At 43.2% G+C, this 51644-nt stretch overlaps 1 protein-coding gene across 9 annotated transcripts; it reads right to left on the bottom strand.

The window, feature by feature from the left end:
- Positions 1-658: 658 nt before the first annotated feature.
- PPP1R12C (protein phosphatase 1 regulatory subunit 12C) lies at positions 659-47281 on the bottom strand. 9 transcript variants are annotated; one of them, XM_089480818.1, is made up of 24 exons: positions 46804-47279; positions 32435-32565; positions 29218-29336; positions 28429-28588; positions 27144-27288; positions 26066-26140; positions 22449-22537; positions 20942-21084; positions 20757-20851; positions 19319-19441; positions 14897-15085; positions 12274-12369; positions 11361-11455; positions 9824-9931; positions 8967-9057; positions 7567-7710; positions 6786-6876; positions 6350-6471; positions 6112-6170; positions 5578-5686; positions 5347-5451; positions 4264-4314; positions 3314-3364; positions 659-3163 (listed from the first exon to the last, which is right to left on the bottom strand). In XM_089480818.1, exons 1-24 carry the CDS (start codon positions 47170-47172, stop codon positions 3077-3079), a joined length of 2847 nt encoding a protein of 948 aa, XP_089336944.1. In that variant the 5' UTR covers positions 47173-47279; the 3' UTR covers positions 659-3076. The 9 variants fall into 9 exon arrangements, 8 of the variants coding, with proteins under 8 accessions (XP_089336944.1, XP_089336945.1, XP_089336946.1 ...); XM_089480819.1 differs by having other exon boundaries at positions 7573-7710; positions 46804-47278; XR_016272002.1 differs by lacking the exon at positions 659-3163 and adding an exon at positions 4527-4608 and having other exon boundaries at positions 3327-3364; positions 46804-47281.
- Positions 47282-51644: the final 4363 nt, after the last annotated feature.

Here is a 51644-nt window from a genome sequence, read left to right on the forward strand (position 1 = left end):
CGAGGGCTAGCTGGTGTTGTATGCTTTCAAGTTATTTCTGACTTATGGCTATCCTAAGGCAAACCTATCATGGAGTTTTCTTGGCAGGATTTGTTCAGGGGGGTTTGCTATTGCCTTCCCTTGAGGCTGAGAGACTGTGACTTGGTCAAGGTCACCCAGTGGGTTTCCTGGCTGAGCTGGGAATCGAACCCTGATCTCTAGAGTCCTAGTCCAACACTCAAACCACTATGCCATGCTGGCTCTCTCCAGCTGGCATAACCAACATGAACTGCTCCTAGGGCTTGAGGTTCATAGCTAAGTCTCCTGTGTTTTCTGAAACTAGAAAAGGGGGTTAGTTGTCCTCAGTTTCTCTTTAAAGAGTTCAAGCTTTGACATTTACAGGATTGCTAAAACTGGTTTTCTTCCTGTCAATTCTAATACATTTGGCGATCTATATCCAAAGATTCTTTATCCACAGATTCAACTATCTATGGCTTCAAAATATTCTAAAAATATATAGATTCTAAAAGTAAAACTTGATATTGCTATTTTATTTAAAGAACATCAGTTTAGTATGTCATGTTTCCCCCCGCCCCCCCCGACACACATTAGTCCAGCTCAAATCTTCTAGTCAAACAGGAGTTCACAGCATAGGAAGAAATAAGCATAGTCAAGGACCAATTTTTCATCGTTTTTAATTATAGTCAAACACGGTACTTTCAATTCCCTGTTCTTTAAAACAAATGCAGCTGAGCTGCTGAATAAACAAGTACAATATAGAGACTTCTTTGGAAAAAAAATACTCATGCGATATTGCACATTTAGGTTTTTCTGCATTTTTTCTTGTTTTTGTTGGCGATGCAGCCATATAGAAAATATTTCTGTTATGTACAGATATGTTTGGGAGGGGAATTCATGGACCAAGGCAGGTGGAGGGAAGGAAGGGGGGTGGGATTAAAGGGAGAACAGGGTAGAAAGGAAGGGGGCTATTTATTTTGGCAGAGGAATCTTGGCTCATGATAGCGCAGGAAAAACACACACACACAGACAGGATTTTCAGGGTAGTACTTTGGACCCGTTTCTCTTGGAATTACTTCTAGCCCTCAGTTTTAACATTGAAAATATTTGATTGTGTGCGTGCAGGAAGAGGAATGCAGGAGAGCCATGAAGCTAGAACCTCATGTATCCTCAAGGAAAGTGATGGAGTCCAGGAAGAGGTCAAGGAGGCAAAGCTCCCAGAGGAAGAGGAGTGGAATGTAGAAGGCTGGCAACTAGGGCAATGTCAAATGTGGATGCTGGATATGGCCTGTGTTATCCATGCTGGATACCTATAGTTTGGGCAACCTCACAGCTGGACTGGGCACTGTCCAGAAAGTATAGAGAGAAAAAACCTGTTACTTTTGGGCTTGACCTTATGCCTGATTGAGGTGAGAAAACAATGGAAACAGTCTTTTGAGTCTGGCCTAAGTTTGGACATTCAAGGGTCTGAGAAGGGAGTAGGCCAAACTCATTATCTAAACAACAGGAGGCTGAGGAAAGTGAATAACAGGAGATAGTCAACTGCCTTAGTGTAAAAATACAGGGAAAGGAGCAACTGTAACAATGCCCCCACTTCCATCTTCGCTCAACCCAACTATGGCACTTTGCTCTCTTCTCAACAATGAATACTATTCTGGCTGTCATATAATGCCCCTCCCACCCCCAGCATTCATATGTCTCTTTGATTCTAGGCAACCAAAGGACAGACAATCCCACAGATGATTTAAAAAGCAAAATAACAGTTACATTGCATTTCCCTCTGAGTAAACCCATTCATGGCCTCAGAATAGACTGTGGCTAAAATGTCTCATACAATCACATTTCTCCCCACCCCCATTTACCTGTTCTAAGCTGCTTGCTCAAGTTTCCAGGTCACAGGCCAATTGCCAGCCTAGATTGTCTACAACAGGGGTACATAACCTCTCTTCTGCATGTGCTAACAGCTAGAAGTCACATGCACAAAATGCAATACTATCTCAATACAAAAGCTTACATTCCTCTGCACACATCTCAGAACATTCCCATCCCCATGTCATTTCCATCGAGATTGTGGTTTACCCAGTGGTTTACTTTAGCAGCATGTAGAGAGTGAACTGGGAAGCCAGAGAACAGCATTTCTACCACTACTGCCCTGTCCCTACAGCACAGTTGATCAGTTATGCTACAGAGAAAAGTGGGTGAATTCCCACCACATTTTGGGGCCACATGAGGTGCAGCCACAGACTACAAGTAATGCTCCTCTCTGCTACTAGGTGCTCTCTGCTTACTAAAGGCCACCTTCCATCCTACAACATTTGAATCTGCTGCCCTCTGGCAGCATTTATGCAATTACCAATGAATTAAACCCTTGTCACTCTGTGAGGTGATGCTTGAATTGAATCCAGATATCCTCCCTCCCTCCCTCCAACCCCATGGATGACCAGTGTTGATACAATGCTGTTCTTGGGTGACAAGGTTCAAATGTTTAGCCTAAGCAATTATAAGCAGTGCCCATTCTCCATTAGGCTGTAAACCCTGTAGGCCAGGCTGGCCTCCCTTTAACCCTACTCTGCCCACAACCTCAAACAGTCTGGCCTTTTGCTTCCAAGTTGTAATAGAACTCAGCTGTTTCATCTTCCCTACTCCCAGAAAAACTGGATTGTGGCCACTCCACTCCTACAAGCCTCCAGAAAAAAATGGCTCCTGTCATCCCCACTGCCTTTGTTCACTGAAGGAAAAGCAATAAGCAAATAACATCACTTTAAGGAAGCCACAAAATAAATACTGTCTCTGGAGAGGAGGAAATAAAAGAAAAAAGGGAGGAAGAAAAAGAGGACGTGCAAGACATTGTTTCTGTTGACAAACTTGGCCTTTTCTGTAAAATTAATGATTGGTGGGCTTCTGATTGGCTGAGGCTTGGAAAAGCCCAAATCTGGAGTGTTTTGGTGGCGATAGGAACTTGGCTGTCCCTCTCCTCATGTATTTCTCCTGTCCCCATTGAGGACCTGGTACACAAGTGGGAGGGGTGCAGAATAAGGCCCCAATCTTTGAAAGAATCAAGGGGCCGTGGCAGCAGTGGTCACTTGGAGAGCTTGCTGATAACGCGGATAAGAGCGGCATTTTCATCTTTGAGACGCTGGTTGTCAGCCTTCAAATCTGAAAGAGCCTGTGAGACAGAAGGCAAATACAAAACCTCAGTGAATCTGGTACAAGCCTTAGTTCCTACATTCCATGAACAGACTAAAACTATCCCACTCTCATTTAAAGCAGCCCTCAGACAGAGACCCTAGAACTTACTGAACCAGGTGGGAATTACCTTCAACTCTTCCTCCAGCTCTGCCGCTTTCCTCTCCAAAGCTCGGCGTTCCTGGTGGGGAGGACACAGCAAAGAATGAGAGTGAGGCAAGAAAAGGAGAGGAAAAGCTATTCTAGAAGTGTGCTTATGCCATACTAATAAAACACATCACAGAAGAGAAGTATGCTGACTTCAGTCTTGTGTGGCTTAAAATTGCTACAGCCCACCCATACATGTAAATTTAAAAAATGAGTGCTGAATCAGGAATCCATCATTGGTAAGGCTTAAAAAGGCCGAAAGCAAATGCCGAGGACCTGGGAGGAGGGGAAAATATCCTCAAAACCCTGATTTGTCATTTAGGACATATTTCAGTTCTCCCCCTGCCATCTTGTGCAGATATCAAATGGCTTTTTTTAAAAAAAGAAAGAAGGAATCAGCCTTTTGGTCACTTCTGGTTCCTAGAAATACTACTGCAGACTTGGTGCCAGGGTATGTGTGTGTGTGTGGTGTAGCTTTTAAATGGCAAGTCCTCCTGAGGCTTCTGGTGCCATTTTGGCCTTTCATGAAGCCCATCTTCTATTTGGCATATGAAGGAGTCTGGGGAATCTGCACTAAGGGTCCTGGTGGGCTGTAAGATCCACTTTGTCCATGCCTGGAATGAAGTGTACTGCACCTACATTCCCGCTTAGTAATATAAGTAACAACTTGCTACAGAAAACTCATTTAATTTATCAATCTTTGCAAGAATTTTGATAATGAACAGTTGCTACAAGGTCCAGTTCCAGACCTCCATTCACCTACCTGTAATATAGGACAAAAAGTTTAAGACAACCCCAGCCAGCCCCCACAGAGCAACACAGGGGACCTCATGGATCCAGCAAGTGATGTCTAAAGAATCTTACAGTGTAAGTTTTATTAAGCAGCAGCATCTGGAAAAGGGAAGGAAAATAGTAGTGGAAAGAGGTACTTACAAATCTCTCCAGTTCAAGGAGAGCTGGCCGCTCAGCAAAACGCTCTTGCCTCTGTGGGTAAACAACACACAATACATAACATGAGAGCCACATTGAAGGCAAACTAAGGGGTAGAAAAGTACTTATATTTGGAAAGGTATTTCTCAGTTGGTGTGCCAATACAGAAAAGGCCCTATTGGTGGCTGCTTACCTGGGTACTGAAGGCAAGAACTGTTCTAAGTATGTTTTCTGCTGAAGACCATAACACTAGAGGACAAACTTACGGAAGAAGTCCAGATATCCTGCTCTCAAGCCAGTAAGCATTTATATCATGCATGTCAAAGTGCTCCATATCGCAGCCATCTTCTGAAAATCCCCAGAAGATAAGTCAACACTGCAGAAGGAGGGGCTGGGCCACAAGAAGAAACTAAGGCTTGCCTCAGACTACCTAGTGTCTGGATGTCTTATTGTTACATGTCTTATTATTGAGTTGAGATCTGAAACGTTAACTTCGGGATAGCTAACAGCTCACACTCTTAGCCATTAAGCTATACCAGTTCACATTCAATATCTTAGCAGACACAAGTCAGCCCTAGATATAAAATGTATCACATTTATTACAGATGTGTCTTCTCTCTCTTTGCCACATCAGTCATGTCTGCATATCAAGTTATCCATATTTATGTTAGCAATGTCTCAATGCGTTAACCCTGAATTATTTTGCAGATAACTGCAATTGAAATGAAATGAAATTCTTTATTACAGCCAAAGACCAGCATGATAACTGCAATTTGTTTTCCCCACTTCTGGTCTGCCCCCCCCCCCCCCAACCTCTTTTGTCAGCTAATAGTGGGAGATGAAACCAGCCAAGGACAAGTCACAGTTTAATCAAGTCCCACTAATAAGCCAACAAACCATGGCTTCTAATTATGGTTTGCTTATAAACCATGGATTTTTCAAAAGACAAAACAAAACAAAAACAAACAAACCATGATTTGTTTGCAGGGACAAATTGAAAATCAGCAACCTGCAGCCTGGCATACTATTGTGTATAAATCTACACTCTGTCCCCTAGTTCCTCAGAAGTGTCTGCCCTGCCCATACCTGAGTCACTCTTTCCAGCTCCAACTTGATCTGTGTCAGCTGCAGCTGTGCTTCTTGTAGTTGTTCCTTCAGTTTTTCATTCTCTATCGAGAGATCTTCATACAACTTAGGAAGACACAGAGGGAAAAATGAAAATAACACTGATATCACTAACAGCCACACACTATGCCAGTATCCCCTTGCAACAGTCTGTTGCCAAAGAAGAGATGTGTTCCAGCTTAAATCACTAACTTTCTTGTAATAGTGATCGGGTTCCTCTTTACAGCCCGATGAAGCGCTGTTCAGTCTCTGGCAGCTGTAAGGAGCTGTCCGGTTTGGTAGGAGGCTATTTAGATGTTCACTGAAAAGGACAAGGAAGCTAAAGTCATGGAAATCATACACCTATGGTTACTTACACTTGGCAATTCAGGTAGGAGATATATAAAGATTTAATAGTAGGCTCAAAGAGAAACCATGAGGACAGGGTGTGTTAACAAAAAAATATTACTGGACTTCGCACTGTTGATTTTGAGTGCACAGTTAAGAAAAAGCTTCTTTGGAGATAGCATTTAATTCTTTTGTCACCTGGCAGATCAACTGCCAGCCAAGAAGGAACTCATGAATCCATAATGGTGAACCCTCTGAACAAATCTTGCCAAGAAAACCCTGAGATAGATTTGCCTTAGGGTTGCCATAAGTTGGAAGTGACCTGAAGGCACACAATAGCAGCAAACTGGTGCCTTCTCCACAGCCCAGCTTAAAATGCTGAATACCAAGGTGATCTACCTGCCATGTCCGGAGGGATCTTCATTGTTGACTTGCTCAACATCTTCATCATCCTCACCCTAGAAAAGGGGAAGAAGAAGCTGGAGTCTATGGGTTCCCCTAGAAGGTTTGCATAGATAATCTAGGTGCATCTATAAGACAGCTTCCAAGTTCTCCACAAGACTCCCTACTGATGCCTGAACCACTGTGCCTTCCATCCACCTCCAAAGCCCTCTGAAAAGCCTTCTTTCACATTCACCTCTGAGTTTCCGCCCAAGCCAGTGATGCGTCTCTCTCGACGGCCTTTTCTGCGGTCCCGAATAGCCAATCTGTTCCGGAGGTCCGAATCTGCCTCTGAGTTGGTCTCATCAGCTTCTGAGCCTACAGGACACAGTAATATGTGAAGTTTACTTCAGGTCCCCTTTCACTTAGTTCAGACTTCCATGTATTTTAATTGGCACAGTATCAACAATGTTGCTTGGAAGACACCTAGTAAGAAGGTTAAGAGTTCCTTAGAGCATCATTGCATCAAACTTATTAAAGTAAAAATAAATTTGATCTAAATAATAAAAGTGTTACAGGAGGTTGCAGTTATACAGAAGTTACTATAAGCCCAAAAATTAAAAACAATCAAACAGCAAAAAGAAAGCAGAGACAAAGAAAAGTACAAAATATCACTTGAATAAAGTTGTTACCCTTTCTGGGCTGCGAATTCACCACTAATGGAGTCACAGTATAAACTGAAGAACTGTCTGAACTAGGGAGCCGGAATCTTCTAGAAGAATCCTGAAAAGGGTTTTGAGGCACAGTTAGGGAGAAAAACAATGGATACTGACACAGGTTTATTTATTAAATTTATATGCCAGCTGATTGGAAAATGCCCTCTTACATTTTATGATGATAAAAATCCAAGAAAAGCAATCAAACAATAATAGAACCAAGTTCAGTATTAAAATATCAAAGTATTAAAAAATAAAATTGAACTGACAACAACAACAAATTACAAGATTAAATGCTTTCTGGAAGCATAGTATTCACATGTATATAATTAGGACATCATTCAAATCCTCACAGGTTAAAGAAAGTGGGCAAGCGTCTTGTAAAGGGCCAACTACAACTTGGAATGTTTGAAAAGAATTGGACGATGCATGCCGTTCCACAATGAGATGTGCAAAAATAGAACAGACTCTCAGCCCAAACACTAATAGCTGCACACAAAAAAATTATACTTTGTAGGCTAGAGGACAGATACATCTCCTTCTTCCCTGCATCATAACAACAAATACTGCTTAGCCTGACATAAACCACCTAACCCCGTTCTTTTGGATGTACTTTTTATTTTACTTGTACAAGGTCTTAGGACTTGTATCCTAAGACCATCAAGCTTTGTATCATGGCAACAGTTCTCTCTATGCCATCCACAAGTTCTGGCAGGGATGAAAAGCCTAAATCCCACCCAGCTCTAGTTTCTGCAACCTCTACCGTAGTCTCCTGGGACTGCTGCTCTCCATCTTTGTCATGCTTCTCATCCTCCTTGCTTCGCTGCTCTGATGCAGTTTTGGAATCCCCGGTCCGCCCCATGGTCTTCTCAGCCTCTTTTAGATCTGTGAGGGTAACACCCTTGAAACATTGGGGGGGGGGGGGGGGAAGAAGAGAGATGAAAAATTTGTAAAACAGAGAAGCACAGTGACACCTAAAGGTTCTTGTTGGCACTACAGGCTTAGCTCAATTAACAAAGTACCATCACTGCTCCCTCCAAGTCCATAGATTTTTTTTATCCATGGATTCAAGCATCTAGATTGAAAATATTCCAAAAAATATAAATTCCAAAAATCAAACCTTGATTTTGTTGTTTTTATATAAAGGAGACCATTTTACTATGCCACTGTATTTAATGGGACTTGAGCATACACAGATTTTGATATCCATGTTGGGTCCTGGAACCAAACCCTGGCAGATATCAAGGCCCCACTGTAGATGAGTTTTCAAGCATTAATTCTTTTACAGAAACAGAGGCAGAAATAATATGGAAGCAACAAGGATAAGTTCTTGTACAACAAAAAAGAAAAGCAGGTTAATATGTTTCAGCAAACATTTTATTCAAAACTAACAGACTGTGTAATGACCTGCCTGAAGAGATTCGATAAATGAATACAATGTCTGAATTTAAAAGAGTATCAAAGATCAGTTTCTTCCAGCAGGCTTATCCAGATGATTTTTAAATTGCGAATTTTAAATGATGAATTTTAATGTGGATTGTTTTAGTATATGTAGATTTTATTTGTCCTTTTAAACTGATGTGTATTTTAAGTGATGTAGCTTGTTAACTGTTATTGTTCCTTGCACTGATCTATGGGGAGAGGCGGGTAAGGAATTAATGGCCTGTTACAGACTGCCAAAATAAAGCTGCTTCGGGTCTCTTTGGAGGTATGCTGTTTAAATGATGCATGCACCCTAAGAATCCGGAAGCTGCACCAAAGCTGCACTCCAGTGCTTAGGAATGGAGTCTGGCTTTGGCGCGACCTCCGGACTCTTAGGACCCATGCGTCATTTAAATAGCATACCTCCAAAGAGACCCGAAGCAGCTTTATTTTGGCAGTCTGTAACAGGCCAATATTCTATTAAAAGACTCTGTAAAAGGTGCTTCTTAGTCGGAGGCTTTGGTAATTGAGGTATGCCTTGTACTGCTGGTGCACAGCAGACCACTTTCCAAATCTCCAAGATCAGCAAAATAAAAAATAAAAGAAAGAAAGAAATAGAAAAGAAATGAAAAAAGGGATGTCAGCATCACTTTATGCTGTATTTCTGCCTCCCATCTTGTTTGGCATCACCTTTGAGCCTGAACCATGGGAACTCACTCTCCTGTGCTAGCTTACCTGTGTGGATCGTCTAGACTGTCTCATGAGTCTGGAACGGGCCTTCCTCTGAGATTCTGACTCTTCATCTCGCACTGGCGTCTGGTACGACCTGGCAGACGAAGAAACAGGTGGTTGGATTACATTTAAAGGATGCCACTGATGCCCTCCTTAGCTTTTGTGAGGGATTACTGCCAAACATCTTGCCACAGCTTGTTGCTTCAGTGTTGGAAAGAAACCTCTCCCTAATGGTCAGGCATATGCCTCTACCTCTCTGACAGCTTAATTCCGCTCTTCTTCACCACATAAAGCCTTCTTCCTAAGCCAGTCAAGACTGAAGAAGCATAGTTGGTGCTTGTGGAACAAAATGGCTGTACTCCTGTCACCCTGTTCTCACACTGATGCCCTCCACTGCTTCACTCTGTCTAACCTGGCAGGGAAAGAGACTGGCCTAAACAATACACTGAAACATGATAAAAGCCACTGGTACTAGAAGTGGCTGGAAGTTGCTACAGAATAATGAGTCTGAGAGTTAACAGAAATACAAGTTCATAGAAATCTGAAACACAGAAACTAAGAATTAGGCAGTGGCTACAGCAACACCTCTCTTTTGATACCCAGAGCTATACAGGTGGCCCTCTGTATCCACAGATTTTTTTATCCACGGATTCAAGCATCCACAACTTGAAAATATTGAAAAAAACATAAAAATTCCAAAAAGCAAATCTTGATTTTGCCATTTTATATAAAGGACACTGGAGCCAAATCCCAGTGGATATCAAGGGCCCACTGTACTCTGTATTTGACTCATGATGCCTTGTATTGCAATTGTCAACTGCTTTCTTGCCCTGACTATCCCTGGCCCCACCAACCCTCACCTTCGGCGATCCCGGGGATCCAAGCTAGAGCTGATGGCAGTGGAAGAGAGGGACTGGTGTGGGGCAAGGGCTGTATCTATCTTCATCTGAAGGCCACCTTCTAAGTTTCTGTGGGAAATGAGCAAGGAAAGGAAAGAGAGAAAACGAGAAAGAAAGAGACAGCACGCGCAAGAGGGTGTGTTTAGTGAGCCTCCCCCCCCCTCTGATAAAACTTTCAGAAAACATCAGCACTCCAACTCCTGGCTAGCCAGAATGTAGACTTTTAATTTGAAGCCCTCCCAAATTGGTATGCTAACTGTCTTTCCTCCTTTCTGCCTGCATGAGTTCTAATCAACAACCCCCCCCCCCCGCCCCCAATCCAGCTTCATGAGCAAAACCTATCACTCTGCCATAATTTACTTTAGGCCTTTTGTCTCTAATATTTTCACTAGCTGTTACCTTTTAAAAGTATATACATCATGTCTGATGTACAAATTATTCTATCCTTTTCTTTAAAAAAATGTATGTTCTTCTCAATCCTGCAAGGCAAGTGTAATTACACTTTCTTATGGGAACAGAACAGAAAAGGAAAGGAAGTAACATTCTGAAAACAATCCATCTTATTATTAAGCAGGGGTATGAATCTAGCATTGCCTAGTTATACCTGCTTGCCTCTTCCATTCATTATGTTTTCACTAATTACTTAAAGGAAAGAGTTATTTAAAATATTTAAGTAAATTAAGTGCTCTTAATGCACTTTGCCATTTCTTTAATAGGGCAGGATAGCATTGTCAGCTTCAAATTATAGATGGCTGAAAAGAAATCAGTATTTATGACTTGCTTACGATCACCAACAACATTCGTATCTATCTTGGAAAGCTGAACTGGATACAGTGGAATCATACCTCACATTCTTAAACCCCAACAATATATGTGGATATGATAGGAAAGACAGGCAACAGGCTTTCTACACTTCCTTCCTAACTATATAACTCCACAGTTGTTTCATTCCACCTAATTGCAGTTTCTGTCTCCAAAAACAAACAAACAAACAAAATTAAAACCAACAAGCCCTGGCTCCTCCAGCCTAACCAGAGATATTCCCAGGTACCGAAAGGGGGGGGGGGGCAGGAATGATGATCACCTGTGGCCCACCAAAGGTTGCTTAGCTGCAGCTGCCATCATCCTTAGCCAGAATGGTTGATAGTTGGAAATAACAGGAGTTGGGAGTCCATCAACATGTTGGAGGGCCACAAGTTAAGATATGCCAACTTTAACCTACTGGTTCCCACTACTCAACAACACCAAGTAATATTAGAATATAGCCTGTATTCTCAGCAAAATCTTGAAGCTTCACTACCAACAGAAACCAGATGTTCCATACATATGATCATGAGTTGAGTGTAGATTGGTTGTAAGGATAACAAGGAGCAGGAAAAACAATTCCTCAAATGATCCCAGTTGAACCAGGTGATCTTTGTGGCTGAATAAGGAGACAAACCCAAGCCTGACATTCTACTGCTACACCACTTTGGCTCACCAGTGGCAGATTACTCACGCTCTCCGGGGATCTCTGTGGGGCTCTGTGTCTGGGAGGGCAAATATCCGCCGAGTGGGTGTTGGGGTTACCCGGGCCAGGAGTGGCTCTTTGCTCTGTTAAAAGGAAACAGAAGAACGAAGTAAAAATCTGAATGTGACTGATGCTGGGACATTCATGCACAGTGTGGCCAGGAGGGGGAGCTGCTCAGAGGCCAGCTGGAGACCTGGGAAGTATTTTGCTTTTCATTCAGTGCTACAGCAGGTCCAGTATAAGAATGGAGGCCTTGAGCGTGTCTCTTGGTTGATAACAATGGCACTACTCTACCACAGGCTCTGATACTTAGTACTTCTATCAATGTTTACCTACACAAAGAGAGCTTGTAGCACCTTTGAGACTAAGTGAAAGAAAGCAATGGCAGCACAAGGTTTCATAAACTTAAGTCTACCTCCTTAGATGCATTCCAAATACATCTAAGGAAGGTGACTTCAATCTACAAAAGCTCATGCTGCCAACTTCTTTCTTTCAGTTAGTCTGGAAAGTGCTACAAGACCTCTCCCGATACTACAGACTAATACAATCATATCTTTGAATTATACCTACACACAGTAGCTCATAGAATCTTAAGAGTTGGAAGAGACCACACGGGCTGCCCAGTCCAACACAGCAAAGTCAAAGAAAATCTAAGAAACAACGTAGCCAGAGCAAAGGATGTAAGTAAGAGGAAAACCAAGCAGAAAGACTGGACAAGAGGACATTCAAGTTAGGTCTTTTGGACAAATTTAGGTCTTTTGGACTTTCTTGCCAATATAGTTCCCCTCCCACAAAACCCGGACAGCTCTCAAGCTAAATTCCACACATCTAAACCTCCAAACATAACAAGCTAGCAAGCAAACTAAGCAAGCCACACCCTCTGATGGGCAGAGGCTCCTACCGGGTCACCAGCTGGCTCAGAAGCTGCACTCCTATTGGCTAACCCTGGGCCAATGGGATTCTTGTTCCACTTCCGTAAGAGTTCCCGGATGTCTTGCTGCAGGTATATGGACAGTGGCAAGATTGGGGTTGGGGGACAGGGAGGAAGGAGAGAGAAAGAAAAGAGGGGAAAGCAGAGACAGTCTTGTGGTGAAACCAATGCTTGCCACCCGCAATGGAGTGAGACAGCCCACAATATAACAGCTTCCACTCCAGTCTGGGAAAGCAAATGAGCTGAGATGGAAAACATAGCGATAAGAGGAAACACAGACAAAAAAGCTGTTATACCAAAATCTTAGGAGATGCTACTAAGGCCCAGCACTGCTTCCTCTCCTTCCTCAGCTCCTATTTCAGCAATGCTATCACCAGGCTTGGTGACACACTATGCGAGGCGGGGGCTGCCCTCCCCTCCCCTCTCCCTGCCTTGCTCACCTGCCGCCTTGCCATCCCCTTGGCTCTTCCCCCAGGGAGAGAGCTAGGCCGGTGATGAAGCCATGAGGGGCACACTCACCTTTTTGCCACTGCCTCAGCCCTCTCCCTGGGAATGGAGCCAGGCCAGCAACAAAGCCACAAGGGGCATGCTCACTTCTCCATCGCAGTAGGTGGAGGGCCCCATTGGGTGTCACCCCTCCTCTTGGATGTCACCTGCTACAGTTTGCACCCCCACACTCTCCCAGTTATGTCACTGCCCTAGCCAGTGGTTTTGCTCAGCTCTGCCCCAACATTCCCCTCTTTACATTACAACACACTTAAGGCTCCAGAGATGCTAAGGCAGACGGTTGTAGCAGTAGCAGTGTGGCAGAACCACCTGGACCTTCTCATAGAAACTCCCTCATCAGTTCACAGCTATTAGGCTTCACAAAGGAGTTTCTGTAGCTAAAAGTAGGCCTTGGAACTTGTGCAGAGGTTGTTCTCATCATTATAGTCCACACAGCTTTCGGATCAAGAGGTTTAGCTTACCGGCAGGCCTTCTTAAGCTTTGGAAGTTATAATACAATCCTAAAGGCTCTAAAATTACTGCTTAAGGCATGATGATGATCGTGAGGAACCTGTGGCCCTCCACATGTTGGTTGACTCTTAACTCTCATAAGCTCCAGATAGAGTGGCTAATGACACAGATGCTGTGAACACTAGTCCAGCAACACAGAAAAAGGCCAAATATTTCCCATCTCAGTACTAAAGTCATTCACATACTATGCCAATTTATTCAAATGAAGTAGAAATGAGCCTATGATGCTGCTTTACACTGAATCTGGCTATTAGTCTGTGCAGCCCAAGTGAGCAAAGAGCAGCCCCAGAGCCACATAAGGCCCCACATGGCTGCTACTGCCACCTCCAACTCCTCTTTTTGGCAAATAAAAAGGGTGAATTCCCTCTCTTGGAAACCCTAAAGAAATGGTGATTCATCCTTTAAATAGGTCACAGCCCCCCCTCTGCACTTTAAAACAAATAATTGTGGATTTTCAGCTTCCAGCCAATTCTAGGGTTTGGAGTGGGTGGGATGGCAAGGCATTTTTGACTGTGTTGCTTTTATCTCCCATGGACAAAAAATTGGCCGCTGGAGTTGTCAAAGATGTCCATCCTTATCAAATCACTATTATCTCCTCTTTACTGTCAAGAGGCTCTCTTAAAATAAGTGACCATTACCACCCCTGTTACAGGAATCCCTTTTCCAGGAAGAAATGCCAAGGACAGAACCTGGGAGTCTTTGCATGCAATCTACAATAAAGTAGCTTGCTGTGGCCACTCTGTTTAAGTTTGCTTCACAAACCTATATTCTGCTTTCTGCAAACTATGGGTAGTGACAGGCCCCTTTGCTCCGTGAGCTCTCATTGTCCAATTGATTCCAAGATCTTTCCAGGCACCCTCCATCTGTTTTAAGGATTACTGGCACAGTAGCTGAAAGTCTGCTCAGAAAAAAAAACCTGGACAAGAAAGGGCTTGATGCTGAATTTCACCCTTAAGTGTAATTGTAAAATGACTGGACTGCAATGTTGGCTTCTCGCAAAGGCTATGCAGCAATCAAAAATGCAGACCTAAAATAGCTTCAGGCCAGGATACCTGAAGGACTGCCTTCTCTCTATGAACCAGCATGTGCATGGAGTTGCCTGCTGATGACCTGATCAGAAAGGGTCAGAAATGCCCCCAATAAATACCCCCTTCATTCTGGCCTTCTCTGCCACTTCAGGCATTAAGTTAAGTCTTCTCCTGCTTTCCCAAGATCTAATCTGAAATGACTTTATTATTATCAGCTGCTGTCCTGTTGTGCTGTTTCAATTATTTGTGGATTTTTCCTTTGATCTCATTGGGGTCTGATTCAAATCTGTTTCAGTTTTTTCCTGTTTTAACATCGCAAGAGGAGACACCTAGAAAATCAACTGCTAGACAAAGGTGGGAATTTAAAATGAAACAAATCGTCATATATGAGCTGTTTGAGCCTCATCACACTGCTCCTTTAGTAACATTGTGGGCTCCATCTTTTGTCCCAATACAACATTACCATGCTGAATCTAGATGCCCCAAATAGATTTTTGCTCTGCATGTTTTGGCTTGTCTCAGTCAATGTTGGCTCCACCTGGGCTTACCTTTTCTTCTGTATCAAGCCGGGGACTTGATGCTGAGCGCTTGATGCCACTGCCCTGCTTGGCAGCCCCATCATCCAGCTTGGCATCCTGCAACACCCCAAAACTGCTCGTCTTACGTAGGCTCTGTCTCCAGATGGCAGGCGCTGCTGCATCCTCTGGTTCCATGGTACGGCTGGAGCCTCCAGAGAACTGTAGGGGAAAGGGAGGAAGGGGAGGAAAAAGAGACAGACACAGAGGGAATGGGGAGAAGGGGAGTCAGGATGGATGAAGGGAATTTTAACTTGGAGCCACGGAGTTGGAACAAAGAAGAGGGATAACCAGACAGGGCTATGCAGGGGAGTTGAGACCTGCACCCAGTAAATGACGTATCCTTAGATAGCAAACAAACTAGAAAGTACTGTCAGACCTCAGATACTTTAAGAAGAGGACTAGAGTGAGATACACAGTTCTTTAGAGTCTCCTGATTCAACAAGATAAAAAGGGTCAAAGTAGGGTATGTCGGAAGACAACCTGGCATCCTCCAGATCTTGCCTGACAAAGAAAGAATGTCTATGAACAGAGCATGGGCAGGATTACAGGGACAAGCAGTCCTATCTGTATAGCCAACTTAAAAAAGAACCACACCTTGAAGAGCTGTCTGTATGGAGACAGGGCTCCCAGTTTCTACTTTCTGGAGCAATGCTAAGTTTCCTAAAATGAAAGTTGCTGTAGCATAATCATCTGAATTCATAATTATCTGAATTCAAGCTGCCCAAAAGCTACATCCCAACTGTTTGGAGGCTGTGACAGATTCTTCTGCATATTCTCAGAGGCACCTGACTGCTACTTCACATGTTATAGGCTCAAGTCTTGGCATAAAAGTATGTTCCAGGGGTGAACTCTGTGTTGAGTGAAAAGAACTGGTATTGAAGCCACTTTCAAGATAGTTTTCTACATTTTACTTGGGAGGATTTTTTATAGTCAGTAGGGAAAATGTTGGAGAATATTTCTCTCCTGCATAATTATGCATTTACAACACAAATTAGAAAGAAACCTGAGATTCCCAAAGTTTTACCAGGTGCAGTTTAGACACCTCTTTTGAACCAAAGGTAAAATCACAGCCATGGAGAAAAATAAAGATTGTAAATAGCAGGGATGCAATAGTGCTGGAGTTCAGCTTTCCATCTCTCTCTGGTCCAGTGCTTCTTCAAAACAAGGATGCTCTCCTCCCACCTATTCCCTTCCCTCCCCCTAACTCCTTGCCAATATGACATTCCAAAGCAAAGCAGTGTTATGCAGAGCTATTGAGATTTACATTGAGCATCCTAGCAGCGGCATTCCAAAATTTTGTCAAAACAGAGGTCATGCCAGGTAACCAGAGCCTGAAAAGCTGCCTCTTCAAAACTGGAAGCTTCTCATCACAGGAAGCTGCACAGCTTCAAGAGGTTTGTGTCAGCTTCCCCAGCCAAACATGTTCATCTAGAAAGCCCTCTCAGTAACCCATCCTACATCATATTCTTCACAGGAAACCATTGCTTTGGTCAGCATGCTCCTCTTTAAGATGCTTACAAATGTACAAAGAACTACAAACACAAGCAAGTTCTGCCATTCACTTTACCGAGATTCCACTCTCTGCTTAAAGCCAGTGATCATCATAATCATCATCATCATCTTTATTTATTCCCATTTTCTCAAACACTGGGACTCAAGGTGGTTTACTACTTAAAATAAGCACATTGTAGCTAAAACATTTACAAAAATGCAATATAAAAATGGAATTAAATTAATAAAACTAAAAACATCTTAAAATGTGCAATTAAAAGGTTACAAAGCAGTCTAAAAGCAGTACAATTAAAACTAGAGAGCCAGTATGGTGTAGTAATTTTGAACACTGCACTATAACCCTAGGGGCTCGGGTTTGAATCCCTGATTAGCTATGGAAATCCATTGGGTGACCTTTGGCAAGTCTCCACCACAGAGGTTGGCAAAGGCAAACTTCCTCTTAACAAATCTTGCCAAGCAAACCATGTGATAGGGTTGCCATAAGTCGGAAAAGTCTTGGAGGCACACAACAACAAAAAACAAAACTATATGATATACTCTTAAAAGCATTTTCTTTAACAATAGTCAGTTCTCAAAAGCCAGTTGCAATAAAAAAAGTTTTGCCTGCCAACAGGAGGACAGCAAGAAGGGGGTAATTCTGGCCTTGCTAGGAAGGAAGCTCTAGCTCTACCTAGGGGTAGCCATTTGAATTGCCTTTAATTCTATCTATAGACTAATTCTATTTTAATTTCTTTATGTCTTAATCATGTGGAACTTTATCTGTACTTGTATTAACTGTGTAAGCCTCCTGGAGTCCCAAGGCTTGGAAAAAAGTAAGGTAGATATGTGTGTCTCTCTGTGTGTAAAACGAATACAATAATCCCACCAGATACACAAATAATTTAAACTATCAGAAGTCCCTTGGAAACCCCACTAACTCCTATTCCTTAATCTGGTAGCCTTAAGGTTAAATGAAGGGAACTGTTGTTTTTCCAGATGTTTTGGGCTACAATTTCCATCAGTTTCATCCAGCAGAATCAATTGTTAGGGACCTTGGGAACTGAAGTCCAAAAGATTTAGAAGGACAAAGACTCCTCATCTCTGCTTTAAGCCACAAGCAGTTAAATAAATCTATCCTTCTGCCCAAATGCAAGTGCTCTCATATGCATTGAAAAACTCAAAACCAAACCACAGAATATCCCATGGCTGCACTAATAGGGAACTACAAAACACTGGGGGCCCTCCAGAATCAGAATAACTGCCTGTTTGCTACAGCATCCCTATTTTACCCAGTGGCCAAACAGATGATTTGTTACTATCATCCGGAAATATAACAGCTGGGACTGAAAGTGTCAGAGGTTGCTGTCAACATCAGAAAGGTGATCAGATCAGAAAAATAGACCAGGTTGGGTGAGTGGGCAAAATCTGACTAGTCAGCTTGACAAATCAGCCTTCCTCACCTGGGTCCCTTCCAGACCGTGTGTTGCACTACAATTCCCATCAGCAGCCACCATGACCACTGAGAGATATACTCATCTACACATCATTTGAAAGGCTACCAGAAGCTGTGATGAGAAGTCAAATATATCACCTGGAAGAGACCAGGTTGAGAAAGGTCAAAAAATACAAAAAAATACAAAAAAAAAAAAAAGGTAACTGTACTGGTCCACGAAAACAAAGGAAAACCTGAATAAGAATATTCAGGCAATATCTTTATTCTGGCCAATCAGAATTCCACAAAAGTAGCGCAACCTTTCAGATGCTTTGAAACTCTTCATCAGGCCAATTGGTTTGAAAAAGTAGTTTGGGGTTGGAGTGGAGCAGAAGAAGCATGGAAAATGTGGCTGTGTGTTTCAGCAATGAAACACATTTATTATTATTTATGTATTTAAAGCATTTGTTTATGGCCTTTCACCAGGGCTCCCAAGATGATGTACAATGAACAAAAATGTTCAAAACATTAGAACATGACTGAGAACAATTTAAAACAAATAAAAACTTCTCTTTAAAAATAGCTCTAGAACATTCAATTTAAAAAATAAATAAAAATAGCCACAACAGCCAGCTAAGTGCAGTAATCTGTAGTTAAACTCAGCCCCAAAATGAAAATTGCTCTATTGTTGATATTTGGCCACTCAGAGGAGATACTCCAACCCTGTTACACAACCTAATATAATCATAAACTTTACTTATTTAAGGCCAGTGTGTATTTCACCTAAGTCAAAAGACATATTTCTGAAATGTAGCCAACTTTGTGTTTTCAGAGATGGGAACTTAGCATTTACCATCCTGTAGTGCATTATTAGGTGTGATCTACTACTTTCACAAGGGACTACATTCTTCACCTAGGGACTGAGTTTAATTGCGGATCTCATAGCTGAAATGCCTAGCCAGATTAAGATTACTATGCTTCTTCTCCTCCAACATCCCCCTTACTTTTCCCAATCACCCAATTTAATGAAGAGTTCTGTTGTATTTAAAATCCCACATACTTTCATGAAATTTTAGTTGATCTTAAAGGTACTGGCCATCTGTGGATTTTAAACTCAAAGCAACACATCCAGTAATAAAATAATATGTTTCAGACAAAAACATTTTAGGCTCTCAGACTTACTAGGCCATTAATGGGTGTGAGGGGGGTGGGAGTAAATAAATGCACACCCACAAGCACATATTCTTTCTCCCTTTTTCATATCTGCATGAGAAACTCACAGTAGTTTTTTGTGGGTTTTTCAGGCTATGTGGCCATGTTTTAGAAGAGTTTATTGCTCAGAGAATTCTCTGAAGATGCCAGGCACAGATGCTGGCGAAACGTCAGGAATAAACTCTCCTAGAACATAGCCACATAGCCCCAAAAAAACTATGGATGCCAGCCATGAAAGCCTTTGACTCCAAACTCACAGTAGCTTTTTGTCCTCTCTGGGGCACCAGAATGATCCCCGTTTTGCGTAAGCTTTGTCTCCACATGGAAGGCCCCAGTGGGCTGGGGATGGGCAGCACAGGGGTGATGAAGGCAAACTGCGGCTATGGTGGGATGGGTGGGTTGAGACAGAAAGCAAGGAGGAGTCAGCAATCAATGAAAGGCACAGGTGGAAATGTGAAAAAAGGAGGGGAAAAGATAGAAACAAAACAAAAGTCCAAAGTATTTCACACAACAGAAATGACATGCAGTGGAAAGGATGGCCAGCTAGGCATCAAGATGGAGTTAGAAAATGTGTGTGATTAAGGCCCAGTCACCTTGGCCAGTTTTGAGGCCTCTGCACCGTGTGCCATCTCAGACTCACTTATGTCAGTAACCCAAAGGAGGAGAAAGGTCAACCAGGCCACACCCAGGACAGCTAAGAGCAACAACTGGTGAATCAAGCATGCAAGATGAAGGTACTGGGTGTGTTAAGAACAAGTTATAAAGAAGAAATTGGCAAGTGTTGTGTGGCAAAGAGGAAGGTTTGTGCAAGGATCTGTGAAAAGCTGGTGGAGAGAAGGAGGAGAGAGAAAAGACAACACCTCTCAACTGAAGCTTCTCCTTACATGATAATCTTGGAACAATGTTTCATGCCTTGCCTTGCCTTTCCCACTTCTAAAGAAATAGGAGTCCTGGCTCCCAGGACACATAGTTGCTTCAGTTCCAAAAGTAGCAGTCCCCATTCCACTTCCTCCCAAGACAACCTTCTGCCAAATAGCTAGAGCTGGGATTGACTGCAATTGACAGGCTAGTCCTGCAACAGTAAGGAATGGGAATTAGGTAGTAGTATGTTCAGACGGTTGAATAGATTGCACACTTCAGATTACAGTTGGGAATACAGTTTATAAATGCTCAGTCACATTTTTTAAAAAAATAATTCCATGTAAACAGAAGAACTAGCCCCTCACTGAGAAAAGTGTTAGCCTTGCCTGCTTCCTACTGGGCTAGTTTTCTACCTGTAGGGAGTTTTGCAGAAAGCAGTTTAAAACGTAATTCCTCCATACATAATCTGAAAAGATGTAGCCTAGTGTATCACCTCATTCCACAGTGCATATAAACCTAGCATCATGAGATGGCAGGGAAAATCTAGATACGCCACAGGCATAAACAAGAATGAAAAATGTGTCTGTGACCATTCCTTAAAAATGATGAAATGCTTTTTGCCTCTACTCTCAAACTCTGACAAAGCCTGATCTGAAAGAATATGCAGAGTTTGTATTTCAACGGGAGGCCAGTAACTGTAGTTGTTTCACTCAGACCTAACCTGTGAAAGGGAACTGGTATAAATAGAGGTAGAGATCTATGCTTCCATCTGCTTTCCCTCTGTACCTCCAGACAACCAAGGAATAGTGCTAGAGTGGATAAGCAAAACCTTACCTTCTGCCCTGTAGGACTGGGGGATAGAGGGGTGACAGGGGTCACGGAGACTCCATTCACTGCACCGCTGTCTGTTGCAGGAATGGCCTTCACTTCTGTAGGCAACAGGAAGCAATTACCATCTCTTGACCACCTTACGGTTTGGAACTAATATGGGCCATTTCCCACTGTGTAGCTATGCCCACCATTGGAACCTGGAGTTTCCTCTCCCTCTGAGGCTGAACTGGTCTCCTCCTCGCCAACAGCAATGGTCCCCAAGGTCTTACGTTCTTTCGATTGGTCCTGAACAGAGATCTTCTCCTTGCTGCTCATGCGACACACAGAGCTCCTAGAAGAGACACATTAAGGCAGAAGATGATGTAAAAAGGCAGCTCTACTGGAATAATAACCTTGGGTAAAATATAACAATTATCTGTTATACAATCAATTACCAAGGCCAGGCCAGTGGGTGAGGGCAGTGAAAAATTGCAAACAGAGGAAAAACGGTCTGTCTGGATTACCACTGTTTACCTTTTTCTCACTAGGTTCAGTATGTTGAGATTGGTACAGTGGGCCCTTGGTATCCACTGGGGTTTGGCTCCAGGACTCCCCATGGATACCAAAATCAGTGGATGCTCAAGTTCCATTAAATACAGTGGCATAGTAAAATGGTGCGCGTTATGTAAAATGGCAAAATCAAGGTTTGCTTTTTGGAATTTATATTTTAAAAAATATATTCAAGCCATGGATGCAAAATCTGTGGATAAGGAGGGCCATTGTAGAAGCTGTAGATTAATTACATGGATCTCATTTAGTATGTTCTGTTAAACTAGCTTAGGACTGTACAAACCTCATGACAGTCAGCCCATGCATGATATGTTTTTTAGGTTGTATAAATGGCTGCAGAGCTGCTGTAATGCTACAATGTGTTCTTCAAACAATTTGTGAGTGTTCTTGCAATTTTACTTTCAGACTGTTTAAGATGCTGTCAGACAATCTCAGTTTAAGGACTTCTTTACAAAAGTCCAATTCTATACAGACCATACCAGTAATGGAGCAAAACAAACACATTTATAACTCAAAGCATGATGGGAAGGACAGGATGTAAACACCTCTCTTGTAGTTCATATCTTTAAACTGTATGTATAGTGGAAGCATATGAGCTAGTACAGTATCTTTAGATTTGTGCATGTATAAGCTGTCACATAGCTTGCTTAAAAATCTGGGGCTGCTTCAGCAATATGCCATAGCGATGTATCTAACCAACACAATTTTATGCAAGCAAACGGCTGGTTTTGACTGAGAGGAATATTTCTATTCCTGCTAATCTCTGTGGGATGATGGATACTTGTAATTTGCATGGGCTTGACATCTAACCACAAACAGCTGGGCTGTCCAACCTGCCATCTGCAATTTGTAACTGTAAACATTTCTGTAGCAAACTAGCTTGTCAAACTTGCTGCACACCAAATAAAGACTCCTCTCCAAACTTGTTTCGCAACCTGCACTTGACAGAGAAGAGGGGGGGGGGGGTAGTGTGTGTGTGTGTATCTGGTTTCCTACTACTGAACCTAATGCACATGATGTATCCTAGATTAAGAGTCAAGCCTTTTGTTTCTCTTTGGAAATTATTGTCAGTATCTGAAAAAACGGGGACTGGAGAATGAGGTACCTGAAAATGGGGAATCTAATAACTACACCGTCCCCACTCACCTTCGGTGCTTGCTTGTGTAAGATGGGGGCAGTTCCAAGCTGGTGTCAATTACAGCTTGCCTCAGGTGTGCTTCTTTCTTGCTGCGCAACTGATATTTATAGATATTGAGGGAGAGAAGAGACAAAAGATGGTCAAACTCTTTATCCTCCACCTCTGGACAAGGCAATGTCTGTACAAAGAAGAATTGATTTTGCCAAGGCAACTGGGATGAATGATCCCTGCGCCCTTCACAATATTGTCTAAAGCTGAAAACAACAGCAACACGAGAAATTGAAAGGGCCCTGAGAAAAGATTGTGTTAGTGCTGAGTTTAAGGGGGTCATAAGCTGTTTGGAAAGATAGGCACAGACATGCCCACTATCGGCATTTAAATTGTTTCAGCATTGCCCCCCCCCCCCAAAAAAAGCAGAATATTTGCACAGTGTCTTACAATGCTGGTAAGCAGAGGGTTTTTGTATGCGTAATGGAAGACAGGCAGGCATAATGGAAGACAGCTAGAGCAAAATCCTATCTACTTCAACCTCTCCTTTTGCCCAGTGGCCAGAGAGCTATTTCTGAAAAGTCTACAAACAGGGCACAAAGACAATAGTCTCCTCTCACCCCCAGATGCTGATATTCAGTGAGATACTGTTTCCGAACATGGATGTGGCAGCGCATAGACATCTTGTCCTGGAGCCACTGGTCTGAAGAAGGAAAAACCAAAAACCAAACCAAAGACCCCCTCTATCCACTTTGCTCATGCCACATGTGATTCTATAAATATGATGTTATGCTGTACTTTCAAGTCACCTCTGACAACCCTAAGGTAACCCTATCACAGGATTCTTTTGACAAGTTTAGTTCAGAGGGGATTTGCCTTTACCTTCCTCTAATGCTGAGAGAGTGTGAGTAGCCCGTGTGTTTCCATGGCTGGGCAGGGATTCAAACCCTGCTTTCCACACTACACTATAATACTCTGTGCATATACCATCCCTTGCTATTAAAGAGTTCCCAGCACTTTAGAGGTAAATGCCTCTTTTAAATCCAGAGTTGGCTGTTTCTTCTTTCTTTAAGGGTCACAGTCTAAGTGTGGCTTACTCAAACTGGTTCCCACGGAAAAAAAAATCTGAGAGTCAAATAAGAAGACCACCCCCACCCCCCGCCCGCCCCAGCCCTTAGGCTTTCCATGAAGCTGGTCTGGTTTCAGTCCCCAGCTGGAAAGAGGATGAAGCTGACAGGCAGGAGGGAAGCCTTTGGTGCTCTCCTTCTCTGGGGACCCAAACTTAGCCACGGAGAGAGATCAGAGCCTGGAGCAGATGAAAAGAGAGGCGTGTGGGCTTTCCCTAACCACAGTTGCCTCAGGGAGGCCCACTCTGTGGTTTCAGAAACACAGCCCTGGGCTGGCAACACTCAAATTAAGTTGACAGGCGAGGTTGCCTCACTCCCTGACCTTGTGCCCCTGAGGTCAACATCATTTCTCTCTACATGCTGCTCTTATGGCTGCAGGAACATTTTTTTTCTTCTTCTAAAAGGCAGCAATAAACTCAAACAGGATTCTGTACATCTAAACAAAGAAGTCAATCCAGCAGCAGCATGCCCCAGGAGTAGCAAAAACAATCAGAGCAAATATGGGTTTTGTACAACTTGGAGGGAACCCACAGAAGTTAGCTCCTCTTGGCATTGATGGATGGTATTTTTTAGTGCGAGGTACATATAGGCCTGGAACAGCTCAGCTATCTATTTAAAGACATTTATGCCTTTCCCTCAATTAATTAAAAATTTTAAGGTGGCTTATAATTATTGTTTAGAGAGAGAGAGAGAGAGAGAGAGAGAGAGAGAGAGAGAGAGAGAGAGAGCTCTCAATTGAACCAATTAAAACACCATTACAAGAGAATGACAAGCAGTGAGTTGTTAAGACAGGAAGCATAAATAAAGCCTCAGAGAGCAGTAAAAGGCAACTAATTATTAAATGTCTAGGCAAGCAGAGAACAGTGAGCTGATGCTTAAAACACACTGATGTTCTAGAGATTAAAAACATGATCAGAGCTAGGCACCAGGAGAGCAAACCTAAAGACTTTGTTCCCAAGTCAGAGCACCTCAAGAGAAGAGGTCCCTTCCTTGGCCTCCATTCATTTATCTTCTGATGACAAGTGGTTACCAGAATAACATCAAGCCACTGAAAATCTCCCAATGAAGAATGACAAAAGGAGTTTTCTTGGTCCAAATTTTATCACGCTTAACTTGTGAGGGACAAACATAGACGGGATACATACCGCCAAAATGTAGCATGGTGGCGGCGATTCTAGGGTTAGGGAGCGCACACCATTCACACGCTCCCTAACCCTAGTACGTCCTTCGTATGTCAAAATGGCGCCGCCGTCTACATGGGCGCTGCCATTTTGATGTGACAGCCGCGCTGCATCCAAACGGCGCAGCGCGGCCGTGATGTACTGGTGCCCTTTCAGCGGCGCCAAAAGGAGCTCCGAAACACAGCTTTTACACGGACACACCGAGCGGCCCCTTTCTCTCTTTCCCCACCACTGTTGGGGTGTCCTGGGGCATGAAGCCACAAGGACACCCCTTTCCAGGCTGCAGGGAAGCGGCGTTTTGTTGCTTCCCCGAGGCCTGGAAAAGCGCCAGATCGGGGCCTCCAGGGCTGCCGCTGTGGCTGCTCAGGCCCCAATCCGTAGGGGAAAGGGGCGGGTGCAGGCCGCCCCAAAGGGGTGGTCTGTATCCCGCCATAGAAACACCTTTATGAGATGCTTTAGTCTAAGGCACAGCTGCATTTGGTGAAGTAGACCCAGTCTGCAAAAGCTTATGCTACAACCTTTTTTCTCTCAAATGTGCAACAAGGTCCCTTTGCACACAGTAGCAAGGTTAATAAAATGCAGATACATTTTACTTCTATCTGGTGTTAAAAATCCCACAAATGTGTGTGCGTGCATCAAAGCAAAAGCGGGCCATAGGTATTTTACATAAAATATAAACTTCTTAAAACATTAACTAAATAATCATTGCTTAGAACAGTCATTAACAAAACTAACAAAAGACCTGCCAAACAATCTTTGAAACTAAGCTATTAAGAACACAATTTAAAGCCAGCAGTAAAATATCTACACTAACCAAAAGCCAGCCCATGTTCTCAATAAAAACAGGGAGCCTTCATGGTGTAGTGCTTTGAGTATTGGACTAGGTCACTGGTAATAGAAAGCTGGTGGACGACTTTGGGCAAGTCACAGTGCCTCAGCCTCAGAGGAAGGCAAAGGCAATCCTCCTCTGAGCAAATTCTGCCCAGAAAACCCCAAAATAGATTTGCCTTAGGGTCTACATTAGTCAGAAATGACATGAAGGCACACAAGAACAAAAGCAATAGAAGTAATGTCAAAGACTGGGCTATTTGTAAGATGTAATTTGCACATGAGGGGCCATCTGTGGAGAGGCCCTACTTTAGTTTGTTCCAAAGTAGAATTTCGTACAAAACACTCCAAACTGGAACGTATATACATTCCTACAAGACAACTCCTTTCCTATTAAGGTGCCTACAATGCTACTGGAATGGGATATATGAGGAGGGAGCTTTCTGCAAATATATAAGAGCTTATCATAAGCTGGTAGGAATAAGAAAAAACATCACTCACATCATTTTGCTTACGCTGCAGCTCCTCGAGCAAAGCTAAAGTATCCTCATCTGCAAGATCACAGGGACGTTGGCCCTAGAGTGTAGGAAAAATAAGATGGATGGAAGGAGGTCCCACCAGAGTTTCCTGAAAGTTCTACTGCTCACTGGAATACACTGCGGAAATAAAAGAGTTCTCTGGCCCTCACAGCTTTCCCTCAAGCTAGGTTGCAGCCCACTACAATCCCAAAACTGCCATTTTGAATGCGCAAACAATCAACCACCTAAGAATAATGGAAGTCTGCTTGCATTTTAAGTAAGGAAGCCATTTGGCCAAAATAATTTGGAGTTTCGGAAATAAGATATTAGACATCCACTCTCCGCATTTTTAATGGCAATTTCAGGAGATTTCCCTTTGTTTTTTCCCATCAAACTGTTTCAGGATTTTTTTCAAGTCTATGCTTTAACCATTTTAAAAGTGCCAAATGCTCCCATTTATGACTCAAGTCAGAGGTTTCAGATTTCCAAACTCTCCCATCTCCTGAACCATTTGGATTTTGCTTCAGCTTGCAACCTTTAAACCATTAATGAGGCAGAATAATTTATTGTAAAAATCTGTTTAAAAAGCACTTCCCATCAGGCTTCTTTATTTTAAAAATAATGATGATGAAAATTAACATTCAGAAAAACTGCAGATGGCAGGCAGCAGCTTGACGAAGTGAGAATGACTCTTAGATGTATAAATGTGCTGCCTCAAAACAAAGTATGTCTCTTCTCTTAAAACTATCATTTGAGTCAAATTCACATTTATACAGATTTAATTACTTACTGGATCAACTAAAAATAACTTGACTTATCCATTAACATTGCTTTAAATTATAGCCCTAGTCTCTCCATCCCTCCCAAGCACAATCATTATGTATATCTGAAGTTACCTTACAAATACTTGGACCCCTGCATGCCTGCACTGACTGGTAGGCCTCCCCAAGGTCTCAGGCATAGAAGGGTACTTCCCAGCTCTGCCAAGTAAGACTCCTCCAACTATCAATGTCAAAGTTTTGCTACATCCTACTCAAACTATACCCAACTTTTACACTCACCACATTGTTGAGTGCCTCCATATCGCAAAAGTGTTCAGCCAAAAGGCGGCAGGCCTCCTCCACTCCCCAGTGGGCTGCCGCATGCAGGGGGGCCCAGCCATCTTTGTCCCGCACGTTGGGGTCATAGCCAGCTTGTAAGAGCAGCCTGCAGCAGAGCCAGAGAAACCAGTGTTCAGGGCACTAGGGACATATTTGCTTCTAACAAAGGGATTGGGATTACAAGAGACTCTTGATGGGTTAGAACTGAGAAACTCCAGGGTCTTTTGTAAGGGAAGGGGGTACTCTGGATCAAGAGAGGAGTTCAGAGAACTCAAATTCCCATGTTATCCAGGGGTAGTTGGCTTAGGGGGCAGGTGCTGACAAAACTATCTCATGAAAACATTTGTGTGAGTGTGTATGCTCTGAGCCATGAATCTGGGAATTCGCAGGGCAGGGAACAGGATCATCCAGAGTCAAAGAAGTAGGAAGGCAAATTGGGGCTACAACTCCTTTAAGATGCAACAGAGGCAGAACAAGTCAGAGAAGTTATTCTGGGACCCACTTTTTTGTTCCCTTTCTGAGAAAAATGGTCTATGTATTCAAAGCAAAAAGGCTGGGAGGCAGAATTTTAGGATTCTCAGTTTTACTCCAAACCACTGACAGGTGGCCAGGGTGGGACTGATTAATTGCTTGGCCTACGCTTTTCCCTTAGCCTTGCCTCTGCTTGGGGGAGGGATGGCATCTGGGAACCACCCCCCAAACATCTGGAGAAAGATGTTTAAAAGTGGTGACGCAATTATCCTGGGTTGGGTAAAGCAAATTTCCAAACCTGTTGAGGCAAATAAGAATCTAAGGTGTGAGTGAGCAGCCATTCTCTGAGATGTTTAACTCATTTTTGATATCTACATCTAGATCAGGAGAGGGCAAATTATGGTCTATGGACCACATACATTTCCCAGTGGCCTTTCTACAGCTTCCTAATCCCTTACCAGACCTTCACCATCCCCACATATCTCTGTGAAAACCACCCAAATATGGTCAAAAGCCACCTCTGGAAGCCTCTGTGAAAACAACACAAACCTCTACAATACCAGCCAAAACCTGAAACTGGATGTAACTACTAGTTTCATTTGAGGTCACTTGAGCATAACAGGGTGAGAGTGGGGTGATACAATCCTGTCTCCTGGTCTACAGAATTATTTCATAAGGAGCAGAACTTTACCCCTCACTCTGAAAACAGCCAAATGAGGGGGGGGCCTTCCCCTGAGAACAGCTGAATGAGAATGATACAGTCCTTGCCTCTCACCTCATAACCTCAATGTAGCCTTTGGCAGCTGCCACATGCAGGGCAGTGGCTCCAGTTTTGAGGTGTGGCTCGTCAGATATTTTGCCAGCATTCAGCCACTGACGGGCATCACGAAGCATTACCTCCTCCTCCTCTCGCTTGGCTACCTCTACATCTACCCCTGAAAGCAGAGAAAGGTGTCACAGAAGAGTGAAAAAAGTAAGATATAAAATCTGAACACTTGCAGTCACCAAGTACAGCAGAGATTAAATACAGCTTCACTAATGACACTGTGAAATCCCAGCAACAAGGTACTTTGAACTTTTTTTCTTCCTTCCAAAATAAGTCTGTAATCCTCACAGGTTTGAGGAAACCACTGAGAATGTGTTATATGGGAGTTTTCTGTAGATGAGATTTATTCTGTGATTCCATGGTTACCCTCATACTGTATATGTGCCCACTCGGAGTAGCTGCAGAACATATTATGTACAATAAGGAAATATGTGAACATTGGAAGAATTTATCAAATCACTTTCAAAACTATTTTTTATTATTCTTTCACCACAGCTCTAGTATATATTTCTGAAGTCATCCTTTGGTTTGTATGGAAAAAAATCAATTGAAACAAATATGATGGGCCATCTCTTACCAGTGTCAGGGTGGGGTGGGGGTAATGCAGCAACTTAGCCAGTTGGACAAGCTTGTCAAACCCCGGTGGCTTCTGGGTTACAGGGAAATACGGCATTAGAGGAAGCAGAGCTAAATTTCTTGAGGATGAAACTACCCACAGCAGCCTTCCCTTCTCCTTACCTCTTTTCCCAATCTCCGAACGCAGCAAGGCCTCCATGTTGTCAGCCTCAGCAATGTCCAATGGCACATCCCCATCACTGTTCACTGCAGCAATGTTGGCACCGTGGTCCAAGAGGTATCTGGACAGAAAGTGAAGCCCAGGGTGAGACCTATGAGTCCCTCAAGTCCAACATGTCCCCCCCTGCCCGCCAATGAAAGCCTGGATTAGCCTGGAGATATTCATCTAGCAGGGTTATCAGCCTTGTTTTCTGCCATGCTTTATTTGGCTAACTTCTCTGGATGACCTTTTATGATCACCAATTGCTGAAGAGCTTACACACTGTCCCATGTTCCCAGGCAATAAGCCTCCCCCCATCTTTCACTGAATGTAGGGAGAAAGCCCTACCAGTTCCTTGATGATATAGCCTATCTCAGGCCCATTACAGATGGACAAAAAGTACATGCCGCGCACATACTAGGGTTAGAAAAAGGCGTCCTTTTTGGACGCCCCTAACCCTAGTACGCGCTCGGCGCATATAAAATGACGGCGCCCTATACACATGGGTGCCGCCATTTTGACGTCGTGGACGCCTAGCGTCCACGTGGTGCATGGCGGAAATGACGCCGCAAGTGCGCCATTGGCGCTTTGCGGCACCATTTCCGCATCGCAAAAAGAAGCCACTTTTTGCAGCTTCTTTTTGCTGCGTCCGGAAATCGCGCGGTTTGTCCACTGCAGTTCTCGGACGCAGCAACCAGCAGCGCCGGCAGAGCGCCCTTTTGGGGCACTCTGTAAAGCGCCACAGATATCCTTGGCTTGGGTTCTAAGTTCATATTCAAATTTAAGGGTCTTTGATAAACTGGCTTTGACTTTGTCTGGTAAATTCTACGCCCTCACTTGCACAAAGGCTTATATCAAAATCTGCCAGCCAGGACTACCTATGTAAACAGAATAGAACTCTGTTGCACAGACAAGCAGAGGACTCCTACTAAAAGGATCCCACTCAAAACAGGACAACTTACTTTTGATAAGGACTGAAGGATGGCCAAGGCTAGAGAAGAACTGGGATAAATTACTTTGGTAAATCCAAAGTAGGCTTAGAAATGGATCCCCTGGCAGCCCTTGTCTACTAAATGCTACTCTCATTGTATGTGTTTCAAGGTATGACTTAACATAACTACAACTATCACAACCTCCCTTGTGTTTCATGCTGGAGCCTTGAAACAATCCTACTCCTGTGGTACTCCCACATTCCAAAAGGAAAGCCATGTTGATACGCCAACTGTGTCCCTACCTGGTCCGAAAGGACCTTGAAGCAGTGGTACATGCACTGGTAATCTCTCGTTTAGACTTCTGTAATGCGCTCTACATGGGGCTACCCTTATACCAAGTTTGGAAGCTTCAATTGGTACAAAATGCGGCAGCCAGATTGGTCACTGGTACATCTAGGTCTAACCACATAACACCTTTGTTAAAATCACTTCACTGGCTGCCAATTAGCTTCCGGGCGCAGTATAAGGTGTTGGTTATCACCTTTAAAGCCCTATATGGCTTGGGCCCGAGTTACTTGCAGGAACGCCTCTCCCTACATAATCTGCCCTGCACTCTCAAAACATCTGGGAAGAATCTATTAGAATACCAAATGACTAGATTAACAGTGACTTCCCATAGAGCTTTTACTGCCATTGTTCCTAAACTGTGGAATGGCCTACCGGAAGACATCCGTCTTATTACCAACTTAGATGCTTTTAAGAAGGCACTTAAGACAGATCTCTTCCGGCGGGCTTACCCACCCGACCTTGTATAGGAGCCTTATTAAATAAAATGTTCCACTCCTTTGATTATGACTGCCATGATTGCTATGATTGTCATGCAATTTTGTTAATAATGTCAGTATTTTATTGATTGTATCTTTGTATTTGTATTTTGTATTTATTTTATCGGATGCAATCCCGCCTCGATCTGCAGGGAGAGGCGAGAAATACAAATAAATAAATAAATAAATTATTATTATTATTATTATTATTATTATGTCTGACTTTGAGCAATAACAGCTCTGTAGCACTGTGTAGACCTCTGGCCTCCAGCCCAAACCAAGCTAAAATTGCTTGGCTTATTCCCTGCATTTGAAATGGAGAATTCACAGCTAGCCAAGTTCAGGTGGTTGATGAAACAGGACTGGATACTATGTCTGTAGCTAATCATGATGCTATTTTCTCCACTGGATGAGAAAGGAAGAGAAAATATAGGCAAAGTCCTGTAGTACCTATGGAGTACCTGGTTCCTACATGTTCTGGTAGCCAGTTGGCTCTCACTGTGCAGGGAACAAAGAATGTATAAACGGCACCCAAAGAGCACTACAGAATTTCTACAGTGAGAGAAACCAGGGACAGCCTGGTGGCTATGGCCTTCAGTGGGCTCCATCAGCACCAAGGCCGAAGATGGGGAACCTGTGGCCCCCTAGATGTGAGGCCGATTAGAGCTACCTGCAATCCAATAACATCTAGGATTTGAAATCCAAAAACATTTAAAGCAATGTTATTCAACGTTGTGATCTGTGGTCCATCAGATGTTGGCTGCCAGACCATGCTTAATTCCCAAGAAATAGTTGTAGTCAATGAATATAAATAAAGTGCCAGCACACTGGGGGAAAAAACCCTTTAAACACCGATGAAGAGGGCTGCATGATTCCCACTCCTACTCTAGCTGCTAATGAACGAATGCTCCCATCATCCCATCATTCCTCACCACTGGTCAAGCTAGCAGGGGCTGAAGGGATTTTAAAAATATCTGGAAAGACAGAGGGCCCAAACGGACAGGCCAAAATAAAGCTGCTTTGGGTCACTTTGGAGGTATGCTGTTTAAATGACACACGCATCTTAAGAGTCCAGAAGCTGCGCCAAAGCTGTGCTCCAGTCCTCAGGACTAGAGCGTGATTTTGGCGTGGCTTCCGCCCTCTTAGGACGCATGCATCATTTAAACAGCATACCTCCAAAGTGACCTGAAGCAGGTTTATTTTGGCCTGTCTGTTCGAGCCCATAGTTTCCCAGTGCTGGAGGAGGACGTAGACTCTGCAACTGCCCACTCTCTTCTAAATGAGCAACAATGTAAGACTAAGGACCTGCTCTTTTAAGGCCTTAGGCAAAACACACTTCTGTTGCAATGCCAATTATTAAAAACAATGCAATACCAATATGAGAACTGGCAGTTTTGGAATGCCCATCATCACCCCAAACTCACTGTGCGATCTCAATGTAGCCGCAGGATGCAGCAACATGCAGCGGAGTCCAGCCCTCATTGTCAGCTTGGTTCACATCAGCTCCATTTACCACCAGAAATTCAACCACCTCCATGTTTTCATCGATGCAAGCCTGAAGAAATGGGAAAAACTCTTGTAAACAAGAAGTTCCAACTCCCTGTTTTTCCCCCTTTCCTAAATACATGGGGCCTCTCCTCTATTTTCCAAAGGCAAGCCCTCCAAATTATTCTATCTTATCTAACACTCCTCTATTCCTTTCCCCACTACCGTAAACAAATGCCCTATGGTGCCACTGTCTTCCCAGTACAGCTCAGTATTGACAATGATTGAAACTGGCAACCCATGAGCCCAAGAGCAACAGTGGGGTTTCACAACAACCACAGAGGCTTTGGGCTACAAGGCAGGGGTGGGGAGATTTGGAGATCCCTGGAACCTCTGTAATATCTCTACTGTTATTTGGACTTAGCTGATGCCTGGAAATGAGATGCCAACCCAAAAATGGGAGCAGGGTGAGATCCTGGCAGGGAACCAAATTTAAAGTAAACATCAAGAAAAGCTTCCTATCGATAAGAGGATTGCAGTTGAGGAAAAAAACTGCTCAGGAAGGCCACAGAATGATTTTTGCAGTATGGAAGCATTCAAAGTGATGGCTGGAGAGGCTTTTAATGGAGATAGCAACACGCATCTGTTACTGGACAAGAGATTTGACAAGATGATCCCCTAGTAGAACCTACAGCAAAGGTCACTGGTCTTTGACTGAAGCACCCGGTGCCTACAACCACAGGCCAAAATATTGACATAAGATGGTCTAAAGCAGAAGTGGACAACTTCAGAAGTTGTCTGTTTGATTTGTTTGAGCGAAAGGTGGGTCTGAAAACTACTGGCTGCACAACTCCTCTGTTCCTCTATACCAGTCAATTTCCAAGATTTACATAGGGAAGTAAAGAGCTAGGAAGCCTCCTTTCCTTTTTCAAAAGTATTTGAAACAGAGCTGTTCTTTGCCGTGCTTATGCCATCTCAGTACTCCTTTTAATCTCAAGAGCTACAGAGAGCTGCAGGCAGACATGTGTTGGGTTTCTTGGGGCAGAAGGCAACAGATAAATAGCAGATGCTGTTTGCCACTTGGCTGCTCACTTGAAGGCAAACTCCAACTCAGCCCAGTCAAGCAGCTTATCTCAGCGATCATAATGATGATGATCACTGTGATAGTAGCAGCATTTGTGTAGCTTTCAAGACTTCAAAGCACTTAATGTGCATCACCTAGCAGCAATCCTTCCACCACTCTTGCAAAAGTAAGTGAGACTTAGGATCCCACCTGCTGGAGGTGGCAAGAGTAAGACTGAGAGCAAATGACTATCCAGTGAGTTTACATTAGATGCAAGATCTGAACCAGGGATTTCCTGGTTTGTAGTACATTTTTACTGTCTATGCTACACTTCCATGACTGGACATCAGGGCTTGACTTTTTGTCTCTGCTCCAATCTTAATGGGACACATGTGATTCTGGAGTGGAGTGAGAAGAAACAGCACATACCAAATGAGGGAAGAAGACAATGATTGAGGGTCAAGTGGCATCATCATTGGTTCAGTTGCAGCACAGCCCACAAGTGTGCAATGTTTGAATCAAAAGGCAAACCATGGTTTGTGATTACATCCCAACCAGCAAAATCAGGATTGCAAGCAATATCTTGGAAGGCAAGCACAAGCCACAGTTTCCTGGTTCACATATAATGCCAATCACAATCTAACTTGATTCTGACAGGATATTAAGGTGAACTGCTTTCTAATGGCGCCTACTATGGGGTCCATAGCCTGTGGGTCTCCTCAACTACCCTATTTTTGACAACAATGTTCACCTGGAAACCCTCCAGCTGTTTCAATTCACCTTTTCAAGCAGGCTACAAAGGCCTAGGCACTGGCCTGTTACAGACAGCCAAAATAAAGCTGCTTCGAGTCACAGTGGAGGTATGGTGTTTCAATGATGCATGCGTCCTAAGAGTCTAGAAGCCACACCAAAGCCATGCCCCAGTCCTTAGGGCTGGAACGTGCCTTTGGTGTGATTTCTGGACTCTTAGGATGCATGCATCATTGAAACATCATACCTCCACTGTGACTCGAAGCAGCTTTATTTTGGCTGTCTGTAACAGGCCATAGTTTAACATCAACAAAATTGTTCAAAACCAAAAGTGGATTTCTGATCACTTCAGGTTTTGTTTCTGTTCTTTGGGAGGAAGGTATTTTTGGCAGTCTTGAAGAAGCTCAGAGCAGAAGATTGCCCCCTCTAAAATGTCAAAGTTGCCCAGCCTTGGTTTAAAAGTAAAGACTATGGTTTGTGCCAGACAGGAAGTAATGTAAGGAGGAGGGGAAAAAAGATATATGGATTTGCAGCCAAACCATGATTTGTTGTTACAGCAAATGACAACTATGCAGTGTGAGCAACCTACATTTACTAAAATGTAAAGGATAACCTGTATCAAACAAAAAACCCTAAGAATTCCTAGAGATATCTCCCTGCCATTCCATGCTGAACAGATGTGCTGCAAGATTCTCCATGTGCCAGAAACATCATAATCATAGGAGACCTGCACTTTCTATCAAGCCCTAGTGTGGGGGTGGCTGGGAAGGGAGAGAATTTGGGCCAGAAAGTCTTTGATGTCCCTTCCTGTGCCAAGAATATGCAGCTGTACTACTTCTCTGTTTCCAGCACAAAAGACGTCAGAACTGAAGGCAGCAGCTTCTGCTAGATTGCATCTGCTTTTAATAACAGCCTTTGGAACTGCAGTCAAAGAGACCACGCAGAATAAAACTGGTTCAGGAACAAGCGACACTAACGTGGGTGTGTTGTGCTGAGCACATTTGGAATAAAAATTTGGGACAACTTCAGTTCTTTTCAATGAAGAAACACCAAGTGAACTGAAGCAAGGAGATCTGAAAGATCAGACTTCCAGGGTCTTCTTAGAAAAGTAACAGAAAAGACTCCTGGGCAATTTAGACAGGGTCAGCCAAACCATTAGGAGGTACTTTAGACTGAAGATCAGTTCAACATGTCCTGCATTTTCTATTTATTTGTTCTATTTGTAACCTGCCTTTCCCTCTATGAGCTTATATGGCTCTCCTCCTCAACAAGCCTGTGAGGTCAGTCAGGCTAAGAGACAGACAGACCCACTGGCCCAATGTGAATTTCATGGCTCATAGCTGACTCTAGGTCCCAGTTCAATAACTAAAAATTACAACACACACTATATCTACTCTTGACTAGCAACAATTCTCCATGATCCTGAGGAAACATCACTACCATCCTTGTTCTCTTCAATATGAAAATGGATCTGCAGACAGTATGTGCAACTAAGCTATTCCCCCATACACCAATTATTTGCATTTGCTAGTGTAGGATAATCCATGGAAATATATGAACCAAATCGCACCTTCTAGCATGCTGTTTTCCAAGTGTCACACTTCTTTAAAAACTGTTTCTCTAATGCTGTATAGTCTCAGGCCGGCCATATGCATTGAGTTAAATCTCTTGGCATTTTATATATGCACAAGCACTAAACCATCATGTTACCAAAAACAAAATTGTATATAGCCCACACTACACAAAATGCTCCAAAATCCTGTGTCAGAAAAGTAGATTTTTGCAACCCTATGGATTAGAGAAATGAAGTGCATTAATTTGTCTAATGGAATTCTGCAAATCTGGAACATACTTAGCTTATATTGTGTAATATATTTTGCTGTCAACTAAGCATGGTGAGGGCAAAAGGTAGCTTGTGAAGAGCCAAAAACCATCCCCATAACCATTGGAAACTGTTGAATTCCTTCCAGGAAGAAATCTATGATTCTAGACTTAAGGAATAGAAACTTTTCTTTAAAAAGAAAATAACATAAGGATGCTGAAATTTTGCAGCTGTGCAGTGCTGCTGAATTCATACAACCTTGTTGCTGTGCTACAGTCTTGAATTAAAGAGACTGCATTCCCATTAAGACAGCATTAATTTACTGTCTTTTCCCATCATGCCTCCCAAAAAAAAACAAGGCAGCTCACAAAGTTTTTTCCCTGTCCTCCTAGGGAAAAGTCTGAGAGATAGGCTGGATGAAGGGACAGTGACTGTTTTAAGGGGGATTGTTTCCAGTTACTTTAATGGCTAAACTGTCATTCAAACATGGGTGTCCTTGATCTAATTCATATGTGTGATCCATTGAACCACACTGGTTGGCCTCCATGGGGAAACAGACTGGTTAGTTACAAAATGTGTGTGAAGGAGGAGAGAAGGCTAGGAAAGCTTGGGTTCATGGAAAGGCAGCAGAAGACTAACTGGTCAGATTTGATGGAGCAGAATGCTGGATTCCAATTCTTTAGGGAACCCCAAAACTAATAAATAAAATCACTGTATTGTGTGGCTGAGTTATGGTGAACCATAGTTTGAATTATACCCCCTCTGGATATGAGACTGGACTCTCTAAAGAAGTAGGAAAGAACTTGGACCTCCTCCTTTTTTTCAGGGGCTTATGACCAGAAAGACTCACTGTAGGGGTGGGGCAAAGTCCTGTGAAGAGGACCCCAAGCCTCCATGTTGGGTGTGGCCAGGGGGGAAAGGCATGGAGAAAGATGCCAACTGTTTCACTCAACCAGCTGAGTGCTGATATCAATAGCTTCAGCCTGGAATGCAAAGATTTCATTTTCCACAAACAAGAGCAGATGAAACTCCTCGGAAACATTCCTGGACTATGCATGGAGAAAAATCGCCACGCTTCTCCTTGTTAGGGCCGGCTTCTTTCCAATGAACTCAGGGGTCTGAGCTCTGACCCTCCTTCCCAGCTCTGCACTGGAACCTCAGAGGACAAGGAGAAATGGTATTAAAGGAGACTAGGGTTCCCACTTGCCATGGCTACGCCCCAAGCCTCGGGTCTCAGCATCAGTTCCTCCCCACCTGCTAAACCGGCTTTCATCAAGGGAACTGAGTATATTTAGAAGGTATGTCCTATGGGAATCAATAGAAAGCGTTTGGGCTTGGGAGTTTTTTGGGTGGAGGCACTTGCCTGTTCCAAAGATTGTACTTTCTAAATATACATTTATTCCCTTGATAAAAGGGGGGGGGGGGGGGAGAGCTGTTTGTTGCCCCATTTGAATCCTGACTATCCTGCTTGTTTTCCTAAATAAGGATGACATGCCACTTTTCTCCAGAACATCCTTTTATTATATGGGGAAAACCTATCTTTACACCTTGTAACATTTAAGTATTGATAGACTGCCAAGCCCATTTGCTTCTAAGTATGGATTCATGACCAAGAGGACTAGAAACATTCTCAACAGCTTTGTTGTAGTGTGCCTTCAAGTAGTTTCTGACTCCCTAAGGTGAACCTATTACAGGGTTTTCTTGGCAAGATTTGTTCATAAGGAGTTTCCCATTGTGCTTCTCTTAAGGCTGAGAGAGTGGGACTCTCCCAAAGTCACCGAGTTGGTTTCCACAATTGAGAAGGGATCAAAGCCTTGTTTTCCAGAGTCCTAGTCCAACATTCAATCCACTGTACCAAATACAAGACTCAATTAAAGCCATACTGCCTATGATCTGTCTAAGGAAATCTTCAGGTCCTTGATCTCTTTGGCCAAGCCCATTCACCATCCTGAACCAAACATTATTTAACATAAGCAAATAAACCAACCATCATCTTAAAGTCCCATGCTTACCTAACTATTTTTGGCTACACCTTGGAAACTGGTCCCACATCCAACTCCCAGGCTCTTTTTTCCTCCCAGAATCCAAGGGAAACTTTCCACACACAGGTCTCACACTGTAATATGCTGTTTGCCATCCACAAAACATGTTGTTCTGCTGGCCATTCTAAATTTTGCCCTGGCCAAAAGCCAGGGAAGAACCAGAGGCAACCTGGCAGAGATGACAAACAACCCGGGTACTTTGGGAACAGGAGGTGATGAGGGCATTCTAAGAAATGAGTGGGGTTTAAGGCAACCGAGATGGTGGCTGGAAAATGGAACAGTTCTGTTTGGAAAACAAGGTCAAGCAGCTCAACCGAGCCAATTTGACCTGTTCTCTAATGTTATCTAATTCATATTAGGCAATGCAACCATATTTATTCCCTGGAGCAGCTAGTGGCTGCATCTTAGGAAAACCAAGTGTTCTTCAGCGTATGAGGAGTGCTGTATCACACACATACACACCCATGTCAGCCACTACTATGCTATGCAGCTGAATGATAACAATTGATTTCAGATTTATTTATTTTTGGAGAAAGGTATCTTTGTAATATCACATGTCATCCATATCAATAGCTATAGTGCTACATTACCAAAGATTCTATTCAGAGAAGGCCTTGCAGACCAAGAAAGTATTCAAGTTCACCCTTCCTTCTAGCATAGGAAAGCTTCACACACAATTATGCAGCTGAAAGACATCTCAAAGATCTTCTAGTTCAAATCTTGCCAGTAGGGAATCTACTACTACTACGCTCCCAAGAGATACTCATCCAACCTCTGCTTTAAAAATGTCCAACAGAAAAGAGCATGTCACCTTCAGAGAAAGTCCATTTCAGTGGAGAATACTTTGTACCGTCAAGAAGATTCTCCTGACAGTCTAATTCCATTTTATTGTATTTTAATTTCCTTGTTTCTGATCCTACCCACTGGTACAAGAAAAAATAAAACATCTGCTCCATCATCAGTATGTCAACCCAGTAAGGTTGGAATCACTCGGTGTAGTAACTCATAGTGTCACCCCACACTGACCTCCTCCCATACCACACCATACAGCATCCTTAGTACTAATGTACTATTACTACTTGTAAATCGTAATTCTTGTATATCACTGAATGTAATGGCAAAGCAGTTGTGACATAAACAATTAGCAAAATTAAAATTATACCTTTAAATTACAATATCATAAACACAGCCTAACTTATTTATGTTTATATAGTTTCATGTGTTAAAAGTGAAAATTTGATGTGTTGCTTTTAAAGAAAATTTAAGAAGAGTAATAATACGTGGATGACTGCCAAAGCCCATTTCTGGCAAAAGGCAGACTTTTGGGGAGTAGTGGTGTCATCTGATGCAAGCTGCATCTGTGCACCCCTCTGGTGATGTCCCTGTGTCAATCCTTCCAGTATTTGAGGATAGTTATCACATCACTTTGTACTCATTTGTTCTTCAAGTTAATTACACTTAGGTATGTTGGCAAAGCCAAGTTCCAAAACACATGAAAACAGGTGTTTTACCACCACACCTTGCAATTTAGCCAAGGGGATTTTAGCAGCATTGTTTGTTTATTTTCAATGGCCTTTAGCTTGCTCTTTATATGCAAAGTCAGGGTGGCACATATTTTTCTCATTCTATTTTATTTACAAATTTTTAATTATTGCATTCGTTTTATTTTATCTTCTCAATCCTCTGAAGAAAGTTAAGAAATATTGACTAGCCCAAGGTCACCCAGTGAATTTCAAGGCAGCATGGGGATTTGAACCTGATCTCCCTAACTCAAGTCGGATATTAACCATTGCACCACATGGTCTGTCTTTTCTTGGCCATTACCAAGGGCAGTGTGTGTACTTTCTTTTTTCAAAAGATGTCTATTTGCCAAGATAGCTCCAATCTGTGCCTCTGGGAAAAGCAGAATTCCTCAACCTGTATAAATTAAAAGGAAATAAAGTGAACAGATGTTTGTATTGTGCGTCATCTACCTTGTTTCAGAGATCCAGGAGGAGAATGAAAAGATCTACACAAGGCACTGAAAAACTACTTCACAGGAAATTCTTCTCAACCATCCCATTAGCTTCTGAATGTTTCACAATCTTTTTTTTTGTCCTTTTAGAAGGCAATTCCAGCCCCCACAATTCTGCAAACGAGAATACACACATCTTCCACATTCAAAGTGTTTTTAAAACCTCACCATTCATTTCTACCACATCTCCATATGTCTATTTTGCAGCCAACACTCCTGAAACTGCCCAGAGAAATCTCAATACACAACAGTGTGTGTTGAGATTTTAGCAATGCCCCCAATTCCCTGAATGCACCCCAAACCCATTCTCTGGTGCTGCCCTTTATTATTAGTCCTAAATACTAGGCAGCACACTTTACATGGGAAGGAACTCTACATTCCCCCCAGAATAGGATTTGCTCCTGCCACCCCCACCCCCAGCCAGAGTTTGTCAGAGTGGTGTTTGGAGATGGTGGGAGGATGGGGATCAGGGCAAGAAGCCAGGCAACATCATGCAAGTGAAGTAATGGAAAATTAAGCAGGACTGTGTATGGGGGTGGGCGGCAGGCAAGGAGAAGAGTATAGAGGGGACAGCAGCCCCAGAGCCTCCTAATGAGAAACCCAGGAAAAGAGAATTTATTTCAGACACAGCCAAACTGCACTTGTACAGCTGCAATGAACACACTTGCAGAATAAACCCAGTGTGAGTTTTGAGGTGGGGACTCAAGCCAAAGAATCAAAAGGTTGTATCTTTCATATTCTTCTCATTCCCACCAAGTATGGCTGAACTTGTGTCTGAACTTCTGAAAGTAGGGGGTATACAACTGTGGCCCTCAAGGGTTGTTGTTGTGCATGCACACAGACACACACGCCTATAACTCCCTTCAGTGTTAGCCAGCAAAGCCAGTGGAAAGGGCTTTGGCGCTGCAGTCCAAACACAGCCGAAGAGATTTAACTGATCTTCCTCATCAACCAATCAATTAAGGAGAGTAACCTTAATTGGAGACGTGGTTTGCCACTGTCTTCCTCTGAAATGTAGAATAAAGCACCTGTTATTCCCTGGCAGTTCCCCATTCAAGTACTAACTGGGCCTGACCCTGCTAGTTTCCTAGATCAGAAGGGATCTCTTGCCTTTAGAATATATATTCAGCTATTAGGTGCAAATCAAATAATTCATAAATCATGCTAGCCTCATCAGAAGACTTATACTGGCCATATTCACATGAAATTGTAAGCTCCCATGAACAAGCTACATGTTAGTCTATGCAGTTTGCTCATTACAGTGGTTCTTCCTGCCAGCACAAACAGCTAAACCACGTATGGGCAAATGTTGGGACCCTCTGAAGTGGCCACACGGACTTCCAAAAAACACCGTAACACAACACCGCTTCCCTTACACACTGGAAATTCACTCTGGCTTTGAGCATTTTTTGACAGCACAACAGGGAGGCTTACAATCTATTTCAGTACAAAGACATAACCATGTTAGTCTGGATCAATATGCAAATGTATGCTATCAATTTCTTTCTTTCTCTCAACTAGCCTCAGATGCTGTAAGACCCCTTTGCCATCTATTTAAAATTATTGATCCTGGAGGCTTCCTGGAAAGGTGACCCCTTTTTTTGGCCAATGAAGACTGGTTCAGAGAGTCTGGAGGTGTCAAAGCCCCCCCCCCCCCCAAAATAGCTTTATAGTGCTACATGTGACCTCAAGGCTACAACTTGTTCTCCCCAGAATAAATCAACCACAAACACCTGCACCAGGTTTGTTGAACCTCCTACAATCTCCAATTGCCTTGGGTTTTCTGAGGAGTAACAAACTAGAATCCCATGCTTGAACATACTATGATAAGCTTTCAATTGCTGATTAGTCTGATAATGAGCTGTGTAGACTAACATACAGACTGAAGAGACAGGTCAAAATAAACCAAGCTTCTGGTAAATTCTGGCTCGCCATTCTGTGTGCATGCAACAGCGTCTGACAAAGAAAGACAAACTTATATGAAGCTGGTTATCTGCAATGACTAAAAATCAACTCCAGACACAAGTAAAAATAGTGAAAAGACAATTTCCTTCCCCTCTATAGAGAACTTTTGTCAGTGTGGTACAAATAACAAACCGAGTTGGTCGCCAGTAGACAGCAAGACTTATTTTGTGGACAGATCTGGAAGGCTATCTTACAGCAGAGTGCCTAAGAATGTACTAAAGCTACGGGATCCTAGAATATAACCTGGCCCGTGGTACAATCCTTGCTTCTGTTCTTAATCCAACTTTTTCAGTGGTTATGATTGAGTAGTAGGACCTTTCTCCACACTCACCCAAGACAGGAGTTTCCACAGCCTCTAGAGAAGTGCAAACCTCTGGGTTCATCTTGCCAAGTCTTCATGAGCTGAGTGGCCCAGGAGGAAACCAGAATTCCAACAAAACACCAAGCCCTTGAAGAAACATCCTAAAACTGGATAGTGCCAAGTCCCGCTTTTCACTTAGACAGGACACCAGACTGATGATAGCTTAAAAGTGGTCAAAAGGCAAGATCCTTCCAGCCTTTCAATGTATGCTCTGGAACACATTTTGCAGTATCAGGCCAACAATGGTATTATTTCGGTCTTCAATGGTGATAATCACACTGGCTGCACACACATTGAAGAAATAATCCAGTTTGACACCACTTTAACTGCTATGGCTCAATTCTACTGAATTCTGGGAACTGTAGTTTTATGAGACATTTAGTCTTCTCTGTCAGAGTTCTGGTGCCATCACAAACTATAATTCCCAGAATTCCATAGCATTAAGCCATGGCAGTTGAAGTGGTTTCAAACTGGATAATTTCTGCAGTGTGGATCAGTCTCAGATACAAACAGTTCAACCTTTGCATGCAGGAAGTGATTTCTCTCACACAAGTAAAAATAACAGGATTGCATTCCAGGACTGTCTGTAGCAATCCTGTTGACACACATAATCTGTGTGCCAATTAAACCAAGATGGGACATTTCTGGTCCAGAGGTGGGCAAAGCACAGCTCAGGAAGGCATGTGGCCCCTAAAGCTGTTTTTGTGGCCCCTGACTAGTCTGAACTCTCAGAACTGCAATTTTTCTGGCCAAGGAAAGATTGACTTTACTCTCCCCTGGAAGCATCCAGGAGTGGCAATCCACTTTTCAAACAGGCTGCAAGGTCAACCTACCCTAAATGTTTTAACATTTCAATACCTTTCAACTTTTCAAAACCAGAAGTGAACTTTGGGCCAATTTTGGTTTTGTTTCACCTCCATTGCTAGCCGTTTTTGCAGCCCATGAAGGCTCCCAGCAGCATAAGAATGCCCCTTGGATCTACCACAGATCCCCACCACTTCTCTAGATGCACCTCTCACCAGTTCAAGTAAGCATTGTTGGCAGGAGGTGCAACCCAACAATATGGGGAAGGCCACGTGTTCTCCACTCCTGTGAGAAAGGATCTCATGAAATATATCTAGGAAGATTCTTGCCTGGGAACTATGGGAGAACAACCATAAGTCACTGTGGCTGAGATACTAGACATATGCATGTAAGTCCACTCAGGGAGTTCTGCATTCTCCGACTACCTGCTGCTATCGTTTACTGGTGGGGAAGGAAGGCAATTCAGACCACAGAGATGCATCTGGTCTTAACTTGTTATAATGGGGGGTGGAGAGAAATGATGTTATGCTCTTAGATGGAACACACCCACCTTTTCCTTCTCCCAGGAGTTCAGAGCAGCTAGATCTTTAGGGTCTGAATTGACTCTCTTCCCTCCGGTAAAAAACAGCAGCCCCCCTCTGGACTGTTGGGCATAGGAGATTTTTGGACGAGACACCAGGGCAAGAGAACAACCTTCCATATCCCAATCAAAAAGGGACTTAGATGAGTATAGATGAGTATTAGACACCAACATGACGCCATCCAATGAGTGTACCACAGAATTAACTAGGATGAATACGTCTGGTGTAACAATGTGAGATCTTGGGAGACTGAGAAATACTTTATGCCATCCCTGTGGATGAGTTCTAGCAGACAATGCAGACCACAGTTTTACTGGATAGCCATTTTATCCTACAATGTAGAATAATGCTCAGTCAGAAATTGCCATCCATATCAACTAAAGAGAGAGTCAGATATTCATTTTAGCCTTGCACATGCAAACTGCATGATCTACTTACTGGGGATGCTTTAGCTAGAGATTCAGCATTGAGCAAAGGTGTTGGATTTGATGGCCCACTTCCAATTGTGATTCTATAGTTGCATCTTCACTGTAGAAATAATGCAGCTTTACACCACTTTAAGTGCTGGAGCTCCATCCTATGGAATCCTGGGATTTGTTGTTTTATGAAGCCTTCAGCCTTCTCTGCCAAAGAGAAGTGGCTCACAAAACTAGAAGATTCTGTAGCATGGAGCCATGACAGTTGAAGTGATGTCAAACTGCACTGTTAATATTTCTACAGTGTAGGCCTATCTAGATGATTTTTAAATTGTGAATTTTAAATGATGAATTTTAGATATGGGTTGTTTTAATATGATCACATCTTATTTGTCCTTTTAAATAGATGTGTGTTTTAACCAATGTGTTTCAATGGATGTTGTTGTTTGTTAACTGCTGTTCTCCCCTGCCCCGATGCATGAGGAGTGGCGGTAAAAATTAGTAGTAGTAATAATAATAATAATAATAATAATAATATGCACTCTATGTTATCTGAACATTTGTGACATGGGGCAGTAATGAGTTTAGAAAAGAAGAGCTGCCACAGATTCCAATGGCTTGCATCATCACCATCTTGGAACTTGGAGAAATTTCTTCTAAGTGCTGATGAATGGAAGTTGACTGCAAGTGACTGACAATGATCTGTAGATGCTCAGGTGTGATCTCACGGCCAGGTTGTAACATTAAGAATATCCAGGTAGGGGTCAGAGAGAGCATTCTTTCCATGTGCAGAACTATCAAGTGTCTCAGATCCTGCCTTAGCATGCATGAGTGATATACTGGATTGGATCTAGACTTTAACCATGTTTATTGTTTGTTGTTGTTAACCACCCGTGATTGATCTCAACCCATGGTGACCCTGTGAATGAGACATCTCCAAGACTCCCTGTCTTCCACTGCTCTATTTACTGTAGACCCACTGAACAAGAAGGACTACACTTCAAATCAACAAAACAGTGATACTATTATTGGCCAACTAAGCTTCACAAAACAAATGATGCAAGCTTTAGAAGCTCCATTGGCTTCTTCATCAGGTAAAGGTGTTAAAAATCACACAGAAGAAAGGTTTAAAAAATGATGATCTTGAAGAAGCCTTCAAAAGCTTGCATGATGTATTTTGGGCATTTTGGATGGTCAGTATCACTGTTTTGTGGATTTTGGAAGTTATTGCACTTTGCTGTTTGGCCAACATATCCAACTCTGGATATGCTGAAAGGATTACAGTTAGACATAAGTGACTCTCCCCCGCCATCCCAAACTGATTTCAAGAGACCTATGGTAAAGACCATCACTAAGGCTCCATGAGTCCTGCTCATGCCAAGGCTTAGTGCTGAAGGCAAACATTCTTCACACACTCAGAAATCTCTGTCTTCATAGAATCATAGAGTTGGAAGGGACCACAAAGCCCATCTATTCCAACCCCCTGCCAGCCCAGGAATCCATCACCAATCACTAAAGCACCTCCGAGAGCCACCCGCCAACCTCTGGTTAAAGACCCTCAAACTGCATCCTGAAGAGGGGTTATTTTAGCCGGGGAGCAAGGGAAGCAGCAGAGGAAAAGCAGAAGACAGAAGAAAGTAGTCTGAGTGTTAGACATAGCTTTTAACGTATTCACAGATGTGTTGACTGTAGAGATGAGTGTCAGCCTGGTGTAATGGTCTGAGTGTTGGACTACGGCCCCATACAGACTGCCAACTAAAGCTGCTTTGGGTCACTTTGGAGGTGTGCTGTTTAAACGATGCATGCGTCCTAAGGGTCCGCAAGCAACACCGAAGCTGCCTTCCAGTCCTTAGGACGGGAGCATAGCTTTGGTGCGCTTTCCGGACTCTTAGGACACATGTGTCATTTAAACAGCACGCCTCCAAAGTGACCCAAAGCAGCTTTATTCTGGCAGTCTGTATGGGGCCAATGATTCTGGAAAGCAACCCAATGGGTCACTCTGAGCCTCAAAGCCCTTTTGGAAACCGCTTAGGGCCTGTGTGGCTGGACTACGACTCTGGAGACCAGGGTCTGAATCCCGGCTCAGCCATAGAATCCACTGGCTGACCTGGGGCAAGTCACACTCTCTCAGCCCCAGGGAAAGCCAACGGCAAACCACCCAATGAAAGGAAGCCTTGCCAAGGAAACCCCACGATAACGTCCTTGGTATAAAAGAGGCCTCTTTACACACGGTACAGCGCTTCGGGAGTGCTTAAGGGCTTGCTATGCCTATTGGGACTTCAACTCCCAGGATCCCTGAACAAGGAGCACTCTGACCGGGGCTTCTGGGAATTGGAGTCCAAAGCATCTGGAGGCCCAAGGGCCGAGAAGCGCTGCTGCGAGCCTAAAGTCTCGGAGGAGGGCAGTGGCCAAGCGCCCTCCGATCGAAGGAGCCTTGCCCAGGGAGCCCCGCGGAAGCAGGCCAAGGCCCGGGGGAAGGGGGGGCTGTACCTGGTGGAGGGCGCTGATGCCGTCGGCGTTGGTCCCGTTGACGGCGCCCGGGTCCGGGCCCAGCATCTCCCGCGCCGCCTCCAGCTCCGCTCCGGCGCAGCAAGCCAAGAACTCGGCGGCGGCGTCGAAGCGGACGGCGCGCGGGCGGCGGCGCTGGTGGGGATGCTGAGGGCTGCTCCCATCCGCGGAGCCCATCCCGGGCACTTGGTTCTCCGCCACCGGAGAAGGCAAAGGCGCCGAGCCCGAGGGAGGCGGGGTCGCTGCTGCTGCCGCCGCCGCTGCTTCAGCCTCTGCCCAGGCTCTGAGCTGCTCCCTCCTCCGCGCCCGGGCGCCTTCCCCCTCCGAGAGGGACAGCAGCGGCGCCGCCATCTTCTCCTCCTCCTCCCGCCGAGAGGCCTCACGGCCCAGCGCTAGCTGCTCCCCTGGGCTGAAAAGCAGCAGCAGCAGCAGGAGGAGGAGGAAGAACGACGCCTCTAGGCTTCCGTATCAGGAAGGGAAGGGAAAGGGGAGGAGTCAGGGAGAGAGGGGAAGAGGGAGTGCAAGGCACGACGGGAAATGTAGTTCCGAGGAGGAGAGGAGAGGAGCGGCGCCTCGCTCGGCGGAAGTGGACGGAAGCACCGCAGAGACGTTGGGGGCGGGGTCTTTTTTGGACTTCACTTCCCAGAAACCTCAGCCAGTGGCGAGAGTGAGCGGGGATTCTGGGAGTTGAAGTGCAAATGTTTGTGTGTGTGTGTGTGTGTATATATATATATATATATATATATATATATATATATATATATATTTGTGTGTGTATGTGTGTGTGTATGTGTGTGTGTCTCTGTGTGTGTGTATATATATATATGTGTGTGTGTCGCTTTGTGTGTATGTGTGTGTCTCTCTGTGTGTGTGAATATGTGTGTCTGTGTATATATATATATGTGTGTGTGTGTGTGTGTCATTATATTTAATGGGACTTGAGCATCCACGGATTTTGTTATCCACAGGGGACCTTGGAACCAACCCCCAGCATCCGCTGTATTCACAATTAGTATGTTTAGCATATATTTATAAATATATTTGTTATTATTATTATTATTATTATATTTATACAGTTTATATATATATAGTTATTATATATATATATATATATATATATATATATATATTGTTTGTGTGCCTTCAAGTCATTTCCGACTTAACGGGGACCCTAAGGCGAACCAATCATGGAGTTTTCTTGACAAATGATGATTTGCCATTGCTATCCTCTGAGGCTGAGAGAGTGTGACTTGCCCAGGGCCACGTAGTGGGTTTCATAGCTGAGTCAGAATAATATACATTAGTAATATCTATCTATCTATCTGTTAGCACAGTACTGCCGTTCTCAATACAGCTCAGTGCTATGTAATCCTGGGATTTGTAGTTTGACACCAGTGCTCTCTGACAGAGAAGACTAAATCTCTCACAAAACTACAAATCCCAGAATTCCATAGCACTGAGCCAGGGCAGTTGAAGCAGTGTCAAGCAGCATTATTTCTGCTCTGGAGAGGCAGCCAAAGTCTCTATTTTGCCTTTGAAATTAGGCTGTAAAATCACTGTAGGCGGAATTGATTATTCTCACAGTGTGATAGTATCCAACTCTGTTTTTTTTCTCCACAGATGAAGCAAACCAGCATGATGGGAAATGTTGTCTGGACCTTCCCCCCCCCCCCCACTTACCTCTTCGCAGGGGCTCCTGGGAGATGAAGTCCAAAGGAAAAAGATTGTGTGTGGACAGGATGCCCATAAAAATAGGAAGGATTTGGTTTTCACCCTCCCTCTTGCACAGTCACCATGACCAGAGGTCCTCCTTTTCCAGGACATGTCCTACATGTCAACCTTCTGTCCAGGAGCTATTCCCAAATCTCCTCCATTCTGAGCATGACTCAGAGGCACACATTTATATTTCTGTTAGTGTTTTTAGCTTTTCATTTAGTCATGTCCTACATTTTTCTTGAATGTCCTAAATTTTACAGCACCTCGTCTTCCTTTGCAGTTAGGAAATCTGGTCACCTTGTTTCCAGGACATGCCCAACATTTCAACCTTCAACCTGAGTCTACTTCCTCAGATGAAGTCTACGAAAGCTCATGCTTCTATGGTCAACATCTGCCAGATGTTGGCCACAGAGTTGTGTGACGGAGGGCCCACTGTACATCTCATTAAAGAGAGAAATACTGCAGTAGCATCTGAGGAAGTAGACCGAAGTCTAAGAATGCTCATGCTGCCAAATTCTTCCTTTCAGTTAGTCTCAAAGGTGCTACAAGATCTTTCTACATACTACTACTAATAATAATAAATACAGTACTGCAATAGTAAAAACACCAATAGATGGCACTGCAGCACTACTATATTCCACTAGAGGTCAAGAGAAGGGGCAAAGTCACAAGAATTTGGACAGCAGGAGAGAAAGATCCTAAATCTTCTAGAGGGAGAGGAGACTTGTGTAAGGTACAGCCACTCTGAATTTAAAGAAGCTGTTCAGTGAGCTGAAACACTTTCTCCAAAATAGGATTACGCAAACTGTTTTGCTCCTTTCATATTCAGACTAGAGTCCAGAGCGGCTTCACTGCCCCACTGATATGAAAGCTGTGAGCCCCCAAGGCCTGGATGCAATGTCTATTTGGAACAGAGAGGCATCTATTCTGTCATTTTCAGTTTCTTCCAGTTCTTCCTTATTCCAATCTGAAGTTCACCTCATCTCAAATTGATTTAACAACAACAACAACAGCTGCAGGAAATTGTGTACCCATATATCTGTACAATTCTTTTCAGGGGTGCATTTTTGTTTGTACAGTTTTACCTGATATGCACGTTTTTGCAAGCAGTTGTGCCCTAATATTAATGCTTTTTGCAGAAACATATGTTTATTTGTGTGCACCTTTCCATAACACCCCATATATTTTTGGTAAAGGTTTTTTTCCCCCCCATCAACAAACTCCATTTCAAAATTTGGAGAAGTGCAGTTTTTGAAAGATAACTGAGGACTTTATCACACTAGCCCCTTTCTCACTGCAATCACACACAAAAAAGGGCAATGTACCGCCTTTATTGCTGCTTTTACTGCATTGCATTTCTTTTGCACGACCGAGGGTGTGCTCCCTTCCTGTCCTCTTCCTCAACTCCACTTTCCCTTACTCCTAGGCATGCCTTTGGTTTTTTCAACTTTTCTCATGCAAATTTGGAACTCTGCAGCTCTGATTTAACATTTTACTCTTATGGCAACCCTATCATAGAGTTTCTATGACAAGATTTATTCAGGAGAGGTTTGCCACTGCCGCCTTCTTATGCTGAGACATGCCCAAGGTCCTAGTGCAACACTCAAACTATTACACCATGTTGGCCCTCACCCCTAGATATACATCTCATTAAAAAGAGTGACACTGGAGGTTATCAGACACAGGACAGGGACGGGATCACCCCCCCATCTTTATCCCATCCGTGACAGCAATCATGCAAAAGCTTTTCAAGATGTAGTGCTGATCCTGTCATTATCCTGCCATTGAAGCTGCATTGTTTTAATGCAAACTCCCCTTAATGCAAAATGCCAGGCAATGGCGCTTCAATGAAAGGACAATGACAGGATCAGCGTGACATCATTTGAAAGGCTTTCGTGCGATCCCTGTCACTTGCGTTTTCCAGACGGGATCATGTGCAGACAAGCGCAACGTCGTTTGAAAGTCCTTTCACAATCATGCGGGAAGGACGGGAAAATGACAGCTCCTCCCCCATGTGATAATCTCCTGAGAAAAATACAATAACATCCAAAATCTACAAAACAGTGATATCTTTATGGGACCAATCAAAATACACAATATACATGTTGCAGTCTCTCAAAGTTCTGCTGGCTTCTTCATCAGGCAAAGGTGTTAAATTTCATACAGGAGGGGAAAATGATTATGTTAGCCATAGGTTAGCCATTTTTTGAAGATATTGTTTTTGTCCTAAGTTCAGATGGTATGGAAGGATATTCAGGCCGGCCAGCCCTTCCTCTTTTTTTATTAGCAACACAAAAAGATACTGTGAACAGCGACAAGAAGATCTTGACAAAATGCAGGCTTATGACTAACACTGTCATTCCCCCCCACCCCTGTATGCATTTTTGCCTGATGAAGAAGCCATGGAGCCTTGGAAGCTTCAACATGTATATTGTGTATTTTGGTTGGTCCAATAATGGTATCACTATTTTCCCCAAATAATATTTATTAATAATTTTCAAAAGTTAAAAACAAACATACAAGAACTGACTATATCATAAACTAAACAAAAAAGGAGGAAAAAAACAGAGCCAGAAAAAGAGATAAAAAGAAAAATCCATCCTAACATCCCCTACCAGTCTTACCTCCCTCTGCTCACCATTAAAATAAGACTTTCCTCAATCCTCTATAACATAGGTCTCAATGACACCTCCTTACATTACATTATTCTCATTTATTTTTCAATATTTACCTATAATATGTGTCTCCTTTTCTTTCCTGAATATAAAAACTTGACCTTTAGTTTCTAAACTAATTATTACTAATGGTTTACTAATGGTTTACCAGTGTTTTTATCTTGTGGATTGCCTTAGGTCCCCTTTTTGGAAGAAAGGCGGTGAAGAAATGGAATAAATAAATACACAAATAAATAATAAACATTGAATCCCGTAATTACATTATTTCCCCCTTTAATTTCTTCAGAGCTTTAGAGTTATTTTAATGATGTGTTGTTAATTTTATAATTTCTTCCCTTTCTGTTTTTAGACTGTACGCCATAGGCAGGCTTTTATCTGTATTTAGACTATTTACTTTGTAAAGTGCTGTGTAAACCTACAGTGCTTTATAAT

This window comes from Sceloporus occidentalis, unplaced genomic scaffold (assembly GCF_023333645.1).
Source record: "Sceloporus occidentalis isolate IW3139 unplaced genomic scaffold, rSceOcc1.0.p SCAF_14, whole genome shotgun sequence".
In the NCBI taxonomy this organism is placed as follows: Eukaryota; Metazoa; Chordata; class Lepidosauria; order Squamata; family Phrynosomatidae; genus Sceloporus; species Sceloporus occidentalis.

Coding starts and splice junctions, on each gene's coding strand:
- PPP1R12C (XM_089480818.1), bottom strand. CDS start 47,172: ATGGCGGCGCCGCTGCTGTCCCTCTCGGAGGGGGAAGGCGCCCGGGCG. Junction 5,452..5,577: donor CCGATCACTATTACAAGAAA/GTTAGTGATTTA, acceptor TGTCTTCCTAAG/TTGTATGAAGATCTCTCGAT. Junction 3,164..3,313: donor AGCTGGAGGAAGAGTTGAAG/GTAATTCCCACC, acceptor TCTGTCTCACAG/GCTCTTTCAGATTTGAAGGC.